The following is a 61,032-nucleotide window of genomic DNA, read 5'->3' as shown; positions in this document are numbered from 1 at the left end:
ATTACTATTCTGATTGCGTTTTACCGGGCGCCCCGATATCTCCCGGGGTCTCCTCCCCCACCCCCTCATTCTCATCCCCCCGTCCCTATCGCTCTAATATCGCGGACTATTCCACGAGAATTTTCGCGGGAATGTCCACGGCGTCATCAAACCACCCTCGAGAAACTTCCCTCGTCCCTCGCTTAATACCCTCATAATCATGCAAGTTGCGCGGAAGCTCCGGTCGCAGGTCTACCCAGAGATCGAGGCGGCGGTCTCCTCGGCGGGGGTCTTCTCTGCCGCCGAAGTTCTCGCTTCCGCGGGAGGGACTTCGTCGAACGATTTTCTATCGCTTAAGCATTTGATTCGCTCGCGAATCAAGTGTCCGATCGCACAACGGTGTGACAAGAACCGATTGCGCGAGAATTAAATGAACAATCACATGAATCGACCGGTCGCCCGCCATCGTGCTTCGTTACGGCTGACGACCGTAATTATATAATCGTTTTCCACGAAATGGCGCGGATACGTGACGACGAATATTGCGTGACGTACGGGCGTTGCGTGAACGCGCTCTAGCCGCGATTGGTTTTACCGATTGGAAAATACGGCGATTTATGATTGACCTTTGAATGATCGAGAGAGAGAGAGAGAGAGAGACACGTTACTATATACGTCTCCCGGGGCGTTATTCTCCATTTCCTGGTTTTAGGACGAATATCGTGTTGTCCGTTGGAAGCAAAATGCGTGCAAAAGGATATTTATAGGCGACGAGTCCGCGAGGCATGACTTTACGATTTACATGTGTAACGCAACGAATTTGAATGACCTAACTGGAGCAATGCGATTCGCCTTCGGTACGCATTGCTGGGTAACCGCGAACGTATCATTACACGGAGTTACAACCTTGCAATTAGCTGGCAGCTTCTAGGTAATCCGGCGCTGCTTCCGTTGGTTATTCCACGCGGCGGTTTCGTCTAATTCTATATTATACGTCGATTAACGTTGCTCCCTTTATACGCGGGATCGCCATTCGCTGTTTTGCCGTTACTTCAAACGTTCTAAAAAGGAACGACGAAAAGTTACGCGTCCATCTGGTTATCTAGCGGAGAGTTAAGAGAGAAAAAACACGTCCGGATAATATGAGTCCGCGAAGAATTAACTTTAACGTGGATTCAGGCTGATTTGTTTTATTTTACGAAAGCTAATCGCGTACACGTCGCGACGAAACAACTCGGCGACTCGAGTTTCCCGACTTGGCGGAGGGAGGAGGAAAAAAAAACAGGGAGGTAAACTTGTTCCGGAGTCCGTAGACGCAGTGACGATCGTCGATTCGGTGGATCCTAACGATTTTCGCGACGCGTACTTTCCGTTCTTCGCCTTGCCGCGAGTATCCGCCGAAATTCTGCGTTTCGCGTCGGAAGTGGGTAAGCGCGACGAACGACGTAAGCGCCGGAAGCGCTTAAATAACATCGAGGATAACTCAGCAGACAAGTGGGCTACATCGCACGCAGGTTTTTATGTGATCGTGTGCAACCGCCGCGCCGCCGCCACCGTTGCCGCCGTTGACGCGACTTTTCCTCGCATATGACTCACAATGATCACATGTGTACGTAAATGCGTGTACAAAGGTACGTCGCTTAGCATAGGTTAAGTGCGTTGATACCGATGTCGATCAATCGCCGTGCGTAACCATCGATTGGAACAAGCGACAAGGGACGCGAGCGAGGAAAAGAAATGTAACGCCGTTCGTGAGACTGATACAAGAATGCAAATGTTAGAAAGTCGCTTATTTGTTTCGTGACATTCATGAAAGATCCTGCGTAAGGTATCTGAGTCGAATAAGGCTCGTCTAATTAATTTTTTTTTTTTTTATTTCTATAAGGATATTGAATGAACACTGAAAACGTTGGTAAAAAACTTGATTAAATCTTTTTAATTTTATTAAATTTCTTCAGTTCAAGTATTTATGTATTTAACTTAAGTACTTGAACTAAAGAAATTTAATAAAGTTAAAAAATTTAGTCAAGTTAATAACTTTTTTTCCAGTGTAAGTAAAATCTTTATTTCAATCATTCATTAAAATAAAGTATATCTTTCATACAGAACACTTGTAAATAAACAAAAATTTTTTGAAACTTTGACATTGACCGTTATATGCTTGAATTCAATAAAGCCGAATCAAATAATAAATTGAATATAACAAAGGGACTAGACATTACTTTCTAAATCAGTTTTAAAATAATTATTAATCACAAAAATAAAATCTCTTATAATTTACTTTACTGTTAAACTTTATAATTATCTTTATCCTTGTCTTTAATTAATCTTTTGATCTTTGAAAATTTCTAGCTATTTCGGTGCAATTTTAGCTTCTTAATAGTTAACAGCATTGATAGCTATTATTTTCTCGTGCAAACTACACACATACCTAACAAATAAATGACAATGACTATAAGTGAACCTTATTTATTGAGTATATATTGTTTCTAAAAAATATATTTATTCCAATAAATTGATATGTATTTTTGTTATTTTTTTATAGTTAGGAAATTGTAATATTATAATATATTATAATAAACTATAAATATGTCGTAATGAAATAATGTATACTTAATAAACTTTGCTACGATTTTTTATAAAAATCGATTCGTGTGCCCTCTTCGTCTTAAGTTTTGGTTGCATTAGACGCGTTGATGTCGATTCCAATTTTCCAGCTCCTCTTTAGCGACTTCCTAAGACATCTTTTAAACATATTCTGTAGGCGTACGGCGCGTTTTTACTATAAATAAAGGGCCTCATTCAGTGCTAGGTCTTATTCGACTCAAATCTTATACATAATATTCAGAATCATTAACACGACGTTCCCATCAAAAGGCTACTTCTAAAAAATAATCTAGATAGATAAACTCGAGCTGCATAGACGCGGCCATAAAATATCACACATTGGTTTCTTCGAAATATTTCAAGCTTTTTTGGTGCGCGGATAGCCCAACGAAGTTCGAAGCACGATAACCTTATGCGTGTACTGCCGCTTAGCGCGATTACAAGAGCGATTACGGTTAGAACGTTGTACGCGTCACCGAATACGCGGCGTGCACGAATCTCTGCAACTTTTTTGCCGGCGCGCGGCGTCCGTCGCGGAGAGTTCGCGAACCGAGAGAGCGGCAGATATTTTTAGATTTATAGCGTGAATCACACGGCAGAGCGCGGCGATTCACACGTAATGCACTTTCCGTTCTTTTTTTAGTAGAATATGCGTCTGGTAATGCGTGCGCAAATCTGGCAATGCATATCTCATGCGATCTCCGTGTCGCCCTTGTGCTTTAAGTGCCGAGTGTTAATATGCATAATCTCGAGTCGATAGATTAGATTGATCGATTAGATTATTACCGCGTTGTTTTCGGGGCGTCCCGCGCATTCCGCAGACGGGGATTTTTGCGCGGAAATCCCGTTGTTTTAACCGCGTACAAATTGCTTGAATCTCGCGATTTATTCGCGACATAAACGCATCGACCGACGACGGCGACAATAGAACGTCTGTTCCCTTTGAAGCGGCTTCGACGCTCGGAGTACCCTCCAGGAGTCCTCGTCTTGATTTAAATGCGTACGAGGACTTTGGTGGCGCTGCAACCGTGCACTTGTATGCGTGCTACTAGAATAGCAATGGTAAGTTATTTTCAGGTGACACTTTGGAGAGGAGAGAGATCCGTGCGAGTAGTGTCACTCATAGACGTTCACTCGCCGAGGCTCGCGCCTCTGACTCTCTTGGGAACCGTTAAAAATTTTACTTCAGCATCCTCGATATAAAAACGATTTGTATCATATTTAAACACTTTAAAGGAGCTCTCTGAAATTACGATGATAAGCCAATGAGAAGAGGGTAATGCGAAATTTAATGCCTCGACAGCTCTCTGTCATAAAAAACTCTTCAACGTCTTGGACTGTTTATCATTTTCGTTTATAGATATTTTCGATATCTAGAGATCCCACGTTGAGTGATGTCTCGGCTTTATCTCGGCGGCATTAGTTATTTTACTTCGCCAATTACTCGTGACGCGCTCGTTAACATGTCTCGTGTTCGTCGGGCTCAGATTATACATTTTATTCAAATACTTTGTCAAGCGTTCGATATTTGAGATGGCTGTTTGAACCAGCCTTATCTTTCTACGATATTTTCTTATCTTTCCGCCTGTTTTCCCGAATCGCGCTCTACGCTTCTCGTCCACATTATTCCAGGCGCGCGTCTCGCGGCAATATGGGCGGCATGCATCCACACGCAGATTCACTGATCGCATCTCGCCGCGCGCGCGCACACCATGATCAAAAGTGGAAAAATATTTTACAAAACACTTCGCTTTTGATCCCACGCGAGGAGAGGACGAGTGCACACAAATGCGAGCAACAAGCGCGATGCAATTGAGGCACACAAGTATACCGCGGACCTGTTGCGCGTCATTCATTTCAGTACTGATTCGGTCAATGTCTGTTAAACCAGCAATCAGCCGGCGTACTGTCGATAAAGTTGACAGATATTAACAGGAATCAACGAGAATCAACGATGCGCCTTTAATCATCTTTGACCGGCGGAAAAAGCATTTTACGGGAAACAACGATTAATTGTCCGAAACAATCGCGAGAAATAAAGCGTTTAACCCCCTTCGGTCCATTCGCGAGGAAAGCGAGCTGCAGTTATGACATATCGGAATTGTTATACATTTTAATGGCGCACGTCTTGACAGTGAAAGTGAACGACAAAATTTAAAAGGAGAGAAATTCTTGAGACGGCACTTTTGGCAGAGTGGAAGAGTCGCACTGGTCGCAATAATCGGATATTTAAATGGATAAATTAAAAGGAGCGAGAAATACGAGCGCAGAAACGTTAGCCCAAATTTTCCAAGTATCTCGAGGAGAATTTAGCACCTTGAACCGTGCGCCGTGACTAGAAGGTAGACTATGCCGAATATTAGAGGGTTTGGCAATGGCTCATGGTCACACACACGTACACACGCGCGCGCGCGCACTTACACAGGCAAAAATTTAAAAGAAGGTGCAAAGAGAGTGGCGGACTGCCAGAATTATTTTCGCAATATTTTTCTATTAACTCTACGGAAGTCTATCTATCATTGCAGCCCAAAGAAAAATAGTAGAATCCTTTAGGGCCACTTCAACCAACTCCGATTAACTTTAATCGATGATTAATTTGATCAGCAGTGTTACCAACAGCTCGTATTCATTACAATAAAAAAAAAATAATTCCATCTATCCATAGTAAAACAATAAAATCTATCAGTGTTACGATCAATCAAGTATATTAGAGAAAAGAAGAGAATTTTGCGTCTTGATCCTACAATAAAGTGTTTTCCTTTCCAAGTTGCTGATCAAATTAATCGTCGATGAATCGCAGTTGATTGAAGTGGCCCTTAAACGAGCTTTCTAAAAATTGCCGCGACCTACGAGATCCATTCGATTTGATAGATCTGGACGGAGTCACGTGCGAGGATACGTATGTAATTACTAGTGGAAATCGCAGCCTGGGAATATTTTAATTGTCGTAACCGATCACAGGAGAGTGGTTGCCGTAACAGCGGGAGCCGCGAACGGCGAGGGGGGGAAAACGGAAGGAAGAATCGCTTAATTCGCACGCCCCGCCGGGATATGTAAATTTAATAACGCCAATTTGGTGTAGGTGCACCTCGTGGCGAGCGGGCGGGCGTAGGGGACAGTTTACATGTGCCGCCTGTGCATTATGCATGCGTATTGTGTACACCTGTTGCCCCAAATCACGGTTCGCCTCTAGCGGAAACCTAATACCGCATAATTGCGCTTTGAACGCACAAACAAAGCGGCGGCGCGGCGGTGACGCTCCGCACGACGCTCTACGACGCCGCCGCGCGCGCTGCGCCGGGCGGGAAAGGATGCTGCGCGAGAAACGTAACTCTAAATTATCCACCTCATGCGTTATTAATGAGGCTCATTTTCGCGAAACGTCTCTCCGCGCGTCGGGCATTAAAATTCAAATTGTCATTAATTAACGTGGCGTTCACTCGCTCATTCGCTCGCTCGCTCGCTCGCTCGCTCCTTCGTTCGCGCGCGCGCCGCGGCTCGACGCGACGCGACGCCTCGTTTTCCGATTTACAGCGACACGTCTCAGCCAACGAGTTCGGCGAGTTCGATGCGTACAGTGTGTGCATAGGAAATATGCGCCAAGTACTGCCGATCGATACGGACTTATAAGCGGATTAAGCTCGAACCAAACGTGAAGAGCATGCCGACGCTCGTCGCTCGCCACTCGCCGCCGTCCGGCGGAACCCCCCTCGAGTACGCGTCGCGCGATTAATATTTCAAACGCGCGCGAAATCACGTACAATTACTGGTTACGGCGTGCAGCACGACGAGTAACGACGGCCAGTTTTTGCGAGGCCGATAAGATATTTTTGTCCTCTCTTGGGTGATTCCCGGCGAGTTTCGTATCGCGCCGAGAAACGTCGCGTGAAAGCGCGCGTTTCGAGAATTTGAGTGCCGAAAACTCGTCGTCATCGTCGCTACAGTTGCCGCCAAAGTTTCTCCCGCTCTGCCGCGGCCGATCTCACTTTAATTACAAGCACGAAGCTCCCGTATAATTGCAGCCTCCGGAACAGAGTAATCGGCCGCTTACGATTAGCGCGCGTCCTCTCGCCGCGATATCCAGAAAGAGAGAGAGTTCATAACTAGCCCGCGAGAGAGGAAAATGAGAAAGCGGCGATCGGCCTAAGCTTCCGTCGAAATACATTGGAAACATGCCGCTGGACCACGCCTCTCGCCGCGATAGAACTCATTTACTCAGTCGCCACGTCGAAAAATATCGGAAAGACCAAGAGAAGGAGGAGGAGGAGGAGGAGGAGGAGGAAGAAGAGAAGGGCGAAAAACGGGAGGGTAGGACGCGAGAGAAAAAGACGAGAAGAGAGAAAAAAAAGTGTTTGAAATTTTTGCAAGCACTACCGTTGTGAAGCACATATGCACATAATTGTTATAGTTAAATATTTTAAAATATGTTGAAATTTGTGGATTTAAAATACTAAAACGTTTAAAGTTGAAATCTTTAACAGCTTAAAATGGTTCAGTGTTTTAAATCTAAACATCATTTAAAACTAAAATATTTTTAAATATTTAAAAAAAAAAACGGAGACCAGTAAAATATTTTAATATCTTAAAATTAAACACCTCTGTTTTTCTTAATGCCATATAAATAGGATACACTTGAGAAAATATCGAACAAGAGTATAGATCTGTACACACATATCTTAATATTGGATTGTTATCGACGCAAATAGATCTTTTTCGAACAGTCTGCGTTCGTTGATATTCAGACAAATTCCCATCCAAAATATTTGCCAAGTCTAGATATAATTCTCTTTGCATAAAACTCGCTTCGTTCGCGCGATGATCCCTGTGGCGTCTATCTAGAATAGACTCCGCAATCGATCGCCGTAATCGGCCGACGGCGGATGCGATTGCGATTTGAAAAGCGCCTCGTATCTGCATCGGTCGGCACAACGGGCATCAAGCAGGCTGCTGTACGCATCGCGCTCTCGATTCGCGCGCGCGGCTCGCTGGAAGTGAGCGATATATAGCGCGGAGAGGAGAAAAGAAAAAGGCGGAGAAGGTAAGGCGAGGCGAGTGGCGGCGAGGTTGGCCGGTAGTCCTAGAGCCGGTATTCGGATGCGTATGCGTACGTGCGTGCGTGCATGCATACGCGTGCACTTGCTCGCTCGCGTGCATCGCATGCATGCGTGCGTGCGTGCGTGCGTGCGTGCGTGCGTGCGTGCGTACGTGCGTGCGTGCATGCATACGCGCGTACGCTCGCGCGCTCACGTGCTATCTAGAATCTAGATGATGGCAGTGAGCTTGACCGAGTGGCGCTTCGCGAGGCCGGCCGACGCCCTTCCTCCTGCTCTCACTCGCGGGCCGCTCTTTTGCTTTTTTGCGCAACCAACCTACCTACCTACCTACCTACGCAACGCGCACCACCGCTCGCGATCGCGCGTCCACACCTGAGCTTGAAACGCCATTACATTTCCCTACGTTCGCCCGGCTACCGCGCCGCGCCGCATCGCCGGGTGAAGGAACCGACGCACCGCCGGCGAAGTCACGTCGCCGCAGGCGATAACCACCAGCGTGCCGCCGCACACGGAAGCACACCAGGCTCTATCCGCGCTGCTACTGACTGCTGCAGCGAAAAAGAAAGAGAGAATCCGCCACGCCGCGGCCGCGCCGTTCGCGCTTGCTGCCGAGAGTATAGGAAAATTACTTTTATACCTTCTCGAACCGGTATTCGATTGCTTACATTAGTAGTGCTCCTTTGAATCTCGTAATATTATACTACCGCAAATCCTTAAAGTTATTAAGATTGATATCTTTCCACGTGATCGACGATTAACGTTATAACGTTATATCGTTATTTTGATCACGTTGCAGATGATCTGCAGATCATTGAATCTGACATTTTTCGAAAATGTCACTATATTTATAAAAGTTTTTGCTCGAAATCTTCCAGTCACAACCCGAAGAGGTATCTTCTTTTATGAAAATTAACGTATCAACAGAAATATGTCGAGCGATTTTAACGCGTACGTACGTGTGTCGGATACACGTTTCGAAAGAGAGTCAGCAGTCCGACGACGTCCATTTAGCATCCTTCGAGCGTGCGGTAGCCGGTCTAGCGACCACTCGCCGCGAGCTCGCGCGATCAGGCGGATATGCCTGGCTGGTATTCGGAACGTTCGGTTTATGCTGTAAAACCGTGGGTGGAGCTAATCCACCCGGCTGAGATTAGTCCGGCGACGACGTCTCCGCGCCTCGGCATCGATAGGTCGTCGTCGTCGGCGGCGGCGGCGGCGGCGGCGGCGGAGGTTTAAGATCGTGGCGCGAGATATTCCGTGTTCCCGGATTGCATTCCGACAAATCGATCCACGGACACGCTCGCGCGCTCGGATTCCTTCGTCCGCGTATGAAAGAAAGTTTCCCGGGTACGGGGCAACCTTCTCGCATTAATCATTCGTGTCTCCTTTTACGGACGGTCGCGGTTACGGCTCGAATTTGAGTGAATGAACGGTGAAATTAATTGCGACTCCGAGCGCAAACGTTAAACATTCGATCGAAGAGGATGAAGGAAGGAGAGGGGACTTGCGATATCTTTTACGTACATTCGCTGGAGCAAACTATCTCTCTTGCTCCTCCGGTCTTCATTATCATGCACATCAACGATAAATAACGTATCGATCAAATCGGGATACGTCCGGTTGTCTAATGCATATAACGCCAGGCCGCATCACCAGCATATAATAACCGTACCGCATCACGCACGGACGCGCGTTCCGCGAAGAACGTCGCGAGTCGTCGCGTCATTCGAATCGACAAATCCGCAAAACCTATGATTTACTCGTTAATTATTCGAGGGTAGATAGCGGGTAGGTGGGTAGGTAGGTAGCTAGCTAGGTAGGTAGGTAGGTAGGTAGGTGGGTAGGTAGGTAGGTAGGTAGGTATAGGTAGCAGGTAGATAATCGCGCGCCCCGCATCCTTGCAAGGACATCCCCAACGGGGATCTCGCCGCCAGCGGCGCGTTGCAACGGTGGCGCGGCGGCGCGAGACGTTCGAGGATGGAAATTATAGCGAGTTCATTACCCATCGGATACGCGTTTACGCACGCGATCCACGCGAGAGTCAGGGAGACCGCGCGATCTGTTCCTCAGGAACCGAATGGGAAGAAGGAAAAAAAAGGAGGGACCGATTGAGCGAAGAGGAAAGGAGGGGGAGCGAAAGGGGTATAGAGATAAACGATATTCCGGGCTGAGAAGAAGGATACATGAGGAAAAACGAATACATACACACACGCACGCAAACACACACACACACACACACACACGAACACACACATACACACGCTATGTGCTGCGCGCTATAATCCAGGCGGCGATTACTCGGTCGTGTCGCGTCTACCCATTCTCCGGTGAATTTTTCCTGCTCCCTTTCCCCCAACTCCGTCCCCCTCACCCTTCTGGTCCCCTCATCCATCTCCACCCGTACCCTGCCCCTCTGCCCCGGCCGGCTCGCGGGAGATCAACCTTTTTTCTTCGCCAACTGCCATGCCGTAACCGTTGTAATTAGTAGCTATCCCCCCGGTTTAAACGTCCGCGGTGCCCGCGTGTGCGCGCACGTAGTATATAGTGTACGCGCAGTCGCTCATGTTACCGTAGGGAAAAGCGCAACGGCGCGGGATGCGAGAGGTGTACCGACTTACAGCACGAGAGGGTGAGAGAGGGTGGGAGGGGGGAGGAAAGGAGGAAGAGGAGGAGAACGAGAGCGGTGTAGGATGGACAGGGGTGGCGGGTGGTGGGTAAACCGCACGCCGCCGTTGGTGCATAACTACGTGCTTATTGCACTATTTTCACCATGAGCCGATACACGTGTGCCTCGGTCTTTTCCCCGCCCTCGTATCCCCTGCGCGACACTCGCAGGGGATCAGATACGGACGGAGGGGCAAAAGATCGAGAGAGGTTCGCTCGGGGGTGGCGGGAGAGGTGAATGAGGAAGGATGAATGTTGCCGAGCGAAGACTAGGGCGAAGGAAAACGCGAGGGTAGGGTGTTGTTCGAGGAGTTTGGGTCCTGTCGAAGGATCAACAGGCGTTAACGCGCGTCGAGGACGCGTGCGGAGGATCGTAGAGAGGTAGGAAAATGGCAACGGGGGAGAGGAGGCGGTATGCGGGACAGGAAGTAAAGGGGAAACCACTCTATACAGGTTGTAATTATTCGAGCGACGAGATGTGATACTTGCTCGATGGTTTTGAATAGATAAGACGGCCCGGAATAACGGCGCTCTCTTGTTAAGTATCATATGCGAGGAGCGGTAACGAAAGATAAGAGAGCGAAGGATTTGAAGCTAACGTCGTCGGTTTAATTGCAAGTAAATTACGAGCTGCGTAGGAAAGTCCTAAAGTACTAAAGTCCTAGCAAATAGGAGATCGTAATAACGACGATTGTAGCGCGCGGAATGTGCACGTCGCAATCGGATAATCGAGACATTGAGACAATACCGGAACGCGAATGTCGCGAGTGTATTATCGTCGTAAATTTTCGACGAGGCGTTTCGATTTGCTACGCGTTTACGAGTGATACGTTTCGTTTCCTTTTTATCGCGCACCGTTTTAACACGGGACTCCAGTCTCACCTCGAAGACATTAATAAGCATGCAGAAAAATGAGTTACGGTACGTAATTCACAGGTCGCTGCTCCGATAACGGGCGATTATCGCGTTGCAAGAAGGTTCCCTTCTCGCGTTGATGCGGAGCACACGGCGCGCTCTTCTCGCCGAGTACCCTGTGCGGCTCTTGTAACGACTTTCTGATTAGGTGCGAAAGGCAGGCTTAGAGAGCAGTTAATCGTTCCAAACGGTCGCTCGCTCGCTCGCTCGCTCGCTAGCGGACGGAGCGTCATCGGGTCATAACGCGACGGGTTTTCGCCGTTCGAAATCTTTGCGTGAATCTGGCCCGCAGCTTCGAGAGAGAGAGATAACGGCTTATTCTTGTATACTATATATATATAGGTAGTTGCTTCACGCGGTGGCGGTGCGAGCAGCATCGACACCTGATTGCACAAGTTCATTAAACTCGGTAGGCGTGCCAAAGTTAAGTTGCGCGGTTAAAGCGTGACAGTGTGCTAGATTTAATGTTGCATCGATGATCGGTGCGAACGTTATCGGAGGGAGGTGGGGGGGGGGGGGGAACATCGCGATATCTCGACGCTCGACGCTCGACGCTCGAGGTTTCATGCTTTCTTGTACAATGTTTTCTCAAAATATTCAAAACTCAAAGAGAAAGTTTTTACTTTAGAATTATAATATATTAGATCTCGTTACGTATAATATATTTCGACAATTAAATGTTTGATATAACTCGCTCGTTATCGTTGGCAAACTAATTAATTTAACCGCAACCTCGTATTTCGATGAAACGATCGCTCGCGTGATGAAAATTTCTTTCAATAATGTAAATTCGCTCATGTGGAGAAAGAAAAAATTTTGTTATGTATATATCGGAATGCTTTCGCTAATACTCAACATTATCCTTCGATCATTCTCGTTTAAATTGCACCATGTGCATCGTCGGTGCCCTAATCTTCTTCGTTTCAGCGGCGCGAGTACCTTTTTGCGTTAATCGGAAAAAAAACGAGGAAGGATCGGCAGTACGCGCAGTAACTCCATTCCGTCGTCGATAGGAAACTTACCTCGCGATTCGCGAAGCTCAATCACTGTTCAATCACGGCCTGGTCGGGATGGTTAATAATTTTCCGTAGTAATATTCCCGCGATAACTCTCTCGTCGCCGGATAACGCTATGTCAATTCTGGGACCTAGTGGAGCGTACCGCCGGCAATTGAATACAGTAAAAAAGAAAAAAAAAACGAGAGGAACCTACGACCGCGTATGTCTGTGCGTGCACACACCTCTACGTACGTACTCTTGCTCGCTCGCTCGCTCGCTCGCGAGCGCGGCGCGGCGCGGCGCGGCGCGGCGCCGTGTCCGTGTCACGGACGCGCTTATACGCATCAGGATGACCGATCGTTTCTTTTCCCCGCGCTCACTTAACCGGCTTACCTACCATCCTTGCGCCGGCACGCCCGCCGCGAGTGCCGGTATACCCGGCTATTACCGTACCTAGGCCAAGTCCGCGCGCATCGAACGCGAAACGATCGAACGCGCTGAATGAGGCCTCAAAAATGTTTATCGCGCGGAACGAGCGTGGAAAATTGGAACGGACAAGTACGAGAGATCGTGGCCACGCGTGAAGAACACTTCGCCGGACTCGGTCGACTTTTAAATCCATCGAACTAACGGTTAACGATAACAATCGCGATTGTTTTCAACGTCCCGATGTGCAGCCGACGCGATGAGCCGGAGCTATAACTAATGACAAAATAATTTCTTCTCCCCCTCAGCTGCTTTGTCGAGATAAATATTTGGACTTCATTGATATTCCGAGCACTCGGAATTGATAGAAAGTAGATAAACGGCATTCCTTTGAAACTCGAAATCCACTGTTTCTTTAGAAAATAGGGAGAAGCAAAGCTCGTGGATGTGTCTCACAATCAGTATAATTAAGGTATAAAATATAAAAATTGTATCAAGATTTATCTGACGCTTGAAACAACCTGATATGTGATATCCCGCGATACAATTTGTATATTTGTTACAGTACGATCGATTTAACAGATATTGAAGGGTGGTGTGTGCCACTTAAAAGTACAAAGTATACACTTTAACATCGTCCTCTGGATTAAAGGTTAAACACATCCGTGGCGGCGAGCCCAGTTATTTCTAATGCTATGCCAGTTCCGCACGCATCCACCGCGAATGATCGAATACTCCGCGAGTCTCGCCAGTATTTTCTCAGGCATGCAGAAGGCGAGGTGAACTGCTTTCCGTGTCAAGCCCGATTTCTACAGAAGGGAACGCAAGAAACTTTCGTCGTAACAGCAATTGATTTAATTGCAAATAATTCTCCATTCCTCTCGCAGTAGAAAATGTCACCATTATGCTACGAGCGAAAGGATACGCTTATCGTCTCTTTCCGCAATTATTTCCTGCCTAGAAAATTGATGTACGTTAGAAATACCGATAAACGTGATGCGATCATTGCGGTTGTTAAGAATTTAACAGTACTCTCAAAGATTTCAAAAGTCTATATTCTTTGTAGAAATTTTTATTTTACACGTGTGTGTTGTCGCTAAATCTACTAAATCCAAAAAGTTTTGGATTATTTTATAATTGAAGAGTGATTTATAACTATATCACATATACGTGATTTGTATATTTTTATGCTTGTGCCTCTTAATGTGATCTTTGAAAGCTCGATTTTGAGACGCGATAACGGTTCCTTGGAATCGATTATCTCAGAAATGTATCTGGCTGTACAATATCGCGTTTAACGTATCAGATGGTAGCATCGTCATTATATAGATGAGATCTTCGATGGTTATGATTTTTTTTCTACCCTTTCTTTAAAAGAGAAACAAGGATTATATGAATGGAGCGTAATCTCGGAATAAAATCCTTCTGGGTACATAGTATCATCCAAAAAATAGCAAACTCTAAATTGGGAGAGAGAGACAGAGAGAGAGAGAGAGAGAAAAGGGTACATTGCGGGTTTCTCATAGTGGCCGTGGGCCTTCTCGTTGCTCCGGTCGGTCTCTCGTAGATGACGGATGGGGACAGTTGTTGCATCGCCGTCGCTGCCAAGAATATCTCTCCGGTGGCCACCCTTTCCCCCTTCCTCTCTCGCTTTATCTCGAAACGTCAGTCTTCTCCATTTCCCCGCGTACCTCGTTTCCCGCGCGCGCCACGCTTTCCTCCCCCTTTCACCCTCTCTGCGCCAACCAACGCCTTTTCGTTTCGTGTTGCTCGCCGTATCCTGCTGCCGCTGCTGCTGCTGCTGCTGCTGCTGCTGCTGCTGGCGGAGTTCGTTAACGCGTCCCATAACCACGTACGCATAATTACATACTTATGCGTCTCGGAATCGTGTAAAGAGAGCTATTCGACCTTCGTGCGTAATTCAGAACTTTATAATACGAATCTGAGGAAAGTTTGTAGAGGTAATGCGACAATTAATTGACGCGATTAAGATCAAAAGCGCGGATTTTGATTACAAAATTATTTACGATAACGCGGAATTCGCAGATATCAATGAAACGATGCGTGAAATAACAAAACAAAGGATTCCTAGGTAATTTCAGAAAGATTGACGAATTAGAGAAAAATCTTTACGACATTCTCGTTGGGCGTTTACGCTGCCAAGTTCAATTGAAAGATCGAATGATCACTATCGCGAAAGCTGTTAATTGACTATCCAAGTGAAATCATTTGGCGATCGGCAAGGCCGCGAGGGCAACGAACGAGGACGGCGTTTGTCCATCTAGATGTATAAATAAGCTTAATACAGTCTTGTCGTAATAGTTGGCCTAAAAATCACTAATTAATGCAGCTCGCGGAAGAGAGTGCAGCAGCGGTCGTTTTATATCGAGGTGCGTCCACCGCAGCGTTAATAAGACGCCCCGGCTAGCGGCTCTACACCTCGTATAGAGACTGCTCTCCTGAATCTATATTGAGCGCTAGTCCAACCTCTCTTTTTCTCTTTCTCTCCCTCTCTCTTTCTCCTTCTGTCTCTCTCTTTCTCCCTACCTCTCGCGGCTACCATAGCCGGCCGGAGCTAACGGCTTCCCGATTTTTGTGGGATTTTATCAGGGAGCGGTAGTACGCCCGCCGATGCGTACACGCGGAAAGAGAGGCAGCATAGCGAGCAAGAAAGGAAGAAAGAAAAAAACAGGACAAAATAAAAGAGAGCAAGAGAGAAAAGGGAGGAGTAGCGCAGCGACTCGAAAACAAGAATCTGTGCGGCTATTGCGGCTTCCGTTACGCTGAGTAGATAGATGTTGCTGCTGCTGCTGCTGCTGCTGCTGCTGCCACTGCTGCCGCTACTACTGTTGACGAGGACGAAGACAACGACGACGACGAAATAGAGTGCTAGTTCGAACCGGTTTCAAACTCACTTGTGTAAAGTGAGTGACAGGCTTTTTGAGACAGGGCTTTTCCGCCCTTCCTGAGATTAAACCGCGAAACGAAACGTAGGCCCGTTAGACGTGGGGGTCAGCCTTAAGCCAGTCGGATCAATCCTACCAAATATCTAGCTGGACATTCACCGAGCGGATCCAGCCATTGCCATTTTGATGATCGTCACACTTCCATCCTTTTCCACGCATAAATATCATTAACCACTTTGCCTCTTGACAGTTTGTATTAACCTTTTGCGGCATTTTTTTTCTAATGAATATAATTATATGAAACTTGTTATCCTTGGAAACTTGGGTTTTCGAGATCGCTGAGTATTCGATTTGAAAAATATAAAATTCAAATAGGCGGATTTAATATGGCGGACGAAATTTTCAAAATCAACTAAATTCACTTGATACTTGTCATTGGAAAGTTTTGGTGGTTGCTGATTAGAAATCCAGTGTCAAAAATACAAATTAAAAAATGGTAGATCCAATACGGCGGACGGAATTTCTTAAAATCAAACAAATTGGAAACCTTTAGTAATCCAGCAATACCAAACATGCTAAAGAAATACATGAAACAATTGATTCATTGATAAAACAAACTTGGACATTAGATGGAGAGCTCCCGGAGCTACATTGTGTCGCTCAGGGTTATAACGTAATCTTCAGTTTTAGATTACGAAAATTGGAAATTTTCCATTGAAAGTTCAAATTAGGCCCTCTCGCTCTTAAGATAAGAGCTTGGCCCTGGTCGGCTTGGCCCTGGTCGAGACGCGACGGGCGCGCGGTCTCGATAATGACACGCTTATCGCGTATCACGAAACAAACGAGGGCGATTGTTTTCTCGCGGTAGCGCGAAGCTTTGCATGCCGAGCTATCTGATTGGAAAGTTCGATTAAACGGTAGATTGACGTGCGCATACATTGCGCGGTGCGCAAAACATATCCCGTGACGGAGGAGCGTCGATAAAATGCGAATTAATTAGAAAAGCGATCGTGCAACGTCATCCCGACGTTGATCTGAATCGCACTTAGAGGCAGGGGTCGCAGCATCCTGCGGCCGGATTACTGTAAAAAGCGACGACGATGCGGCCACCGTGATGCGAGTTCCTCCTTATAACGCGAGTTCTTGCGAGTCCAAGGAGCGCCGTTGCACATCCGCAAATACGAATCTTGCTTTTGTTTTTTACGAAAATAGTATCTAATTTTCGAGGAGTAACTCGTAAAACATTATTTCGTCATTATTCAAACGAATATCTTTCCCTCGATTTCTCGCTCGTTTTTCACGTAGCGCGTATTACTTTATCTCACGAGAGCGATTATAGGTTTGCAGAACTTAGCGAGAGGATGGAAAGGCACAGCGCGAAACGCCGCGGCCGGACGCAACGGCGGTTGTTGGCAACGCCAGAATTAACGGAACGCCGATAGATCGAGTGGTAAGACACTCGGGTGATTACCCCAATTATATAAGTTCCGCGAGTCGTTCGACGTCGCGCACCACCGCCCGCCCGACGCATGCGAGACCGTTTATTAGAGGGGAATATCTATCGCGTTCGCGCGCTAGCTCGCGGGCGAAACTTCTGTCCTTCTCTATCCGCCCGGCGCGGCGGCGGCGGCGCGCGGTCCGTTTTCGCGCGAAATCACGTTCCGTCGGGGCGGTGGCGGCGGCGGTAGCCGGCAGTAAGTCATTTCGACGACGCGCCGGGCTTTCTACGTAATTACCGCTATTGATTTCAGCGCATTAACGCCTGGAAAAATGCACGGTGCATATTACGCCTCTGCCCGGCTCTGTTCACGGTTTTTTTTTTTTTTGCGACGGCGAAGTGCCGGCGCGCATTCGTGCTCCGAAACCGTGGCAAGTGTAGAAAAAAATGGGGAGGAGGAGGAGGAGGAGGAGGAGGACATCGATCCTTTCTCCTTGTTCCGCGGTGCGTGTCGATGCGGGTTCCCTATTTGTCACGATAGTCGCGATAAAAGCTGAATAAAGACGCTAGGAAAAATCGATTTTCGAGATTACTCGAGCCGCAGAGGCCATCAGTGTTGACATTTGAAAATTGCAGCCTACGGAGAGGCTCTCGGATATTTCGATCGACGAGACACGTTCGATCGTAACGTCATACGCGGAAAGATCGGTAGAGTCGCGGCATCGGTGGCGAGCTGCAGACTCGAGATATCGGAAAATCCCAATGTCGCCTCTCCTCCCGCCAACACGCGCGCGAGGCGCGTGCAAATTAACGAGCTCCTTCTCGGATGATGCTCCTTGCTAAACAGCGCTCCAGATAATGATGCTGCGCATTGGTCCGCGCCGCAACGCGCGGTTGCCAACGTTTCCGCTGCAGCGCGCGTTGCAGCACGCGCCGTTACACGCACCCGGATCAAACTGAATCCGCGCGACGCTCACGTGCATGCATATACATATATATACGTACGTTAGGTACGTGCACCTAGATGCTCCGAACTGACGTACCCGTAATCACGGCAATTACGTACACGAAGCCCGGCCACGACAGCGGCCCTGCCGCTTTTCCCTCCTCTCTTCCTTCCTCCCTTCCCCCTTCGCTGCGTGAGTGACCGCCGATCGTTTACCTCCGCGCGTTTTAATTATTATAGCTCAGCCCGTGGCTCTCTCTCGGAATTTCTTTCGTACCCTTCGCGAGGAGTATATCGAGAGCGGTAACCAAGATTTCAGCTTGGAACGAAAGCGGAATGTAATGTCCGGTGGTATCGATGCGTGATACCTCTAATCATACGTTACGCCGATTACTGGCGTGTCCATACGAAAAACGTGCGCGCGAATTCGCTCGAGATTAACGGCTCTCAGACTGAGTTTTTTTTTTTTTTTTTTTTTGAGGTCTCGAGATTAACTAAGTTGTTTCTTTTATACGATAAATATTGGAGAAGTAGCATGTACCGAAAGAAACTCGGAGATGAATGAATTGAATCGATCATTGCAGACAGGAGAAGAGTCAAACTTTCCTACATCGAAAACTTAATTCTCTCCTCCCTAGATCATTAATTTTCATTACCATGTATAATTTTCGTAAAACATACTAGATATTAAAATTGTATACATGTTGCAAAAGTTTTGTAAAAAAAAAAAAGAAAGACGTGTTTACGCGTATAACGCAGGAATATATCGCGAGTAAACTGCTAAGAATAGTCCAACGTAGTTCAACCTGATTGCTGACTTAACGAGCGATATTATGCAATCAGCGGTGGAACGGAATAAAAATGCACGAATATTACAGGACGTGTAATCGCAGGAGTAAATTAACGGTAATGTTACACGTTAATCAAGTCGTAGTTACCAAACATACTCGAAATCAGTTCATGTACAATAAAACGCGCAATAAAACAATTATTCATCTCTCGCGCGTTTGTAATAATCTAATTGACTTCTGCTCGCGTATACGAAGCCTGCTCGCGTATACGAAGCGGGACATTAATAATCCTGAGCGCAAAAAAAACCACGAGCGCATAATGACGCCGAGTAATTGATATTCAAATAAAATGACGGTTAATAAAATCGCAAAAGAGCTTCATTGAGTATGACCATTCTGTCAATTGATATTAAAATTACGTTTTCGCCGTTCGTTTACAAAAAAGAAAGAGAGAGAGAGAGAGAAAAGGAGATCAAGCGTCACAATGCGGACGTGTTAACTATCACTTTACGATATTACGACTCGGATAATCATTTCAATTATACAGACTCGACGCTCGAAATGTCCTCGAAACATACGCTTTTATTTCGTCATCCGCGATTTTCCAGCACGGGATGGGAGGGATTATCGGACGTTTTGCTCTCCTGCCTCCCCTCCCTCCCTCCCTTTTACGCGCGCTTGTTCCTTTCCACCTACCGCGCGCTTTAAATTCGGTCTGTGCCAGACCAGCAAAACGGAAGGTTTCCGCGAGATTCGTTCGCGAAATCAAGAGAACTCGCGAAAGAACCGTGCCAAGCGAGACCGGAGTCTCGGCGTGTCGGAGTCGGTGCAAGACACACGTGGCCAGACGGGACGCAGACACGCGAAACCCGAGGAGTCTAACCCAACCCAACGTGTCGGTCGCACACTTTTAAGGCCGTATCGTACAAGCGTGCTTTCAATTTGGCCGCCAGTTTCCCGCCTTGTCGAGTGACATGAGGAAAAAGACGCGAATGCGTAACATCGCTGCTGAATAATAATCGCATCTTCGTTTCTTATGATTGCACACAGGAAATGTATTTACTTTCGATCTATCGTAATTCCAAAGCGGAGAATCGTCATTTGAGGAAGAGATTAATGTGCGGAAACTCGAAGAGGCGCCGATAATTTTAATATGAAAGAAATGCATCTTCCGATAGATAATTCGGTTTTGACGGGCGCATCAAAGTGCGGCGCGAGATTGTCGCTTTGGCAATTTTAATGATTATTACTCGCGAGAAAATATCGCAATATTGTGCTCTGTCCCTGAAGATTAAGTCGAATTACTAGTCGTAGCATAATTATAATGGCGTACGACGGGAAACACTAATACTATTTATTCGGCAATAATTCTGAAGTCATTATACACCGCACTACTGTTATTACTGTCCTCAAGATCTATGTTGTGACCAATAATGAAATTCCGCGCTGCATTCCGTAAACGTTATCGAACAATTGCGCGCGGATATAATGACTTTTATCGAGGAAGCATCTTTATCGGTAACGGAGACCGGCAGTAGTTGGCTACATGTTCCCTACAGGGAAAGTCCCATTCTTACAAATTGCATTCCTCACATCCTTCAAACCAGCGATTTATAGTTTCAAAATATGTTAAAATACTCAACGTGCCTCACGAGACAATTAGAGAAATAATTGTTGCAATTTCTTGCGTGTAATAAAGTGTCACGATACAATTAAGCGCTCGATGTGAAACGAAGAGAGTTCACTACGACAAATATTAATTCTTATCAAAGAGCTGAATTATTTCATTTCGTTGGAACAATTAAAATGTAGTGGAAAGGAGAACGGGCAAGAATGGGGGAGGGAAAAAAAGGTCTGAGACAAGCGGTTGTAGGAGCGCTACGAGACTTTTTTGACACACCTTTTGTTACTCACACGGGAGGTCTCTCCGCGCGACCATGTTTAGGATGCGCGTTGTGGACGATGGAGTAGCGCGGGAATCAAGGGAAAAAAAAAATGGGAAAAAAAGCACGAAGGCAAATTCGGGCAATGCACACTTCGCGCGAAATAACTCGCTTCGCCTCTCGATTCATCCCACTCCCGGAGCAACCCCTCACCACCGCCGCTGCCGCAACCCTCGATGTCCCCCCGCGTATCCCCGGTCCTCGCCCTCCTTCCGCTGCCGCCGCCGCCGCCGCCGCCGCCGCCACCGTCCTCCTCCCCCGCTGTCGAGCCCTCCGTCGCCGTCACCGCCACCGCCACCGCCACTACCACCCGTCGTCTACCCCACTTTCGTGCCTCCACCAATGTATTCCTGGCGTTTCGCACTGCAAGGTCAACAAACTTCTCCCCGATAAAAAATAAATGAAACGCAGAACTGTTTGAAATTGTAACAGTGGCAACCGAGGAGGAGGGGAGAGATTGCTCCCGATAACTTTAAAGAGGCACGATTCCTTTGGTCGCTCCCTCACCTTAGGAACTTAGCGGGGTGGTCATTCCCGCTTTTTTTCTTTTCTTTTATCCCCCCCCCCTCTTTCCCCGTCGAAAGTCCGCAACGGATTCGCGCGTCCGATCGAAAAACCGGAATTTGCGATCGAGTTCGATGACTCAATGAGAACTCGGATTAGCCTGTATCAGCCCTACTTTTACAGGATCAATCGTTTCCGAATCCGTTTCTTTACGGTTTTGCAATCAAATGTACGTTTATTAACGCTTTGCTCATTAAAAACCAACATGTACGAGTTGATCTGCCTCACTGATGCCATTTAACATTATTAGATGCTCTTTAAACATTGTTTTGCTTAGCTGAAGTTGTAAATTCGTCATTGTATTAGGCGCATCGGCAGCTACTAAATCCACCGTTTAAATTTATGTGGCATGCCAGCGATTAATCATATCATTACAATATGCCGCTCACGCATCGGCAATGGCCGACACGAAGTTTCTTTATTGCGATCGATCGAAATGCAACGGATGTTTATGGCTGTCGGGGAACGAGCCATTGCCCCTTCTTTTATCTCTCGTAATAAGCGCGGCTGTTTAATTGCCCATAATCGAATACGTCAATTGCTGGAGAAATCCATTTCTCGGTGTTTACTCGCGAGCACCGTGTGGGGTGGTAAAACCGTGGAACTCGTTAATTGCAAACATAGTGCTAGCATTAAGTATCGTTCTCATTTAATTCTCTTAGGGCTAAAAAAATTATTTACATATATATATATATATATATATCGTTAAAAACGTTTAGAAAATACGAGTAGTACGATCTGTTAAAATTACACACATCGTGAGATATATTGATATCATAAGAGAGAAAAAAAAAAGATATTTACATAACGATATTTTCGACTGTTAAGCCTCGCGTTGAAAAAATTTTTTCACAACTTTTACGAAAAACGCAGCTATCGGAGTCTCTAGATGAATGGTTCGATTTTGTTCTCGTTGCTTTCTGCTTGCCTCCATCCATCGTCCATCGGCGACGCAGATTATCGCGCCGATTAAAATCGCATTAAATTTTCACTCCTGACTGAATCTCGCTCGACCGCGGTCGCGGTATTCCCAGAAAGAAAAGAAAAGTCGATCGCTCGTTTGTCGCTCACGCGATGGTCACTCGACAGATCGTCGTATCGTAACGAGGCTCACGTGCTCTCGGATGCGAGCGTGAGCGAATCGGTCATGTCGAAAAGACTTGAAATTGTGTGTCGAGACAGTAGTAAAGATCTGGAGGTAGTATGTAAACTCGAGAATGTGCGATAGGATATAAAATACCTCGTTAGATTGCAATTTCTATCTTATCACGTGTACTATGCGACACTTCAGCGTTTACCGTTTAGGTACAAAGCACGCCATTATAAAAAAAAGAAATCATTTTAACATTACGCTCTATAGTCGTTGCATACTCGCGCGTGTTTCAGCGAGCATACATCGCGAATTTGACACGTCCCATTAGCTTCTTTGACTCGCAAAAGCTACAGACTTATGTACGTTGTTTTCAACGTAACCGATTCGAACGTAATGACATGAACGAAGTAAACACACACACAATCGTCGCGCGAGGCATTCTTGTCCGGCGCAAAAACTCGGGGGATCTTAGCCGCGCTATCGGAAATTACTATTATCCTGGATTCGCTAACGTCGACGTTAACGCGATATTTCTAGACCGGATTTAACGGGGTGACCGCGCAGATAGGGGCCCAAGAGCGCGGCAAGAGAGGGGGAGGGGGAGGGGGGGAGGGGGAAGTCAGGCTGGAGGGTGAGGCAAAGAAAAAAAAACGCACACGACGCGGCGATGCGCGCGGAGAAGGATATTGCGCCGGACCAGACCGCAATCTACCGACCATTATTTGCCCCATCCTGCGCGTTCTCGTTCCGTTTACCCATTCGATCTAATTTCTCGCGAACGCAAATGATCTTCGGCAGGCCGGCGTTACGTTGCCCCTTCATCTCGGAGTACTCCGTGAAGAGCGGCGTTACGGACAGCGTCCGCACGCTCGTACGCTCGCTCGCCAACCGAGCTATAAACCGAACATTTTCCGGAAGATTTCGCACGCCGCTCGTGTTCGCTTGGAACCAGAAATCATCAGAGCAAGTCCGCGCGGTGGTACATCGCTGAGAAAAATCCGCATATCCCGGTGATTAGCCGGCGCTAGGCGTTAACGTTGCACGGAGCAGGTTTGGCGGGGCCGCGATACGAGGAGAGAGCGACGAAGAGAGAAGGAGAGAGAGAGAGAGAGAGAGAGAGAGAGAGAGAGAGAGATGGAGAGAGCGCGCAAACGAGCGAGAATGAGAGAAGAGGAGCACGTGAGAGCAAAGGAGAGAAAGAGAGGAGTGGTCCCGGCAAACAAGAAGCGAGCCGCAATGCATTCGCTCTACTCGCTAGATATAAATACGCGACAGAGGGCAAGGAACCAACCACGCCTGCACCGGCAGCTACTGCCTAACGACACCGACACGCACACGCAGCCGGTCATTGTGATAAAGCAGAAGAAGGAAACGGAGGCAGAGAGAAAGAGAAAGAAAGAAGAAAACGGGGAGAGAGAAGAGGAGATAAAAGAGAGAAAGAGAGCACGCGAGAGACAGGGAGGGAAAGAGGCGCGCAAGCTGCTGCCCGCCGTTGCTGCGAGTTCGTTCATGCGCCCATCCGTGCGCTGCGAGTTGTGGACGAATGTGGTCGGCTCTGACTCTTTCCCTCCCTCCCTCCCTCTCTCTCTCTCTCTCTCTCTCTCTCTCCTCTCTCTTTCCCTTTCGCTCATTCTCTTTCTCGAAGACGCGACCAAATATTGCATCGTCGGATAAATATAGGCGGCCGCGGACCGCGCGGTTGCACCAGCCCTAACGCGTACTTTTGCTCTTCTCGCTCGTCGTTCGCTTTTGGGACGAGACTACTACTATACGCGCCGGGAGAAAAGAGACGCGGACTTCTCGCCAGCGCGCCGCGGCATTCCTCTCCCGCGGCTCTCTTTCCGCGCCTTGCCGCGTCGCGCAAAACGATCGTTAAATCCGTTCTTCGTTCATGGCCGAGAACTTGGCGATAACGATCCTTGCGCTCCGTGACGTTTTTTTATCCCCCCCCTCCCTCCCCCTTCTCCTTTTTTCGCTGAAAAGAACCGCACCCTCTCGGACCCCGAAAAGGGTTCGCCTTGCACTTGGGCAAAGTAGGTACGTGTGTTTTTGAAGGATTCGTAATTAACGTCAAAAATAAAATACGCGTACGTTTCGCTTTATTACATCAATAAGCATTCGGCGACGAAATGCGTTGCAAAACGAATTATTAGGTAAAGCGATGCAGAAATTGTTTTTACTGATTTCAAAATTTTTGCTGCCTCTGCAAAATAGACGTTGAGATAGCACGGGATTACACGAATGATATTCCTCGCGAGATTCTAGAATAAAATTCAAACGGACGAGGCAATTGACACTGCGCGCATTCGCGTCCAAGTAATTTCTGGAAATTCACAGTGAGACACGAGATCCGATCCTTCGCGATCCTATAGCTTATAGTTCATTCGGTTCGAGCGGTTATCTCGAGCGGCGCGTTACAGCAGGCGATAAGTTGTAATCGGGTCAGTACAACGATGCATTGTAAAGTATCGTCGACTTGCTCATGAATCTCCATGCCTCTTTCAACTTTGCGAGAACAACCGCTCGACAAGCTCGAGAGATATCGTTGACGCCTCGAATCTTACGAAGCTTACGTAAGAACGTTCTTTTTCGAATCCTCCTTCCGCCAATATCGAGTATTTATCAATCTGTTGCCGCGGTTGAAATGTTTTTTGTTGGGACAAATTTTTTCGGCCTGAAAACAAAATTGAAAAGAGGGCCAAAAGTGCAGACATTTTACGCATCCTACGTATTTTTCATGCGGCAAGGCATTTTTTGTGGAAAGAGAAGAGAGAGAGAGAGAGAGAGAGAGAGAGAGAGAGAGAGAGAGAGCGAAGCGCCACGTTACTGTAAATCGCGATAGATATCGATAGACCGCGTTATCGAGATAAAATTTTAAGTGAATGCATTCGCTCCGCTACCAACCATGTGTGGAGCTCCTCCGGTCTATGGCTTATCGCTCGTCGCTGTTGTGCACGCGGCCCGAGTCCGCATGCTTCTGCATGCCAACACACATATGAGCGCGTTTACGTCGCGCGTCGCACATGCATCGCGCGCATACATACGTGCTCGCGTAGGCACGCTCGTGGCACCGGACGTGGACGCGTCCGTCGCGAGCAACGACGGGGCCTACCCCAGCATCCAGTGACGGCGACGACGACGAGCTATCCCTTGGCAGCCCGACTGGCCCGTTCTCGCGGGCTCTTTTTGTTTTCGCGGCGGGCGGTCGCGCGTATGCGGCGCGACGCGGCGCGGCGTCGCGAGAGCGAGCACGTGGCTGCGAGGTCGCGGGCATAGTCAGTGAAAATCATCGTGCGCGGACATTGGATGGCGGGAAACGTGCGTGATAGCGCGCGGCGGGCTGCCGCGGAGGGAGGCCCTAATCAACCTGGCGCGTGAACCTAACCCCACGCGAGAAACGCGGGGTGGGAACGCGCGCGCGGCGAGGTGGAGGAAGTAGTGGAGGAGACGGCGGAGAGACGCACACGGTTGGAGGAAGAGGGGGCGGGGGAGAGAAGCAGAAGACGACGGCGGCGGCGGCGGCGGCGGCGGCGGCAGCGGCGGTGTTCTCTCGCCGGCGATCGGCGGCAAGACCGGGGACAGAGAGCGGAGACGGTTATCGCGGAAGTTCGGCAATTATAGGTGCCGAGTCGTCTTTTTTTTCTCTTTCTTTCTTTTTCCCCCTTTTTTTTCGACGAGTGATATTGATTTGGGAGAGGCAGTTCGTATTCGCGGCACGAGCATACCTTGTGACTCGTAGAGGCAATGCCGCCGCCAGCGCGATGCATCACGGCGCAGCGCGCATCGAGGGGTACACGTCGGCTCGCCGGGAGTGTGAGAGGATCGCGTGGCGGAGGGAGAGCACGGCTGAGGGAAGGAGGGGACGACGGGAGGTGGAGGAGGAACGCGCGATCGCCCGAGTAGACAGAGGGAGAGTGAGAGGAAAAGCGATCGGACGACGCGGACCCCGCCACTCGGTCGTTCCCCTACGCCGAAAGGCCGCCCCACCGCGTGTATCGTCGTCCCCCGACGACGCGGTATCAAACCCCTTCCACCCGTTCAACGAATATAACTTCCTCGCTTCACCTCTTCTCACTCTCTCTCCCTCTCTCTCTCTCTCTCTCTCTCTTTGTCTTTCTCTTTCACTCTCTCGATCCTCCCCTTCTCGCCGTCGGTCCTCGCCGGTCGTCTCGTCGTTCTCCACCACCGCTGCCGCTGCCACTGCCACCACCACCACCCACCACCACTACCACTACCACTACTACCGTACACGTACGCACACATCACCGTTACCAATCTCCTCTCCTCAGGAGCGAACATTGAATCTCAGCTGCCCACGGTTCCTCTATTTCGGCAATTTCGCGGGCAATCGAGATGATGAGAGATTTAGCTAGCCCTTTAAGGCCCTAACACGACCCTCGAGGCCCTAAAATGATAATCAGAGTTCGAGAATTTTTTTTTAGGTAAATGAATAACTTTATTTAAAATCTGCTTGGAGGGCTTTATTGTACATATATAACTAGGTAAAAAATATTTAAAAAAAATTTTTCTCATGTCCTTTGAAAAACTTTAAATGCTTTTTTTCTCAAAACACAGTTTTCCAAACGTGCAACGTCAGTCTTACAATTTTTATCCGATTGACTTGAAATTTTATCACAGTTTTGTATATTCTATACTAAAGTATATAAGCTTTTTGCGAAATGTTGAAAAATTTTTTTGCAATCAACATTTCTTTACACAAATTTTTGGGCGGAAAATGCACTTTTTCTATAAATAGCTGTCAAAAATTATTCGACAAAAATTAATATTTTCAAAAATCTCTACGCAGTTTATTAGTTTTTAACATATAGATAATGTAGAGTCTAGTATAAACTATGTCACAGAAAACTTGCACGCCAAAATTCATTTTTAAGAAAATATGATTCCGCAAGTGGGCCAGTACGCCGCTATTTTATGCATAAAGAAAAATTAAACAAATTTTTTTTACTCGTCAATATATGTACAATAAAACCCTTTAAATTTTTTAAAAATAACGTTATTCATTTACGCACAATAAATTCTCAAACTTAAGTATCATTTTCGGATGGTGGATCTTAAGGGTGGAGTTACCTCAAATTAAAAGGTATTAAAAAGTCTCGATATTCGTGCCGATGGAGCATATTTGGAATAACTAGTTCAAATAATGGTTCGCGAGACAATACTAATTGTGTACCATGAGATTGAACAGTTTTCATAGAAAACATAGTTTTCCGCTAAAGAGGATTATTAATCAATAATTATTGTTGAACGTCCTCCTTTGAATGGGATTTGTACGGCTAGAGACGGATTTAGCTAGAGTAAATCCAAATCACCGATATCCTATCGTATTATTTTTAATTTTCACAAATCAATGTATCGAAATCAATCTACGTTAGAAACATTTAAAACGGAGTAATTTGGTGAACTCGACGAAAGACATGTTTAGAAAAAAAAAAACAAAATGTTAAATTAATATACTAACAAATTATACAATAATTAGAATGTGCCAGTAGAATTGATAAATTGAAAACAAGAGCGTTACAGATCGACCTTATCACTAAATTATTTATCAGTCTGATCGTGATAGTGACATGTCTTCATGTTGTTACATCGCAAGAAATTTCGACTTGGAAATCACTTAAAAAGACAACTCGAGAGAAAGAGAGAGAAAGAGAAAGAGGTTTCGTGGATGTTGGGTTGATCGCGGATGCATCGTCCGCCCCTGCGACCGTCGGTGCCGCCGCCGCCGCCGCCGCCGCCGCCGCCGTCGCCGCTACCACCGCCGCCGCTGCCGCCACCGCCGCCACCACCCCTCCGCACTCGTTCCACGGCACCTTCTCCGCTCTTGCGTCCTCTCCCGATGCTCTCTACCATCCCAAACCCGAACCAGTCCAGAAATCCCCACTCCGATCGCGCGTGCACCGCGACAACGGAAGTGTGGCAACGCCGCAGAGCGCTCGCCAGTGTCTCGGTCTTGGCGAGTTACTCGGGGGGGCTCAGGCCGAGTCTACCGAGATTGTGTCTACCGGCGCGCGGGTAACCCGAAAGCGAGTGTGGCGAGGATTAAAGTCGCGGGCCGTTTCCCGGCATGCGAGACCGTCTCGCTGCTGTCTGAAGGCCGTACAAAAACGCACGTAGGACGACGGGCGCCGACGATAAGAAAAGTTTCACAGCCGTGGGTCTAGACGACGAGGATACTGACGACGGCGACGACGACGACAACGACGACGACGACGACAACGACGACGACGACGACGACGACGACGACGAGGACGAGGACGAGGACGAGAACGAGAAGGAGATAAGGTAGCAATAGAAACGGCAGTAGGAGAAAGAAGAAAAAGAGGCGGCGGAGGAGGAAAAAGCGAAAGAAGAAGAGGAGCAGCGGCAGCAGCAGCAGCAGCAGCAGCAGTAACAGCAGGAGGAGAGAAGGACGTATCTTCGTCGTCGTCGCGCGCGACAGACGTAGCGAGAGCGAGTCGACGCGAGACCGGGCGCCGCGCGCTCGCACGTTGCCGTGCCGCGCTCTTTACTATATCGCGCCACACGCGCGTCGTGATCCGCGTACGCGCGCGTGAAACATACACGCGCACGACATTATATATTTATATGCATACACGGTGACCCGCGCGCGGAGATAATACAGTGTAAATGGCGCTCTCGGCGCAGAACCAGTCGACGTCGTACGTGAACTTGTATTACTCGATCGTCCAGCGTGCGGCGACGCGCTACTTTAAGGAATATTACAACTCCGGTAAGTACCGCCTGTACGTAAGCACGCAAACATACATACACAGAGACATACACACGTTGATCTTTGCTAAAAAGCGCCGACGACGGATAAGCCGGCGAGCGCGCGTCCGGCTTTTTATTATCTAGCGGCAACCCGCGCCCTTCTCTCTCTCTCTTTCTCTCTCTCTCTTTCTCTCGTCTATCGCCCTCCCGTCGCGTACTTTATCCCTCATGTCTGCGACAGGCGCCGGTAGCCACCTGTGCGTCCACGTTTCGGCAAAATGCGACGTCATCGCGTGCGCCGCATACCGTATACGCGCGCTTTCGAATTTTCCCGCCGACCCCCCTTTCCGTTTTCCTCCCGCGGTCGCCGCGTGTCCTCGTCCTCCGTCGTTGCTCCGTCTCTCTCTCTCTCTCTTTACGAAGAACCTTTCGCGTAACGCGAGTGATAATTTCGATCATCTCGCGCTCTCACCCGATGGCGGCGGATGCGAACGCGACGATTTTTATTTCCACCTTCGCGCGAGACAATGAACGACACGTGAGCAAGCGCGAGATCACATCGCGTCGCGATTAACGATCCGGAGAATTGAAATTTGAAATTCGTTAAACACTGCTTGGCAATCTCTGCTGTTCTTCTCTCTCTCTCTCTCTCTCTCTCTCTCTCACACACACACACCTGTCTCGCTGTCTCTCGTGCGAGAGTACCCTTTCTTTCTCTCTTTCTCCCTCGCCCCCTCCCCCTGCTCCCCTACGTGCTCGCGTGTGCACGTATGCACCGGGACAGTTACACGAGCGAGCTGTAACTCGTCGACAACTACCACTGACAGAAGTGTTCTTCCGACTGCGATTAACAACGCTAGTTAGACACGTGTCCCGTGTGAAACTCGTGTGTGTCTGCGGTCAAACTCGAATGAACGAGACGGTGTTTAATGTTGGGAGACCGAAAGGGAGAGAGAGAGAGAGAGAGAGAGAATTAGAAGAAGGTGCATAAGGTGAACCAGAGGGTATCGAGGGGAACCAGAGAGCATTGCTGTCCGTCGGTCAACGTCAGTCTGGTGTACGAAATTCCTTGCGCAACAACAGACAGAGAGGGAAAAGTCGCGTGTCCGCGGCACAAGGCGAAAACAAGCGAAAGCGTGTAAGGGGGGAAAGGGGAAAGAGAGAGAGAGAGACAGATACAGAGACGTACTTACTAGAAATTCCCCTCGTGGGCACCGGCGCCGACAACCGGCATCGGGCGAAATGATGTAGCAAAAGCTATGAATCGGATAGGACGCGAGAACGAGGCAAGACAATCGTATCCGACGATCCCGCCTGCATGAATAAAAGAACCGAATAAAGTCCAGAAACCAATTCGAGATAAACGCGAGGGACTAGTAATTAAGTGATTCTACTATAATAGTAAACTTCGCGCTCGGGAAGACTAATCATAAAATTGGATCTCATAATGATTAAATCTCTTTATTATGGAACACGTTACCGCAAAGAGAGGGAAAATTTAATTATAATGTTCTGGATCAAATAGTTTCGCTGCGGATTTCGATATGGAGGAAATGCAAAGAAATTGGCAGCGTCGATTGTGAGACCACTTAGTAAATGTAGCCGAACGTGTAATGACGTGTCGTGCTCCGATGGTAGAATAATTTTGGAAAGGAAAATCAAGCGCGCAAAACTGCAGGCCGAGAGGCAGAGAAAAATAATTACAGATTGAATGCAATTACCCCCTCGCACGTGTAATTGTGATCATTGCTGATATAAATTAGACGGAAGTTGACGATTAAACATGCTGACGAATGCGCGTGTGATTTAAAGAAGGAGACACGGAGATGTAGCTTCATTATTACGCAGGTATGCATCATCAATCGAATATTTGTAGGTATTATTATAGATATAAAAATACTTCTTGAAGAGTGCATCGGCATTTTCAATGATACGCAAATTATTCATGCGTATAATATTGTTTTTAATTTATTATTATTTTTTTTTTTTTTTTGGAAAGATTTGATACAATGATAAATAATAAATAAGATAAAAACACAGCTTCGTAATTAAACTGTAATAACATTATCCCGAATAGCGTCAGCATTTGTGGCTATATTAATTATTTACATCTTGTTTGCGATAACAGCAGCCACGCATTGATCGTCGCTCATTATTGATCCGTGTCTTTCAATTATCCGAAATATATAAAATTAAATTAATTTGTTATTGACATGACTGCAGGCTGCACTTTTCGATAATTAAACGTTCCAGCAAACGTTATTAACGCAATACGGACCATTTGCTTGAGCTCGCTATTTGTTTCGAAGTAAACGTAGGTACGAATTTCAATCAAATTTATATAATGACGATCGCTGTTTACACAGAGCATGTGCCTTTTCTCCCGGGCGAGACGAGAAGGCACATAGGCAGGGAAAGAAGAGAATTACGTGATGAAACGCAAGACACAATCACATAATATATCTACCGCGCCGTTTGGGTCATCTAATCGGCCCCTTCTTCTCCTTCTCCTCCTCCTCCTGCTCCTCCTCCTCCTCAATTATCGGCAGCGAGCGAAGTGACGAAACGGCGCCGAGCGATAAGTTTTCGAGCCATCCACCGACGGTCTAACACACTAACTGGCTCTCTCAAGGATCTGCATCGGAATCAGTTTGAAGGGACACAATCCCGGATTTAGTCATTTTCGTTCTGCGATTCGCAATGGCGTAAGGTAACGTACGAGATGCGGAGACCGCTTCCATACCTTCCGTTCCTCACCGATCAGTCTCGGAATTGGCTTTTTCTCAGCGGAAATTCGATACGGGAGACGCCACAACTGTCTTACTAACTTTTTAATATTCAACTTTAAATATCTTCGAAGTACTAATCCCTGAATTAAAACTTCCGTTCAAGTTTCACTTGCAAAAAGGGAAAATGTCCTGTCGTCTAATTTTATCGCTGGAAATTTCCGGTACGGTTCACCACGAGGTATTATACGCGCTTTGTTTCGGTGTTTATGTCTGGTGAAAAATCGGTTGACCAACTAGCGTGGAGCTTGGCAAGAAACGCGCGACCTTCCCAAACGCCCGTTTAATGCGAAACGGACTGCAGCTACATGAATCTTTTTTTTTTTTCTTTCTCTTTCTTTCGGAAGAAAAGTGAAAATCGCACACGACGCTTTCGTCAAAATGTAACGAGAGATGAATTTATTTGGAGCGGGCGTTAACGGTGAAAAGCGTCGCTGGAGATCGCGCGATCGCACTAGCGCCGCGGCGGAGCAACTCCACGCCGATCGAGGCGCGCTGCCTGGTCAAGGTGAGCGTCGTCGGCCGAGGACTCTCGTGATCGTGCTCTTTGTGACCGAGAAATACACAGCGCCGGCAATCGTGAGTGAATGTGTCCCGCGGCGGCGACGGCGGCGGCGGCGAAGCGCGCGGGCTCCAGCCGAGGGCGGCGAATGACAACGGAGGAAGGTCGATGACGGAAACAATCGCGCTCGTTTGAATTGCCGCGCGCGCGAACGGGACGACGAACGGGGGACGATCTTCTCCGAGAGTTGCTTCTTATTCCGATCGGAATGCGACGACGTCGACTGTTTATCTATTATCACACCCATTTGCCCGTTCCTGTTACGCGTAGTCGCGAACGTGAAGATTTAATTGTTGAGAGGAAACCACTTGGAAAAACACCGCGTCGGGTCGCGAAGGGCTAATCTGATTTCCGCGAGTTTTACTCGATAAATCGCTTTCGTAAACACGCCCTGTCCGAAGGACGACGCGGCTGCAGCCGCCGCCGTCGCCGCGGCGACGATTTCAAACACAGCGAGAGGCTCTGGGCCGCGCGATTATATTTGTGACGGGGAAATATAGACTTAGCGCGCATTGCTGGAAAGAGACGGATTGCCTACTTAGATATGCCACTTTGATAAGAGGCACTGGTGAAAATTTCGTACGTGCCGGACTGCATGCGTCAAATCGATCTTGCGCATTTTCAACAATTGGCGCGCATAAAAACCTTGATAATTTATAACATTATGATATCAGCGATTCACGCCAAATCTGCTTGCAATGTATTTGAAATATAATTCGAGGTTCCGGGACCCGGAAACGTCGGTATTTTACAACCGTGTTAAAAAAAAAAATGACACGTGATGCGTTAGATGTGGGAGATCGAGGCGCTATAGATCGGCAATAACGTCCGTCGTAAATAAGTCGCGTTAACGCGTGCGCGGCGAGTATAAATCGCGATGCGTTGCCCCGCCGATAATTACTATATTGTCTTAACGATCACGTGAATATCTTAATCGCGCAGTATACCCGCTATCGCGTTAAAGCGAACGATCGTAATCCCGAACTATCGTTATATTCCGCGGCGTTTACGCAGCGTGGTTTATGTCGAGAAAATCAGTGTACTTCCACAATTAAACGACTCGTAAAACGGTCATCAAAGCGCGGCGCGGAGTGCTCCGAGCAGTGCGGTTGCGATTATATTTCCGTTATTATTATGTAAACGCACATTTAAAGCTCATCCTGCGCGCATTAGACGTTCGACCGTTCAGGTGATGTACTTGTCTCGAAGTGCCGAGATATTTTTAGAATTCACATTCCTGTCATTTGTTTTCTTTGGAAATAACGTGTCATTACGGATGGATATTGTCACTTTCAACGTGTCAAGTGTAATCCCGCGGAGTCTAGCATTATACGCAGTTACGACGACATAATGCCTCCTAAGATTTCTCTCGAACGGGTTTTACATAAAGTGCAAGTTGTAAAGCTCGTAAATATTTGTGCGCGTCCACGTAAGCCAAAGTCACGTTTTAGTTGGGAGTTAGTGCCGGGAGATTCAACCTTGACTTAAATTCTCGTAGACGGTCGAGACGTTGCGTTGCTACCAGAAATGGAAATTGCGGGAAGTATCGAATTTGGGAAAACTGCTTTCTTCCTTCGTCGATTATGTTTTCACGCGTCTGTTATTGTGTTTGTCGTCACACGCGCCTTTCACATGTGTCCTTCTAAACATTATTGGCTATTGCGATAAATACCGTCAAATGCCTCGGTGGTCGAGTTGGCAAAGACGTCTGGCCTAATAAGCCGGAAGATCCCAGGTTCGATCCCTGGCTGAGGCATTATTTTTGTGCAACAAAATTGCAACAGTTTTCTTTTTATAAGGGGGGCAGCGGGTTTCTTATCGGCATCGTTGCCACATTTAGTAATATCACGGTATTAAATCGAGAATCAATGATCAAGCTAACAAGCATCATTATTATAAAATTGATTTTCGATTTAATCTTATAATGTAACTATTCTCGTTCAACTCGGAATCGTGTTTCAAAAGATTTGAAAATTGGTCGGCGCGTAGTTTGGTGAACTTGAAAATTGATCAGTCAATCTATCAATACCAACATCTAGCTGTGACTGTTAAGACTCTTTAATTAGTTGATTTTTTCTTTTTTCATTAAAAGTTCTATTTTTTCTAGGTGCATTGCGGGACGATTATGATGTAATACGATAAAATCGCGAAATGCAGCATTGAAATATGTATATCAAGCGATAGAAAGAAGATGCATTCTAAAAAGATGCTTTGTGTATGATACAAAGTACACAAGGTACATCGACAGCATTCTTTTTCCTAAGTGCATCGGGATTCTTAACGTAACGTGTAATGCGAGATACCGTGAAATATCGCGCGATACGATACAAGAAATACATTGTACAAAGATTGTAATTGTCTGTTGAAGATGCTCCGTAGAATCGCTTCGATAAGTATGAGTCATTTTTATTGAATAGCGAAGGGTGAGAGAGGGAGGGGGAGGGGGTCGAAGAGAGAGAGAAAGGGGAAGCGCCAACGTCGCGCACGCATTCGGAAAATAAACGCATTGACGAGTTTATCGTTTGACTCCTGACGATAAAAGAGCGATCATTGCTCCGTATCATTTGTAATATAAGAATTAATGCAAACGAGCGCGAGCTCGCGTGTATAGAAAATCCACGATCGAACCGATTCAATTCGCTATGGGTATACAATAATTATAGATGCGCACGTCTTCCTGCCTATCTTTTATCTTTATAAATTACGCATTAATGGGCTAACGTGACGAAAATGACAAATTAAAATACATCTGGTCAGTGATTGTTTTAAAAAACTTTGGATCTGAATGATATATGCGGCGAACGAAGTCGGCTCGGTGAATCTGTGAATGAATCTACGATGATTATGAATGTTTATTCTGTCGACCGTGTCGGCTTTATAAATTATGCATTAGTAGTCGAGTTGTGAAGAAATGAAATCATATTTAATTCGCAACGTTTTGATATTGTCGGGGATGTTACTTTGATGAGACATACTCTCCTCAAATAATTAATATCGCAATGTTTTGCGTCAACGAATCGGAAATTATAATAAATAAATAGATAAATATAGCTAATGAGATCAATTCACATATTTTATCTCGGCTGTCCAAACTTCATAAATAATGCATTAATGTCTAAAAAATTACAGCGAGTTTGAGTTACAACGTCTGGTATCATCACACTCTGTTTTACAATTTTTCCACTTGAGCAATTAATATATCGCGGCAACACAATGGAGCTAAATAGAGTAATAAATATATTGGAACGCAAAATGTTTTTAATTAGACCGTTATCAGATTCGATTACTGGCTCGTATCCACTGCGAGCCGCGACAGGACACGTCGGTTTCACGCGCGTTTCCGCGATATTTGCGCAAATCCGCGGTGGTCTTGGACATGTGAACGCGCGAATTGTTTTATAAGGCAGAAATAATATACTCCGCGAGTGCATTCGAGCATCCGTCAAAAATATCGCGGTAACAATAGCGAAAGAAAAAAAATATATCCGACGTTTCGACTTCGTCAATGCGTGCACTACACTCTCGAGCTAACAGCGGGCGTATTTCGTTTCTGTCTATTTTTCTGAAAACAAACATTCGATCTGACGAGCTGAATAACGCCAATGGAACACTAGGAAAGGACCACTCGTTTCTGGAGCACTCTTCGGAGCGCCATCGCGGAAAGTTATGTTTTTGTTGCGCCCGTTTCGTTTTTTGCCACCCCCACATACGACCGCCGCCGCCGCCGCCGCCGCCACCGCGCGAGGGAGGTCCCTTGAACGGTTCGATAGGAATATGGGCCGCAGGTATTTCCTCTGACATTCGATAAATAGCGGCCGATGTTTGCTTTCGTAAATGAATGCCCGAGTCTCTCCCCCCCCGTTTCTCCCCACCGGCGGAGATCCTCACGCTTTCAATACTTAACTCGGTATCTCATCGTATGAATATCGCAGGCAACTCGCCTTCAAATGTAGAAATTGCATGATGCTGAACGAGTTGAGAGTTATATTTTGAGAATAAAAATCTTTTTTGCTCAAAAATCGAACGAAAATAAGAACTGGCGCGTTATTGGTGGCATAAAAGTTTTTGTATTTGCTTAGTGATATTTTTGTGATTTAGCACCGCGTCCAACAGACCGACATAATTGCCAAGCTGAAGTGCCTAGAGCAGCCAATCAATAAGATATCGCGACGAGGCAAAAACCAGCCATCTCGTAATTTATACGCAACTCCCACGCGAAATGCACATTGCCGCTGCGGCGCACCACCGTCTCTCTTTCTCTCTCTCTCTCTCTCTCTCCCTCCCTCTTCTTTTCAACGAGAACGCAAGGGGAACGACGGCACGCATGGCGTTATATCGCGAATATTACGTTTGCCCGTGCCATCACAATTATCGCCTGTTCTTTCGTTTGCACGGATCCATAAATTAACGAATAAAGCCGCTTCATTTACAGTAACGTCCTGATCTATCGTACCGTCCTCCGACAATTTTACCGGCGTGTATAATGTGCGTAATATCCGAATGCATGATACGAGATATGTATCAAAATGTAAAACACATTTCTGTTACGTTATTAGGCATCAAACGGCAGAAAATGATGCGCGAAACGGTTTTACTCGCGCCACGAGAACGACATGTAAAAAATCTGGAGGATCCTAAAGAGCGTCAGTGCGAGAGCAATTCGAGAAATCGCAAACCCGCGAGTTGCAGCAGCATCGAGGAACAGAAAACGTGAATTTTTACACGTGGTACCCGACGACGCGTACTTTATGTTTTATCTGCGGATTTATCTGCAAAGTGTGTCGCGCGGGTTTCTGTCAGCCAGTGTAAAACTTGTCGATCTAATACTATGTATCGAGTTTTCTCCTTCGATATTTTCTTTTATTGTACGCATATCGCGCAGACAGCGCCTTCACTTTGAGCCCACAAAGTCGCTTTCACCTGTTCAATTAACTCCGCACTTTCGACCAAAGACACTCTAGTTATTTCGCGATTTTGTCGGAATAAAGCGGAGGAGGGTCGGCGAGTTTTCTTTCTCACTTTTCTCTTTTCGTCTAATTTACGGCACCGCACCGTAGGAGCCGTACGGACCGGAAGCCAGTGCAATCCGCGTAAAGATAATCGGCTCGATCGTCAGTTTTTATTTTCTCTTAGCCATTATGAATTCTGTAATCGTAAACTTTAATTATCATTAATTTATGACGCGACGTCAAAGCCGAGTCGTCGTCCAGACTCGTCAAGAGTGTCCTGTGACTTTCTTTTCTTCTTCTTCTTCTTCTTCTTCTTGGTAGTTTATCGTGTAAACGAAGCAAAAACTCATTCTACATTTTCATTTCAAAAGAGAAGAGAGAAAAAGAAGCTTTATTATTTATTCGCGATAAAATAGCGTCGCGACGATTGATGACGCGAAGACTGAGGCATTTTACACTTTTGTTTTCAGTATAGGAGATTGACCTCATCTCGAAATTATACCGGTTTCGCGGTGCAAGTTTTTCGATTGTTTGCTTGGAATAAAGCGCGATTCCCACCACACGGGGAATCGACGGGATCGACCCGGCGACTTAAATCTGCGTCCTGCGAGCCGCCGCGGCAGGAAAAATCTTTAAAAATGCTGGCCCCGACGAAAAAAGCGCGCATGTGCAGCCACGAGCCATCTCTCTTCCCTTGCTCCTCTCTTGCTCGCCTCCTCCACCTACCACCGATGCGCTACGGTCCTCCCGGCTTCGCTTTATGCGTTTCTCGCAGCCAAAACAAATCGTAAAGACGCTCGACGGAGTGCAATCCCATGCTTGTTACCGAAAAATCAATGATATCAGCATTGGCGACTTTTCTCAAACACAACGTACCATTCCGCCAAGTCCCGCACTATGCACCGAACGAATTTTATGGTTGTTTTTTTTTTTTATTGCGAGTTTTTCTACCTTATTGTGCTAACAATAAGTATTACTATTATTGATCGATCAAAAATTTTTTTTTTATTTTTTATCAAGAACTCAATTTTGTCAAAAGCTTCGCTTTTAAAATATCCAACGAAAGGTGTAGAAATGGCAACAACAGTCAGTCGTAGGTATATTATTTGCGGTTAAATCGTTTTTTTCCCCCTTCTTTCGTCGATTATACATCTCTGAACTCGATACATATTAATTCCTATATCTTGCACGTGCGACTTTTTTGTTTATCGTCCTTGCAACTTACGCGATTACGTTTCCATTTGTTCCTCTTTCATTGGTATATTCATATAATTTCTATCAAGATTTCTTTCCGATTTTATTGACACAAGTGTTACTAGTCTATCCAAGTGTCTCATGGTATTCTGACTCTAACTTGAAATGAGATATCGACACCGCGGGAAATATTGACTGATAACAACATAACGCGTATTTAAGATTGTCACGAACAGAAGCATTTCTATTCCGTTCGTTTTAATTTCGAGTGACGCGTCGAATGGGATTAACAAATTTTTATGCGGGTGATTCACTTTTTTTTCCGCGAAGCGTGATCTACCAGAAACTATTCGTAAGTCGTTGAAATAGTGTGCGGTGCTAGGACTTATGGCTCACCCTATAAAAACTTGAGTGATAAACCGGTCCGAGCGAACAAAACATCATTCAGCAGGGATTCCCCGACATACATGTTTCCCCGCTCTAACCGTCTGTATAATAATGCAACACTATCGAACGAGCATTGTCCCATTTTCACTTGCTGACTGTTTTTGTCGAATTTCAATGCAGATTTCAACTTTAACCAGAGTTTATGTTTGATTTGGAACTAAATTTCTGTTATTGTAACAAAAATTGATACACAACACACACACACACATACACACAAGCACATGAATTTTTTTTTAATTTATACTTTTAGTCTATTTGGCTGATTTTTCATCTATATGTGATCGAATAAATTTAAATCGCCGTTTACGTTTAAATATTTACGATGTAAAATCTCGAACTTTGTGTTCGTTTGAGAACTCGTAAGTAGAGAGAATAAAAGTAAGAGAACGACTCTCCGTAACACTCTCTCTCCAATGATATATCCATTTGTAAGTGTGACTCTCAAGAGTGACTCTCGAGTATTTCTTTCAAATGAACAGTAGCCGCTTGTCTTTATGTGATTTGTGAAACATAACGCGCATCCAAATCAACTCCGAGATCTTACGATTGCTTAGTTGGTAAAGTTATAAGTGGATCGCCTCTCTCATTAAAGCTCGGTCGGACTGCAGGAAAACTTGGAGTTCGTATCAACGCTCGCCAATGTTTATCCACGCGAATGCGAGGGAAATCGAAAGAACAATCTGGACATTTCTTTAACACAATTTAACAATAAGAACACTCCTTGAATAATCTGACACCGGGAAAGATTCTCGCGATGGAGAGAAAACTAAAATTTTTTTTTTTTTTTTTAACTTTGTTTCTCTTTACGTAGTCTTTATAAGTATTAATCTTTCGCAATTGACCGAATAAGTTATTACAATAATAGTTACTTTTTATTATCATTGCGATTGTTGTTGCGCTTGATTCTTGATAATAAAAATTGTATTTGAATTTCTCTTAATTTTTTCACAAGAATAGAATTTTAGAGCGAATGAAAAAAAGTCTTTATTCTATTAATTTAACATAGTGCCTTTGATAGTTTTTATTTTACTTGTCAGCTTCCGTAAAGTGCATTTGCGGTTTAGAAAAACTCTTATACTTTTTATTTTACAAGATAGAGCTAATGACTTTCTGGATGCGAAGGAAATTTGAACTATTGCTCCGGGATTTTGGATGTAATTAATTGTTGCAGGACACAGACTGAATTTAATGAGACGTAGCGTTGCCTTGGTAGCATAACTTTTGACGAATTTCTCGAAATAAATTGGCTTTATAGCAGATCAACGATTGTATTAGAACTATTCCAATACAGGGGGATAAATGGCATAATAAATGTTAATTGTAAAAGAAGAGAGAGAGAGAGAGACGAATAAGAACCATAAATGTTGGCGCGTCAATATATGATTGATGTTTCTATAATGGTATGACCGTTTTTTTCTACTCACGAAAAATATTGGAAAAAAAAATTTTTCAGTTTTGCTCTCGTATAATACACTTGGTTAGAGAAACAGAAAGCGGCGCTTTGCAAAACAAGATTGCACTACGCGCTAATTAAAAAAATTCGCGCTAATCGTGGAACTCGCGAAATGTTACGCAGACTTCTATCAATGACGATAACGAATACTCTTCAGGCCACGAATATCGCATTAGCGTCACTTTTCGACCGGTTGCCTTTCTCTTAACCGCGATAACGGGATATTACAATGTTATCGCACTCGAGATTCTCGAAATAGTTAAATGCAATTATATGTGATGGGATAAACTTGGAATTGCAATAAACTAATCTCGACGTGCCCGATGCACGTAGTATTATCTTAACAAATAACGGTTATGTAACGAGTAAATATGGCACAATAAAAACAGTTAACTATAAATATGATTGATTCACGTGCAAACGGTTTGTGCCGAATCACAATGTTTTTTTTTCTTTTTTTCTCCGGCAAATTTATATATCGGTAAACTTCGTTAACAAGTATTTCCAAGTCTTATCGTTATCTGCCATATAACTACCACACACATCGCATAACTCCTCAATCTACTTCGCGTCATACTGTACGCGTATCTGTACGCGTATCCGTTGAAGTTTTCATGTTTTTTCATCTTTCGTAAATTAGCATTTGTTCTACTTTCAATTAATTTTTCTCGAAAGATAGGTTATCAAATATTCTTGTGTGCAGTTCTGATTGATATAAATTGCGAATCTCGAAGATCGTGACTTATTGCGTATCGAGGCGATAAAACTTCCGTTGGAATACTTTTCGCGAAGAAACAATATTGCATTAGATGAGTCATCCGACAAAGCAAAAGTAAAAATTACTTCAAACAGGTTGCGCAAAATGCAAATTGAGTGACAAATTCGCAGTGGCAAAAAAAAAGGAAAATGAAGGCAGATGTAATTAGTCTGATAAGAGAGGAGGAATGCCTCGCGATATTGCGTAACATAAATTCCGTAATCGTAAAACGACTTAAGCCGTCTTATTCCTCGCAACGTAATTGCGCGCGATAATACCGATTGGGCGAGACACATGTCTTAAATAAGCGCCTTAAATAGCGTGGCAAAGTTTAATTAAAAACTTGGCGCGATATGATTACCTTCCTTTGCGTTTGCCTCTTATTTTCGGTTAATTATAATTGCATCCGCCTTTGTTATCCGCATATTTAAAAAATTTACGAGTATAAAAAAAAAGAACGGTTTAAAGCGATACGATTGTAAGAAGTTCCGTCTTATTCGAGCGTCCAAGGACGCAAAATTCCTCAAGGATTCAAGAATTTAACGAATCGAGCACGTGGTTTCGTAGTGTCGCGTCTACCTTTAACACCTTATAAATTATCAGCGTGGTACGTACTTTATAGATTCGACCTGCATAACAGCGATTGAACTTGTGAAGCGTGAACCGGACGTGTCTGTCCATGCGTGACTAGGAACGTTGGTCTGATCTGATATTCTAGACTGCGCATTCTAGGAGATCGGAGATTCTAAAGATGCAAACGTCCACGACTCGTGGCCCAATTTCGAATAACGTTATATGCCTAGAAAATGTAATCTTATTTCACGATTAATCGTTTATTCATACGACATTCTTACTAAACTGTACACGAAATTCGAGACGATAGACGTAACGATCGTTACTGATAAAACGGTTCATTGTATACAAGTGGAAAATAAAACGAGTCTCTCATATTTCTTATCTTACACAATAATGCGCTGTTATGCATCCGCCTAACTGCGAACCCTCTTCTGTATTGTTTACTTACAGATACTGGCGCGCCCTACGTATTGTACAAAGATAACATGGAGAGACCCCAGGGTCAGTGGGGCCCGGGGCCGGGATCTCTCCAGGACGGTGGACTGTACCCGCAGCAGCAACAACAGCAGCAACAGCAACAGGGTTCCTCCTCGTCGGGAAGCCCACAGCAGGCCTGTGGACCTCCGGTCGAGGGCGGCGAAAGCGGTCCCCCGCCCTCGTTAGCCTCGCCCGTGCCCTCACCATATCCCTCGGCGCCTCCCGAGCCACAATCCTTGACTCCGCCGGACGATGACATACAGTCGAATCAAGCCACGTCTCAGCAGCAGCAACAACAGCAGCAACAACAAACGCAGCAGCAGGTCCAGCAGCAACAGCAGCAGCAGCAGCAGCAGCAACAACAACAGCAGCAGCAGCAGCAACAAGTTCAACAGCAATCTCAGCAGCAGCAACAAACGCAACAGCAAGATCACTCGCCGCAACAACAATTGACTCCTCACGCAGAGGTGGATCGCAGCGATTGCTTTCCCGGCGCCGGAGAGCTGCAACAATATCCGCAGCATTATTTCAAAGAGGCCCGGCCGCACCCTTCACCGTCCGTGCCACCGCATATGCTCACGCCCGGCGGCTTCTCCGCGCTGCACTATCTCAAGCAACCCGGAGTAATGCTTACGTCTCTCGGCCAAGGTGACGGCGGGCCGGGGCTGGACGCGCATCAGTACGCGAGTCCGGGCGCGCCGAACATGGCGACCGGGCTGCCTGACATCGTGCAACAGAGCGGCAAATCGTCCAAGGCCGGCAACAGCGATCTACGTCTGTTCAAGTGCTTGACCTGCGGCAAAGACTTTAAGCAGAAGTCAACTCTGCTGCAGCACGAGCGGATCCACACAGACAGCCGGCCGTACGGATGTCCGGAGTGCGGCAAGCGGTTCCGTCAACAATCCCATCTCACGCAGCATCTGCGCATACATGCTAACGAGAAGCCGTACGCTTGTGTATACTGCGAGCGTACGTTCCGGCAGCGTGCCATCCTCAACCAGCATCTGCGCATCCACTCGGGTGAGAAGCCATACCAATGTCCGGAGTGCGGAAAACACTTCCGTCAGAAGGCGATCCTGAATCAGCACGTCCGCACACACCAAGGCGAGCATTTCTCTCTGCCTCCCAGACTCCCCAGAGGGCGTCCACCACAACCAAACACTGACCCACCCACCGGTTCTCACTCATTACTATCGCAACCACCGTCGCCACCGTCACCATCGGCATCATCGCCATCGTCTTCATTATAATCATCACGTTCATTACCGCCGGCGGTACAATAACCCGCATACTAACGATTCATCTCTATTTTTCACCTGTCCGTCTGTACCAGTGATGGATTTACGGCTCGAAAAAAAGAGCGAAAAGTAAATAAACTGACAGGACGATGTGTCTCGAAATAATGGGGGTAAATTCACCACTGGTCTAGATCATCATCTGTACCCCTCACCAGCTTGCCGGAGCGCGTTTTTCTTTCAAAAGCTTCCAGAACTACTAACGACGACTTACCAGAGACAAGTACCAGTTGTCATTGGACCTCGTTGAAGCTAAAGCCAACCGGCGGGTAAGAACGGTTGAGCTGGATGCGACAGCGCTGGTGAGCTGTGAGATAGAGCAGTTCCCCTTTCCACATTTTATGCGATCCGACTTGTCACCTAGCTAATCCGACTGCCCTCTAATAACTCTAGTTCCTCTCGCGGATCCCTCCGTTAAAGTGAACATCAGCCTACCACGAATAACTATGTACTTTTTCTATATAGCGTTTCTCTTCCCATTTACTTACTAATACCAATAATAACTTTTGTTAGAGATCGCGATAAATTGGGTAAATGATAATTTTCCAAACAACACAAGTGTCCTAAAGACGTGTAAACGCCATCGCACGAGTCACAGAATGATTAAAGTTCAACTCGATTAAAGTTCAACTTTCTTGGACGTTTGTGTTGTCTGGGGATCTTCTCGCCTGAATTTGAGCAAACGATTTTTGAGGTCGCGCTCGACTCGCGTTACGTAATTGGTACGTAGATAGCTTTGATCCTGTAATCATTAAACCGTAATCCGGGCTACTAACGTTCCTCCGTTACCCATCCGCCGTGGAATACCGCCGATGAACCGTGGCCCGTTCTCTTGTTACAGACGTGAGTCCGCACCTCATCTTCAAGAACGGAATGACGCCGACCCTCTGGCCGCAGGACGTTCCCTTTCCGCCCGAAGAGGGTAAGGAGGAGGTGGCGTCGACATTCGGCGACACGGACACGCAATCGGGTGCGTTCAGTCCGGCGCCGGACGCCAATTCTATCCAGTACCCGGCGTACTTCAAAGATCCAAAGGGTGGCAATCACGCGGTCTTCGGCGCAGGTGGTTCGGGCAGCTTCGGTGCCTTGCAGTACATCAAGCAGCAGGGTGGCACGAAGAGCTGTCTACCCGACGTGATACAGCACGGTCGCTCGGCCGGCATGCCGTTGTACGTGCGCTGTCCGATATGTCAGAAGGAGTTCAAGCAAAAGTCGACGCTGCTGCAACACGGGTGCATACACATCGAGTCGCGGCCATATCCTTGCCCAGAGTGCGGCAAGCGATTCCGGCAACAGTCTCATCTCACGCAACATCTGCGCATCCACACGAACGAGAAGCCGTACGGTTGCGTGTACTGTGGACGCAACTTCCGCCAACGCACGATCCTCAATCAGCATCTGCGTATCCACACCGGCGAGAAGCCGTACAAGTGTCAGCAGTGTGGCAAGGACTTTCGTCAAAAGGCAATTCTGGACCAGCACACGCGCACTCATCAGGGCGATCGGCCGTTCTGTTGTCCGATGCCCAACTGCAGGCGGCGCTTCGCCACCGAGCCCGAGGTGAAGAAGCACATCGACAACCACATGAACCCGCACGCGGCCAAAGTGCGTCGGAACTCGAGCGGCGACACGAAGCCGCCCGGCACGCCCGCGGGCCTGGGTCCGGTACCCGTGCCACGCGGCCTCACGCCGACGGTCGTCAAGCCGGAGCTCTACTTCCCGCAGTGCTACGCGCCCGCGTTCAACCACCAGCCGCCGGTCTCCACCGCGCAGTTCCCTGGTGCCCAGGCGAACGGCGTGTCCGTGACCGGCGAGTTCAAGCCACCGACCGGTCTGCCGCCGCAGTGACTAACCGTCCATCCTGCCGCCTACTAGCAAGCAGGAATCCCCGCGCTGAGGTTTCAGCGCTGTTTCGGTCCCGCCGCCGCCGCGTTGGAGGCCGACGCAACGTCGAACGCCATCGCCGCCGCTGCCGCCGCCGCCGCCGCGTCTCGATGCGGCCAGCAACCGATCCAGCAACATTACCCGTGACATTTATCATTGTGCATTTACTAGAGTCTTCTTTATTTTCGTCGTTTCACAACTCGCTCGCTCTTCTTGTTCCATCGCTGCTTAGCAGAGAACCTCGGAACACGTCGCCCAGCTAGTCTCGAACTCGACGGTGAGAGTGCTTTTTCGTCGCGAAGAGATCGCGTAACGCGAATATCCGAGAAACATCGCAGAAACGTGTACCACACTACGTCGCTACGTCTCTGCTTGATTCTGTCGGATTTAATTGTCTCTCCGAGAGAAAATCGTTTATCTATCTCTCTCTAAATCGTAGCGCATCGGCTGTGATGTAAATAGAGAGATATAAATTTCGGAGATCGTTCGCGGATACTTGTTTGACACAAGTGTCTTAGATTTTCGCGTTATTTGACACAAGCCGGAAAGACACGCGATCGGGTCTCCCCCCCCCGCCCCCCGTCCCTGTAACATTCGTGAGAAATTATCTGTTACGTACGTTGAATAAAATCGCGGAAAGACGACAATCCCGGTTAGGATTATTGCTATCGTTGCGTTGTTATTATCGAGAGCAACAAACGACGATGCGATTATACTTGCTCAGGTATCAATCGATCACTCGCGATACTCAAACTCGTAGTAAGTTTGTGATACACAATTTTCTTTTTCGCTGTACACGATCGCGACGCAACGTTCGTTACTTCCTCGTGATCGTCCTCGCGTTATTTTCCACTTTTCAGCGCGTCGGATTAGTTGGACCCTTTAGGGATTCCAAGATTAACGCTTCGTTATTGTTGGCGCACATTGAGGCGACAGTTAATCCGCCAACACACGCAAATAACCGATTCCCACTGCGAACCGCATCTCCGAGTCGTCGATCTCGCATGTGAAGGACAAACGACGTGAGGAGGACATGGAAAAGCTTGGAAAAGCGGCTGTCGCTCACCGTCGAGTTTCTCACTAGCCAGACCAAGGTAAAGTAACCAACGAAGAGTCTCGTCTATTCCTCCGTACGTATTTTTTATAATTAATCGATTACGACGTACCTTCTCGCGTTTCTTTCGTGGACAAGCGAATAGCACGAGAGTTCGGGGCTTATCCCGCGAGAACGTAGGCGAATTCAAAGGGAGTTCTCGCGAATCCGCCTCTGAATCCGCCTATCTTCCTCTCGCGGGATGGTGCACGCGCCGCCCGGGGCGCTATCGCTCACCGTTCAAGATGCCACGTATCGCCAAACGGGTTGAAGATGTTCGATTTCGACCAGACTAAAACGATTGTGATACAATATTTAACTTGCCTATGTTTTAAAAGTTTCGCGGGAGAGAAAGAGAGAGAGAGAGAAAGAAAGAAAGAAAGAAAGAATGAGTGAGTGAGTGAGTGAACGAGAATAAATGAGATTGAGAGCGAAATAAATATATATACATATACATGGTATATACATGTATATGTATATATACATATATAGAAAGAGAGAGATATGTTGTGCTTCTTGGAGGGGAGCGTTTACACGACCACGAGAAGAATACCTGTAAATATGTAAAGCCGTTCACTTCAAACGAAAGAAGAAGAAAAACGAGGAGGAAAACAGACGAAGAAGAAAGGTGAAGTATGCGAGCGCGTGCGAATGAGACTGAGTGTGAATGAGGCGAAAAAATAAAGAGTACGACTGAACGTAAGAGAATAGGAGAGAAGACAACATAGGGGGTTGGGACGGGAAGGCGGGAGAGGGTAGATATGACGAGCGGAAGAAAGATACGAGAGATTATAGGTAGAATTTACGAGAACGACGCATCCTCCCCCCCACTGTGCTGAGCCATAGCTTTCGGTAGATCGAGTTGCGAACGACGATGACGATGATCCGCGATAGAGTACGAAGGGGGAGGAGAAACGTAACAGGGGGGGATGCGATTTCTTGTATACTATAGTAATATTTGAATGTATATTTATACAGGTTATATTATATTCTAACTATATGACGATATTTTGAATCGGTTTTAAAATCAGATTGGTGCTGATAAAAAGAAAACTAGGTAAGCGAGTACGCGCGAAAAAACAAGAGGAGGGAACGTGGAAGAAGGCTGAGACACCGTAGAAGTTAGCGTTTAAGTAGCATAGACGATAGCGTAGCTCAAAGTAAAGAAAAGACTTTGAAGGACCGCGCTCGCACGGGGTCCGCTCACATCTCGGAGAATTATCATTATCACTCTTTTAAAAAGAGGGGGAAAAAAAAGGAAAGGAAAGAAAAAGAAAAACAATTCGTGGCAATACTTAAATGAAGAGCAAAAAAATGAAAGAAGAGAGGAGGAAGAAGGCTTCAACGTATTAGAGAATAATCTTTTAAAATTTCTATATTAAGACGTGTGTGATCTCTCTAATTATTGTACATTACGTAATGAGTCTAAAACTTAGACGACGAGATGCGTTAGTATAATTACGATTACGTACGTATTAGGTGTTCTACAGTTAGTCTTTTGTCATTTAGAGACACAGAGATCTGAAGATGATAATTGCGCGGCCATATTCTCTGTGGCCTGTTCGTAGTGCCTCGGAATTGCTGCTCGCGGCAGTGATTTGACCGTATTTTTAGGAAGGTATATTGAAAAACCGCAATTATATTATACTCTCCAATATACAATATTAAAACAAAAAAGAAAAGGAAAGGGGGGGGGAATCGCGTCGTGAGGCGTCGCGTTAATAAAATGACTCATTAAATTATTATGACAAAAGAAAAATCTACTTATATATATCGCGAGGATGAAATGACGACGACGATGTAATCGTGGTGGTTGTTCACTGTTGTTTTTGTTGTTCTTATTATTTTTACTTTCCTTTCTCTCATTCATTACATAAAACGCAAAGTTACGAAGAAAAAGATAGCGAATAGGGAAATATTGAACGCCGGGAATGGCGTGGTCTCTTCCGGTAGCCGTTCGTAATATTTATGAGTATTATTATTAACGTTGAGATAATTTTAACACTTACCTATACGTGCCCTTTTTAGGATATCTTTATCGTTCTTGCGACGGAAAGAAGGAAAGCGCAAGCTTGTTGTAGACATTAACGCTCATCTAACTTGAATCATACTCGAAACATCGATCCGTATGCCTTCGTATATACACGTGCGTCTGCAACAAAAATATGAGATATCCTCGTTACGTTTCGCAGTAGCTTTTTTTTTCCAATAGCATTTTGGATACGGTAAACGTCAAGTCCAGCGAACAATGACGAGTTTAAGATAGAAATCATAAATAATGAAATTGAAGTAAATACACGATTCGTGAGGTCTACTTTAAATACGAAGCCGCATCTAAAGAAGAACTTCATTGAGGATGGACCACTTCATTCTTGCTCCGCAAGCTCTTTAACGGTCACGATAACTTGTAATTGTTTTACAAGCATGGCACTTGGGCGTTTACCGTATTTAAAATATCGTCAATAGTGCTCAATATTTGTTGAAAAATGCAGCGGTTATTTACGCACACACATCGAAAGATCAGCCCGTATTTCTCTAGAACTTTGAGAACTTTAGTTTGTTCTTGTCGAAAAACTTGATTGAAAAATAATTCTTCCATTCGTACAGTTCATTTTTCATTTTTGCGTTATTACATAATTCATATTGACCAATTGGAGATTTATATCGATAATAATTCATTTTTGTTGTAAACATCTGTTCTTATTTACATGTTTCGCTCATTATGAAAGACAGAATAGTTTTATCGATCGGATAAATGTCAATGTCCGGAATACGTTTCTCGTTTTTTTTTCTTTTTTTTCCATGAATAATAATGATTCATATTTGACATGTCAAAAAAATTTACTGTTATTCTTGACTAATGCCATCTGAATGTCAACCCTCGAAACTAAGTGTACCACCTAATATCGAAAAAAGTAAATACCTGTGTAAAAACTGTTTGATAGATAGCACAGTCATAAAATATTTTTTAGATTGAACTATTTTCTCTGATTATTTCGCAGGACAACTAAAGTTTTGCTTTTAAAAATCTTTAATCGTAAATATCTTGCATACCATTTTGTTCGTTAAAATTAATTTGTCTTTCACATTTTATGTCTTTATGTAACAGAAAAAATTAAAAACTCAACTCACAATTAACTGAGTGCACAGCACACAATAGCACTTGCCATTTAAGCACTTGCCATTTAAACTTTATAATGATGTGTATTAATTTATAACGGACAAAAAATTAAACATTGTAAATTAAATAATCAAAATTTTTGGCAAATTTATGTCAAATTGAAAATCTGAACGACCGTCTTTGTACAATTCGATCGGTAAAATTTGCCGCAAGGAACGTTGCATGCAAACCGTACGGTAACGCTGAAAAGAGCAGCGCATGAGGTAGGAAATTTTTCTCGGGAAAAAAAATGGAGAAACCGCAATAAGAGGGAAAAGAAGCACGTTGACAACATTTCAAACTTATTCACGCGCACGGCCGATTGTACTTTAAAGAAATTCGTGATAACGAAAATAACCGTTTACACACATAAATATATTAACATAACAGGCCAAGTTTAGTGGGGGGGAAAAAAAATGAGAAGAAAAGGGAGAGACACGCGCGCACCCATGTTTCCCGACGTGATCTTCTTTCTCTCCAAGTCAAAACATTTATATATCGAGAATTGGGTTTGATCGCGATCGAGAATCGCGTAAACCGAAAAATGCGAAGTACGAAAAAGAAACTGATAACTGTTGTAGACAATATGTAGATAAAAACAGATATTTGTTTTCTATATATTATTATTATTATTATTATGACTACGAAGTACTCGATATAATTGTATCATTATATCTTATTATTATTACTATATTATTTTATTATTATTAATATTATTATTACTATTATATATATATAATTATTATATTATTATTAATTATTAAGTTTTATACAAAAGAGATATTGCGTATGGTGCATTTCTTCTAGTATCGTCACAGAGTTTTGATTACTTTTGTTTTTTATTACGCTGTATCGACTGTACGAACTTTTCTCACTCTGTTTTCATATCCGACAAGAAGTCTCTTTTTTTTATATGCTACTATCGATATTAGTCGACTACTAGTGCTTATGCTTATTATATTCTAATCTCGCAGTCACAAAATCCGCCGTGTGATATAACAATACGTATATTCGAGTGTCGCGAACGAATAAGATGCGATGTCGGATTGGTGTTTTTTTTTTAAATCTCTTTTATATATATATTATATATATAAATATTTTATATACATATTGCAAGATGTACTTTGCATAGAGGAGGAAGAGGAGGGAGGTCCAGAGTTATTTTCTGACCGAATGACAGGGACGTTATTACTTCTTACTTTAAGTTCCGCATGCGCGCGAGATCGCCGGACTTCGTGGCGAGCTGTTGCGAGCAGGGATGTATTTATGTGAGGAAACTAAATTTAAGACTTAAGACTGTTCAGGGGAAAACCGTCGAATTGGATTGCAGGAGTATCCGTTTATTTTCCGGAAGAAAGATAAGAGAAAAGGAAGAAATGCGAGATGTATTTCTTCTTCGCTTCAGTTCTCTGAATGTTATTAGCTTCAGACCACGAAAAATCATCATCCCACCCGTGCCTGCGAGCGAAACTGGTTCGAGTGGTTAGACGTCGGAAGGTTGCGCGGTGCCATTTCGATCGACGGGAGAAAAGGAGGGAAGGAGCAAGAGAGAGAGATAGGAGAGAGAGAGAGCGAGGCATATGTATTAAGTAGAATCGGCGATCTACTGTGATAACGACCGCTAACGACATGCAACATCCGCTTAATTTCATTTGATCCTACGTCGGAATTACGCGTCAGCCAGCTTTCTCGGAGTTGGATATCGCGATTACCTCGCGAACGCCGCGCCGCCGCTCTCTTTTCTCTCTCTCTCTCTCTCTCTCTCTCTCTCTCTCTTTCGTCTTCTGCTTCCTTCGAATCGCAAAGACGGAGAAAAATCACCGTCACAGTTGATCGATTTACTATTTTGCAATAACGGCCCTCGTCTATTACCTCGACGCCAGTGTTAATCTTTTTTTGTTCATCGCTCGTTGAGGATGTGCAACAAAAACGTCGCGAGTCCAGTTAATCAATTTTGGAGATAAGATATTCCACGTCTAGTTTAACAAGATTTTGTGGATTTAAAAGCGGTTTACGCAAGTTCATGAATAATCCGCGCGAGTGGGCCTGGAGAACTTATCCGATCTTGTTTAGCATCAAAAAATGGACTCTGCCAGTTTTCCTTGCGCGACGAGATAGAGTGCATGAACAAATTCCAGGATGTCCAGCTCGCAACGAATTCCGCGGTAAACGCGCGATCGTGTATCCGTATACGTAAACGACAGAACAAGCAATCTTGTTTCTTTTCGATTATTCTTCTTTTTTTTTGTTTTTCCTTTTTTTATAGTCGGATGTGTGCTTTCAGAGACGTGTAGAAAAAAAAAACGAAGCAACGCGCTTACCGCAGGTTGCGTCACTCTCGTCGTTCACCGAATGCTCAACATAGATTAGGTTTAAGCTTTATATATATATTATATATAAAATACCACCTAATGATATATATGTAAATTATTGTTTTCTCTTTTCCCCTCGTAAGACTCAGGGCACGTGCTCTCTCAAACGGGGCCGTACCCCGCCGACAGGGTGGCGCATCCGACGTTCCGTACATAATCATTCGTACTCATTTTGTTTTCAGAAGTCCCCGTAAAAAGCGGAGATTAGAAGAAAACCGATAGGAACTCGTTCTATAAAGCTGCGTATTTCTGTCCTTCAAGTCAGGATTTAAAAATGAAGTCAAAGTTTTTTTCTATTCTCTCTCCCTTTTAATTCTTTTAAAGAGATTAACTTGATCCTTTAATCAGAATTAAGATACGCTATACTGTGAATATTCTGTTTTATTTCACATTAAAACTCAATTATTTCGTTTTATTTTTTACAAAAAAGATATAAAGCCTGCTTGCATCCGCTAAGTAAGCCTGTCAGTTTTTTTCTTCTAATTACGATCTCGTCTATACCGTAGAAAACGGAGAAAGAAAATTTACTAAATTTAGCTTTGCGCGACGTTGGTGCATCCGGTTTCGAAAGGATTACTTCGTATCGCTCGTGAGGAATACAAAATGTAGTATTCCTTAATATAATGATAGAAGAGAACAAACAAAAAAAAACCCAAACTTTCTTAAATTTGAGCTTAAACTTTAAATCTTTGATATGATGAGAAATTTAATTTTATAGAACGAGTTTTTAACAATTTCTTTCAATCAACCGACTTTTTACAGGCGGGAAAGAAAGAAAGAGAGAAAGAGGGAGAAATAGAGACGAACCTCCGAGAACGTTAATTTATGCGGACGGGAGAACAACGCGATGCGCGCGAAAGAAATACAAACGGGTGTTCGCATACGTTCTCCCGTATACATGAGATCTCGCTTTCAAAATTTAGCTTTAAAAGAAGAAAAAAAAAGGAAGAAAAGCCCTCGAATGCGAACGCCGACGCAGGTGCAATACGTTTCACAGATGTGCATAAGTATACTTAGGATCGTGCCGTGATGCGTTGAACACGTTGGGAGGAAAGCACGCGAATTTGCAAATATTAAATGGCGCCGTTTAGCGCGTGCAGCATTGTACGTGCGCCATATATGTCCAGTTACGAGCCGCAAATTGTTACGTTGCGTGCTCACGTAGGTCCGTTAACACCGAAAACTTGCCTTATTCCATAATACGAAAATTACTTCCCGGCAAAAAGAGAAACGAATCAAAAGGAACTCGCTATCGTCGATGACGAATCGTGCGATACCTCTAACATTCAAAGTTAAACTATTTTGTGTTATTTTGAAAATTCTTGATTTGCATTTCCTCCGATTTTTCTGTTCGCTCAGTTCTATTTTTATACGACGTGCAATTTGAACAAAAGTTAATTAATTTTGATTGAGAAGAAATCGGCGAGCACTTGGGCGACGTTTTCAACGCAGATAAAGCTCGTGTCTTATTTATAATGTAGATTTATATATGTACACACACGCGCACACACACAAACACACACGCGCGCGCACATACACACACGCGCACGTACAGACTCGCCCGATCACAATTGTAAAAGAAACAGAGATCGCGCGGCGCGCCAAGCGCCGGGGTGATGCATATACCATTATTTACAAGTATATACGCGAGCAGCGAAATACTGCGCCAAGATCGACCTTACCTCGTTTTTCGTCGTTTAGCATGCAAATTTATTCGCGGCGCAACTTCCCTAATTATATTGCCGGTGGTATACCTCTTGATTCATGTTTGACGGTACGATAAATTGTTGAGAATGATGTTACGTTTTCGGCGAGGCTCTTTAGAGACAACGATGTTCTCCGTAGAAATATCAGCCATTAAGCAGCAGCCATTAGGGAAACTATGAATAGTGCGCAGCGCGAAATTAAATGCTTTCTGCGTGCACGAAATATATTTTATAACGTCACGTAAATATATATTTTGTTAAAGCGCCTTCCGTTTGGTTTGTTTTTTTTTTCGTTGCCCTTCTATATTTAAGTTACGTTAAGTTACGCTTGACGCCTAGAGATCTGTGTGTTACCGAAATACTCAATTGTCAAAACGTTCTCGAAGTAGGTATTAATTACAATATGTTTTTTGACTTTATGTTTTTAACTTTTGTAACAGCCGATTTAACTTCATTTCTGTTTGCCGTATGTATCGTTCTTATTATCTTCTTATTCTTCTTTTGCTTGCATCAATCATTTATTTTACTAAAATTACGAAATTATTTAAAATGTCACCGCGAGCATTTCCTATGCTCCAAGAGTTAATTCGGCTGGATCTTCGGCGCAGAGTTTTCGCTGCAACGTTACGGCGGAACCAGGTTCCTAATAGTAATTTAGGGAGTGGGAAGAGTGAAAGAAATCAATTCGTCTCATATATTTTGTGACTGACGAGTGTCTCGGCGGCGCGGGTCCGATTCTGTTCGAAACGACAGTGCTCCCAAAGATATATCACCGTGTATATCGTGCATATATCCTTTGTTCTTCCTTTCCTTCGCTCCCCGCTCGCATACACCTCCTCTGGCTTATTTCTCTCTCTGACACGGCTTCCAGCATCCCGCCCCCGTTTCCACCGTGTACATCCCCGTTCGCGATTCACCAACTTCGTAATATATTATATATGTACATGTATACATATTACATACGCGCGTATACATTATATTAATCAACAAGTGTGGCTGTTCGTCACGAAACGGTCCCGCGTCCATGCCCCGAGCGTGTTCTGTTTTTCATTTTTTTTTTCACCTTTTTTATACAAATAAAATATATAAATAATACCAGAGGAGCGCACGTCTTCAAACGCAACCCATGTTACTTTCCGTTAAATTGTCCTCGTGATGTTAATCGAGACATTTTACTCGTAATAAATTCTTCCAAATTTAGCAGTATAAATTTTAAACTGTTTTCGATAAACGTTTTATTATAATACATGAATATATATAAATCTAAAAAAAAACTATACATACTGTACCTAATATGCTTTTTCTGAAATGAATTAAGGGCTAAGGATGACAAAATGTTTTTGTCAATATTGAAGTAAAAGTGTATTGACTCAATTTCAAACTTGCATAATTTAAACGCACTTTCGATCTCTTTGGCATTTCGCCGTCAATTAGAAAGTAACGCGATAAAAAAATACAATGTCTCGATAAGCACCGCTATATAATTATTACTTTGTTTCAGCTTGCAGTTATGTTGTTTTCTCTTCGGTCGCTTCTTGTGCACGTTCACTTTAAATTGTCCAATTTCTTCGTTTAAGTTCTTGTAATTTTCATTTTTCTGTTATTTTCACAAATGAATCAACAATTAACTAAATTATCTCTCTCTCTTTCTCTCTCTCTCGCGTCAGTTCATAAACCTAAAGTATAATTGTGCAATTAAATCTCAAGACACAAACACTTAATATTTGTAAATTATCGTTTACGTGCATATTTCAGAAATTCGTCTTACACGAGCGACAAAATAAAATTTTATATTCACATTTCGATCGGTATCTCGTATAACGTGATCCGAGCGATCAATTATCGAAAATTTTTACCAGATTCTCCGCCGAGGCTTCCAGCCCTACCATCTCAGCGCCGCGAAATTTCAGCGGCGCGATTTCGGGATCGGTTTTATCGGGTCTATGACGCGCGGAGAATAAATTTCAAGCACGGTCGTAAATTTGAGAGACCGACCGACCCAACCAACCAACCATCCAACCAACCGTCGGAAACAGTCCGTCTCTCGCGCGGTGCAACCAGTTTTGCACGGGCACGTCAGATCACGGCTGCTTGTCAGAACCGCGCTTGTCCGCGGTAACCTTGATTTGGATTATTTGCAATGAATTTTACAGAGCGCCGCTTATGATGTATGCACCTGTACGCGCGCGCGCGTAAGAGAGAGAGAGAGAGCGCACACGCGTTCTTATCCGCTAAACTTCATCAGAATCCAACAGAATCGTACGTTAAAATCTCGTTCATGCGAGCACAGAAGCCACTTGCTCTCGTTCGCGCGAGCCAGTGGTTCTCGTTTCGTCTAGCGATAACGATCAGTTGGTAAAAATCAAGGACTAGAAATCATTAGGGTCACTGCATCAGTCAATGAACAAATAAGAAATTGGACCAGTCAATGAACAAATACGTAAAATAACTTGATACAATTACATTTTCAAATAAAAAAAATTACATTTTAATAAAATCTCCATGAAAATTAGATTTCAACAATATCAATTAATTTTGCAGTTTATTATTTTCAAGTCTTATTATTTTAATAGTTTTTTTCTAAACATTTATTGGCGACTGGGGCAAAAACCTTATTAAAAAAAAAATCATTTTTTATTTTAATTTGAATTAAAGACGCGTGAATTTATACGGCTTCAAGCACGACGCAAATCGATTATCGTTGGCTTTAAAATGCACTAGTATTTGACGAAAGAGAATTATCCGCGTTTCCAGAATATCCAGTTTCACTTGTTAAACCGTAAACATGCAAATACGACAATGTACCGTCCATTATCCCCGGAAGACCGGAGAGGTTTCCGTGTATATCTGAGGACGAGTAAGAGGAAGAGATGCGATATGTAAATTTGGCTCGTTCGTCAGTGCGGGGAATAACGTCGTCACTTTTGCCGGTTACTTTTTGCATTACTCTTCTTGCACGGCAGCGAAAACGGAGCGTTTAAGTAGTTACTCGAAGAGAAGCGAGAGGCGATCATCTGAAGCGTGCTTCAGTCTGGAGAACTGTTAAGCTATAATACGTTCGATCGATGCAAAAGTTTGAGCGGCCTATAAACACACGAGGGAGAGGAAAGCAACGGAAAGAGATAGAGAAAGAGTGAGAGAGGGAGAGAGAGAGAGAGAGAGAGAGAGAGAAAGCCGCGCGAGCTGTGTGTTTGAGAAACTCTGTCGTCTCTCTGCGTAGAAGCTGCCCGACTGCACTTGACTTTCCAACTTCACGACCACAGCCGCAGCAGCACAAGTGAATCCCGCCCATACGACGACTGTAAAAAGATCAAATTGAGATAGCCAAGAGCGCTCGCGCTATCAAAGGAAAGGCGAAGTGAAAAGTGTCGGGGGGTTACGCGCGACTTTGCCTTTTACGGCAAACAAATCGAGTAATTTTCGAGTAAATTAGGAAAATTACGCGGCGAATAATTTTGAAAGAATCACGTGCGCCGGATAATTACGAAAGATAATTACACACGCGAAGAGGAATTAACGTTCAGGGGGATACCAGTTTCCGACAAAATGTATCCACATACATATTTCCAAGACAGAGAAGGCAGCAGTTTTACGAGCTATTGACGAAATATTAGGATTGCCAGCGACCGATGCACGTAGCGGTTCACGGAGCTGCTACTCTTATCGGCATCGTTGCCCTCTGCCGCTCGTCGCTTTGACGCTAATCGCTGGGACTTTTCGTAAAACCAGACACAGAAACGTCCACGTCCTGATGACACATGGCACTGACGAGAGTCACGGCGACAGCAATTTGATTCACGCTCGCGCATCTCGGCCAAGCAGCTAATGTAGTTATTGCCAAAAATGACGAGGAACGAGTTTACGCGGCTCACCGATCGGCGTACCATCTTAACCAGCCGCGTACACGCCGAATCCGGTTAGACCGGTTCGGCGAGACGTTAGATTTTCGCGTGATCGCACTTTCGGTTTCTGAATATTGTGTCCTTGAATGAAGCCCCGCATCGCGCGGTGCCCATGGTGGTCGCGGAGTACGTGATGCAAGAACGAATGCACCGAAAATTATATTAAAAAAAAAAGAAGAAGAAGAAGCACTTGATATATATATATATTTTTTTTTTATCTCCGTCGGCGCGGCGGGATGGTAGATTTGTTTTTCAGCAACGCGAATGATGTACGCTGTTTTCGGAATCGCTTTGTTGCGCGTACAAGGGGAACCAATTAAGTCTACTTGCAAACTCAACTTTTAATAGTACTGACAATGAGCTAGAAATCCGTAAATTGTACCGTCAACTGTACCAAGAGACGTTCCTAAATTTATTCGCAGATCAGCTATCCGGCTTTTAAATTATTTTCGTCGAGTAAGCTCATTAATATGCACGTGAAATGTATCAAGTTCTTTATTAAAACTGTCGCTAGACAAGTTTTATCGTTCGAAACATGAAATTCTTCTTTAATGATTCAGATGACTGTATTTATTAACATAACATCAGAAATGTCAAAATATAAGCCATTTAAAAAAAACATTAGCATAAAAAATCTCATTTGTCGTGTTTTTGGTTAATTTTCGTGCAGTTCGAAATTGGGTAAGGCGAGCGCAGAAAGCTTTCGAGTTAAGGATTTGTTGTGGCTCGCGCAAACACGGATTAACAATTATTGTTACTACGGCGGATGATTACCAGAGAGAGGAGCAACGAGAATTGCCGCAGCTCGTTGCACGGTCGGTGCGCGTCGCGCCGCCAAGTGCAAGCAAGCAAGCAAGCAAGCAGCAAGCAAGTCGAAGGACAAGGAGCAGCCGGGTATCGGAACGGTGCGAAGAATGATGGATCATCATGCATGCCCGAAAACCCGTTGGGACTCGGCGGAGATGAAGAATGTTGACCGGGGAAGAGAGAGAGAAGAATCCAGCCGGCGGCACGGCGCAGAGGCGATATCAGCGATCATGAAGTATGACTCCGACTGTTTTGAGCGTCCGTGCCCTGACTCGACGGGAACGAGAGGAAATTATTATGCGCCGTGCAACTTCCGATCGAGCCACTCGGCGTAACACTATTATCTATCTCGTCGCGACGCGATAGATAATAGTTTTCATTTCGTAAGAAAACTGCTTGAAACTCTTTAAATTTTATCTCGAGACTCAATCAAATCTCATTTAAAAGAAACATAAAATTTATCATTCGTGGAGTCAGCAAGAGCATCTGGAGCATCAGAAGTTACACACGCGATACAGCCATTAGCAGTTCTAAAGAGAGAGAGAGAGAAAGAGAGTTGGCAAATGATTTTTTATCAACATTTTACTCATAAATTATCATTTATAATTATTTAGACGTTGAAACTCTTAAGATCTCTATAGATAACTGAATTCAATGGAAAATTTTTGATCGATTTGAAGTCAACGTTTGTTAACAATATTGGACTGCGAATTTCATTTCGTTCAATTCATTTGGTGAGCTTTTTTCTTTATCGTGAATGTACCTTACATCGGTTATTTCATTTTCACGGTATCACTTCTGTACAAAGAGTTATCTTTCAGAGAGCTAGGCTGTTCGACGACACCGAAATATCTGACCTCACCGAGATTACGGCGATTCGAATCGCCTGGCGATAAACCGCGCGCGTCGAATCACGAGGCCGTTCTTAAAAGGCATTCCGCGCAATGACAATACGAAGCTCGCGTTAGTTGAAGCCGAGACTTGCTCGTGATCTCGCGTCGCGCGAAAATACAGGCGCGAGCGAGCGAAGAGGACAATCGAGGAGGACGACGAAAGAAGAGGAAAGAGTTCGTGAGAAAGAGAGAAAGAGAGAGAGAGAAAGAGGGAAAATTACGCGTTCGCTATATGGACCACGCGAGGCGAAAGTGAGACGGGGGGGCAGAACCGCGATGGACGAGGAGAGGAGGCGCGCCAGGCTAAGGGGGGGGCCAGAGGAGTATCGCGAAGGAGAGAGACGAGATCCTCTCTCGGGTCCCCCCGGCTGTTCATAACTCGATGCCGTGCGGTGGGAGAAACGCCCTTGACTCGGACTTGGTGGTTGGCGGGGGAGTGGGACCACGGCGCGGCCTTGAGCCGGCCCGTCGTCTCGTTCCCCACGACCAGCGTTTCTCAATCTCGCGGTCTTGTCCGAGGGTCTACCGGTTCAACCAGCCGGCGCGGCGATGCCGCGAACGACGAAAATGTAAGAATGGCCACGGAGACTGTATTTCTAGGCTGGGGCAGGAGAGAAAGAGGGGTACTGTACCCAAGATAGCGCTGACAACTGGGACAGTCCGTCACCCTACCCTGAAAGGACGAAGGTGAAGAGAAATGGCAAGAGGACAAGTACGACGGTGGTTTAACGACGTTTAATTTTTTAGCGACTGGCGCTCCAGTGGCCAATGACGTAGAGACGAACAGGCGTGGGTGTGCGTGATGCATCCGAGTCAAATCGAGATAAAGCTGTCCTTGTACCTTACATCATTGTTTTCGTGGCATTCTTGTATTTCTCGAAGCCACGTCACGCCTCTTCTCGACGTAGCTGCGTCTCGCGAAGCGAGACGTGTTCTGGAAGACGTGCAGGTGGACGCGAACGGCGTTACGTAGGTCAAGTAAGCGAACGTACATGCTCTAAAAGCGCCACCGAGAGCATTATCCTGCCCATCGAGATTATAGCAATATGCTGAAATAGCAAATCTGTTTCATCTCCAAAAAGTATAAATGTTAGAACTTGTATGTTTTTTTCTTTTCAATCTAAATTTTATAGATTAATACATACTACTTTAATTAAATAATCTTAAAATAAAGATGCGAACAAGATCTTTATTCCCTTGAATTGGATACGTTACAATCGTTACATCAATATGCGCGCAACGTTTGGGGTTTTGTGTATGCAACAAAAGCGTCCAGCGAACGAGCCGTGCTGCTGAGGGAACGGCGTTAGTTGGCCGAAAACCTAATCACCGACGGATCGCCAGCCACGCGGGCATCTCTCGAAACGAGTCGGCGGGCAAAAGCGGGGTTCAAGGTTCATGAACTTGGCACGACGACCGTCGCGACGGCTCTTATGAGCGTGGCGCGGCTACGACAGAGGAGAGAGAGCCCCTCTCGCGGGTCTCTCTCTCTTTCTCTGGACCTCTCTCTCCCCTCGCGCGGCCCTCGTCGCGGCCACGTGAACGAAATTCCTCTTCAACAAGAACGAGTGAAGGCTCTTCGAAAAAAACATTCCGATGCGCGACGCCGCTGATTGCATCTACGATGCATCGTCGAACCGTACGTCACGTGACGTCAACCGTC

The 61,032-nt window shown here is 45.4% G+C and overlaps 1 protein-coding gene and 1 non-coding gene across 3 annotated transcripts; both read left to right on the top strand.

The window, feature by feature from the left end:
• Positions 1 to 28,308: 28,308 nt before the first annotated feature.
• On the top strand, positions 28,309 to 48,263 carry LOC105198503 (myeloid zinc finger 1-like). 2 transcript variants are annotated; one of them, XM_011165232.3, is made up of 3 exons: positions 28,309 to 29,075; positions 42,231 to 43,361; positions 44,394 to 47,849. In XM_011165232.3, the coding sequence occupies exons 1-3, from the start codon at positions 28,973 to 28,975 to the stop codon at positions 45,398 to 45,400; spliced, it is 2,241 nt and encodes a 746-aa protein (XP_011163534.2). In that variant the 5' UTR covers positions 28,309 to 28,972; the 3' UTR covers positions 45,401 to 47,849. The 2 variants fall into 2 exon arrangements, with proteins under 2 accessions (XP_011163534.2, XP_039312078.1); XM_039456144.1 differs by lacking the exon at positions 28,309 to 29,075 and adding an exon at positions 29,083 to 30,904 and having other exon boundaries at positions 44,394 to 48,263.
• Positions 34,085 to 34,160, top strand: Trnai-aau. Its single transcript has one exon. It is a non-coding gene; the product is annotated as a tRNA-Ile (tRNA).
• Positions 48,264 to 61,032: the final 12,769 nt, after the last annotated feature.

This window comes from Solenopsis invicta, chromosome 12 (genome assembly GCF_016802725.1).
Source record: "Solenopsis invicta isolate M01_SB chromosome 12, UNIL_Sinv_3.0, whole genome shotgun sequence".
In the NCBI taxonomy this organism is placed as follows: domain Eukaryota; kingdom Metazoa; phylum Arthropoda; class Insecta; order Hymenoptera; family Formicidae; genus Solenopsis; species Solenopsis invicta.
Note: the sequence above shows the minus strand (reverse complement) of the source record. Positions and strands in the feature narration are given on the sequence as shown.

Bases quoted from the DNA above. Each gene is read 5' to 3' on its own strand.
- LOC105198503 (XM_011165232.3), top strand. From the start codon at position 28,973: ATGGCGCTCTCGGCGCAGAACCAGTCGACGTCGTACGTGAACTTGTAT. The intron at 29,076-42,230 runs GTAAGTACCGCC...GTTTACTTACAG, and splicing joins TAAGGAATATTACAACTCCG to ATACTGGCGCGCCCTACGTA. The intron at 43,362-44,393 runs GCGAGCATTTCT...CTCTTGTTACAG, and splicing joins GCACGTCCGCACACACCAAG to ACGTGAGTCCGCACCTCATC.